This window comes from Brassica napus, chromosome C5 (assembly GCF_020379485.1).
Source record: "Brassica napus cultivar Da-Ae chromosome C5, Da-Ae, whole genome shotgun sequence".
In the NCBI taxonomy this organism is placed as follows: Eukaryota; Viridiplantae; Streptophyta; class Magnoliopsida; order Brassicales; family Brassicaceae; genus Brassica; species Brassica napus.
In genome coordinates, this window is record NC_063448.1 from 30,836,960 (window position 1) to 30,909,048 (window position 72,089).

Below are 72,089 nucleotides of genomic sequence, written 5' to 3' on the forward strand. Positions count from 1 at the left end.
GTGCTAAAGATTGGTTAGATATTCATGTTTAAACCAGTATAAGATTATAGTCCCTATTTTCGATAGCTAAGCATAATTTATTTGAAATTCCTTTTTACGTAAGAATAAAATAAATTATATCAGTAAATCTCCCCCCAGACTTAAATTACACTGTCCCAGTGAAACTCAGCCGGAGTTATGATGAAAAGTGTATGATGTACGAAATGTAACAAGTAGGTAAGATACATCTGACCGGTTAGATATCGATCGATGGGTAAGTGTTACATCGATCGTCGTGTGGTTGCCTATGTCGAACGATGTCGACGTCTCGTCGTCGGTCAATATTAAGGTCTTCCTACTTGGGTCTCCTAAATCTGAAAGAAATAAGACGAAAGAAATTAAATGCTAGCTAATAAAACCAAAGTAAAATACCTAATAGTGGGTTGCCTCCCACTCAGCGCTTGGTTATAGTCATTTAGCTTGACTGTGGTAGTGATTGGCTATTGGGTGGAGAAGCAGCTGCTTGTTGGAAAGCAAGCATCCACGTCATCTCTGCGCATTCTGGACCATGATGCAATGAAACTTCTTGTGGCCTCATCATTTCTCGTCCATTTGTCATCCATCTTCCCAAGTACATTGGAGATGTTCTGTAGCCTTTCTTGAATGTTGTCAATGCTGACCTGGTGCCAGCCTATGTTGTCATAGGCGTATGCTGAAAGATCTGTCAGTTCCTTTTGCATTGACTCCACTGTCTTGTGTATCAGCTGCTCGCCGATTGTTGTAGACTCGGCGTCGATCGATGCGATTATGTGTTCGTTGGTCGATCTCGGTGAGTTGCCGTCGATCGATTTTGCCTTTGTCCTGTCGATCGATGCTGATATCTGATGTTGAGCTGCGAGTTGCCTCTGAATGGCTTTGACTTCTTTCTGTAGCCATTCTGCGTGGTTGTCTAGTCCACTGATTTTGTTGTCGAATGGAAAGTAGATGTCATCGCAGCGTTTGTCAAGTCGTTCCTCCATGTTGTCTAGAGCAGTGTAGATCTTGGATGTGATCTTGTCAACTTCTGCTGCTGTGTAAGGAAGTAACTCCACAGGTTCCTGCCATCGATCCAGGGTCCTCTTAGCCTGTCGATCGATGTTGATTTTTCCTGCAAAAAACTTTGATTAGTAATGTTCTCAATATCCTTTTGGGCATCAAGTAATTGACTAGACAATTTGTTTAAATCTATCATGACTGGTGATATAAAACGGTCATGCATATCCTCGTAAGTCCTCAGCCTCTCATTCATTGCTGAGACTTTGGCGTCGAGCGATGTGAAGGTGCACATGTCGATCGATGTGGCTGGATGTTGGTCCTTCTTGCGAATGGTGTCCAGGTCTTGCTGTAGTAGCTCGATTTTGGTGCTTAGCCAGTCCACGTTGTTGTTGAGAGGGCAGTAAACGTCGTTTATCCTTGTGTCGATGTATGAGACTTCCCATTCATCCCTGTGTTGTGTTGAGCATCGCGGTTCTGCAAGGGTTTGAGCTGTAAGAAGACTGACGTCGATCGATTTTGCAAATGGTGCGTCGATCGATGCTGAGGTCGTAGCTTCCTTCTCAAATTGCTGACGTAAACTATCAATTTCTGTCCTCATTTCTGCCATACATCTGAAAAGCTCATTGTAGCCTCTATCCAAAGGCTGATGTGTTTCATCTACCAGTGTTTTGAGCTCCTCTCCCAGTTTCTCCTGAGCTCCACAAATACCAAACACCATTTCATCGATTTCTTCTTTGGTGTAGAGTTCTGGTGCCAGTCTTGTGAGTGTGAAGGAAGTGGCATGTTCTGGAAGACAGATGTGGCTCTCTTCAAAAAGAGATGCTCTTTCCAGTATTTTCCTGATGTTGTCCTTTGTGACAGGTATCATCTCACCAGCTGCGCTTCGTGCGTGTCCACGCTCATCTCTGTAGACTCCATATTCGTCCCTTTGTTCCCAAGTGAACTTTCTGGCTCCATACATGTCGAAAGCGCGGCTCCCACATTCATAGCGTCTGTCGATCGACGTCGGATTATCCATATCGATCGACGTTGGTGTTACCCTGTCGATCGATGTCTCCATGATACCGTCGATCGATGCTTGCCCTTTTGGTTGGCGTGATAGATCTGGGTTGGTCTCTGTTGTGGTGACTCCTGCGTGGTTGTTGGGATCTGTTAGAATGACGTCTGGAGTGCCACGTTGCTGTGAGAACAGGTTGTCGGGTCCATTGGTTACTTGAAGGATGTCTGCTATGTCCTCTCTGGACACTTGTAAAATCCTTCCATCCATTGCACGTGCGTTGCCATCTGGATCCCTGAAAATACCAAATTCATCAGGTGTTAGAAAACCGTAATCAATGTTTGCATAATTATTCTTTTTAGAAATAGAGAGATTAGGGTTTAGAGTAGTATCGATCGATGTAGATACAGTTACATCGATCGATGGCAGAGTAATTTCTGCAGAATTTGTGTTCTTGAGATGATTGCTCTTCATGGATTTTTCTGTTGATGTAGAAGGAAGAGTGTTCATCTTATTTGCTTGTGTGTTTTCTCTGATGTGTGTAGGTGGTTTCGGGGGTGCAAAACGATTTATATAGGTATCTGTAAACCTAGTTAGGGAGGGAATATTCTCCTGCTCCTGAATTTTCGCTGCGGCGCGAATATCGATCGATGTTCCTTTACTGGTGTCGATCGATGTGAGCGGTTGTTTTGCTGGACGAGGGTGGGTATCGACCGATGTGGAGTGCACAGCGTCGAACGATGTTGGAAACGTGTTGGTGAAGTTGTGTGTTTCAAGTCTTTCATCCTGCAAAGACATTTCTATTGCACGTTCTTTCCAGTAATCCTCATCGTATTCCTCGGTATGTTCCTCATGAGGTGAAGTAATTACAGTGTCAACTGCAAAACTTTCATGGAAACCATTGTCTGCCTAACTGCCTATGGAATAATCATCATGTCCTCTCCTGGTTGGAGGTTGGAAGGCAAAATGTTGGTAGCAATGATTAGGTGAAGAGAAATGGTCAAGTGGGTGCATTACGTCGAGTGACGTATTGTTGTGGTCATCGGTCACCATTGACACATTGGAATCGATCGATGGAAAGGTTGTGGTGTCGATCGATTCCGAGTACTCTGTTTCATACTCTGCTCCACAATGGCATGCGCCAATGAAGCCGAGTTCTTTCCCATAATCCACATAATTAATTACATTTCTCTTAGGTCGGATGGGATCGTAGTGGATGTTTGGGTCTATGAGCGTTAGACACAATTTGTTTTTGTTCATGTCACATACAGCTCCTACTGTAGCTAGGAAGGATCTTCCAAGCAGAAGTGAAGAGTTCCAGTTAAGCTCGATGTCTAAGACATGAAAATCTACAGGGACAAGGGCATTACCAATCAGTACCTCCAGATCTCTTATGATGCCTCCGGATTGTTTCTCTGAAAGATCCACGAAGGTGAAGGATTCTGTTGAGGGTTCGATGGTCAAACCAAGCTGGTCCGCCATGATCCTAGGGAGGATACTAACCGATGCTCCTGTGTCACACATTGAATGGGGAAATTCAACACCCTTGACTATGCATGGTATTGCAAACTTCCCAGGATCACTCTTCTTCGTCAATGTGATCCTGTGTTTCATCTTTCCTCTGACTTGATGAAACATTCTCCTAATGTCCTCCTCAGTTACCTTTGTTTCTCTGAAGAACATCCACAACCGGTGTGTGAAGTAAGCTTCATCAAAAGGTTTTTCGATTGGGATTCTGAGGACTCGTTTAGTGAAACCATCCATCTCCTTATCGTTAGCTTCCCTCTTAAGGTTTTTAGGAATCTTCTCCTTCCTTTTCCTTAACCTTCTCCCTTCAGATTCTTGTTCCTCTTGAACATGTTCTGTTGAACTATTTAAAGGGTTGGGTGTTGGTTCGGGTGGGTTTGCTAATGGTTTAGGTGGTGGTCTGAGTGCATTGATGTAATCATTATCGATTGAGGGTAACCGCACTCGGTATGTCAGAGGTGCCTGTCGATCGATGGGAGGTGTGTTGTGACGATCGATGTCGGACTCACTCTGTCGATCGATGGTTGAGTTAACCGATCGATCGATTTTTTCATAGAAAGGGGAGGGTGGGTGAGGATGCTTAGCTGCGAATTCTTCATGAGTTAGAATTCGAACCGCATTGCATTCAGTCGATTTGGCAGACGACGTCGATCGATGACTGGAGTAATCCGTCCATCGATCTTCATCATGGTCTGTCGATCGATGCGAGTTCATCGACATCGGTCGACACCATTGGGATCCGCCGAGACTCATGGAGCTTTCGATTTCGAAATCTCCTTCCTCAAGGTTTTCATTTCTCACCACTTGCCAGAATTCATCATCTATGATGGCATTTACGTGGTGTTTCCCTTTGTCGGCTCCTGCTTCTCTAGCAAAAGCTTCTTGCCTCTTAATAGTCTCGCCCGTCTGAATTACTTGGGTTTCAAGTTTTCTCACCTGAGTCCCTAAGGTCTCGATTTTGGTGTTCAGATTGTTGTAGGCAGAGTCTATCTTACCGTTGAAATCCACGGTGATTTGTTGTTGTCCCAACAGTACTCGATCAAGCATTTCTTCGATCTTGCTTTCCTGAGTTTGGGGTGGTGGATTTTGATAGTAAGAGTTCGAGTAGCTCTTGCTGTTGTTGAAGGGTTTTTGAAATTGTGAACTTTGGTTACTTCTTTGGCCATTTCCAAAGAAGTTTCTGTTTCCGCCCTGGTTTCCAAATTTTTGGAATCCGGTACCTCCGATGTAGTTCACATCTTCTTCTCCTTCGGTATCTGCTACTTCTCCTTCAGCTGAACATACTTGCTTCCTAAGAAGTTCGTGCACCACATCTAACTTAGCTCTTACTTCGTCCATCTGTTCCTTCCCGATAGAGGCTACAGACTTCTTCCGTTCAGAGTCAGTGTTTTTGGTGCTGCTGCTGTTAGCAAGGTTTTCGATAAGTCTCACAGCTTCCAACAGGTTCCGAGTAGTGAAGTTTCCTTCACTCGCCGTATCAAGAGCCATTTGATACTGTAAGGCGAGACCTCGGAAGAAAGTGCTTAGCAGCTGCACTTCATTAAATCCGTGGTGTGGACAGTCTCGCTGGAAAAACCTAAATCTAATCCACGCATCTTTGAAGGACTCTCCAGCCTTCTGCGAGAATGTGGAAATTTTGTTCCGAAGTTCTTCAGCGCGCGCCTCATCGAAGAAGTTTCGTAAGAAAGCATTCTTGATGTCGCTCCAGGATGTTAAAGATCCTGTGGGTTGCTGCCTAAGCCAGTGCATCGCTTCTCCATTCAGCGTGTATCTGAAGAGCTTGCACAGCAGGTAATCTTCGGGGACTCCTTCCATTCGAATGGCAGCGATTAGATCCTCGAACCGTTCCAAATGGTCCATAGGATGCTCGTGCGGTAACCCAGAGTAGGGTATCTGCGACACGAGAGTGTAGTATTGAGGCTTCAGCTCAAAATTCTGCTTCTGGATCTCCGGAAGTCGAATCGCTGATCTGTTGGAATAGTACTCATCTGGGCGATTGTAGTCAGCCAGTGGTTTCGATCGAGCCTCCTCATCTACAGGTTGAGCAGCTCCTGTAGTATCAGCATCAGGGATTACAGTTCCCTGAGCATCTATTTTCTGACCTGTTGCATTACGCAGATGACCGGCCTGGTCATACAGGTTTCCGTTCTCATCCTGAGTTAGAATAATAATGTTTACCATTTTTAACGACACATTATCGATCGACGTACACGGTGTAGTATCGATCGTTGTCGGACGACTGGGATCGATCGACGATGACGGTCTGGTGTCGGTCGACGGTTGGTTGTGCGTATCGATCGTCAACGAAGTGGTTGCGTCGAGCGATGTGGAACGTTGACCTCTACGGATGGTGCGTTCCAAATGAGCAGGATCGTCTGAGAACAGCAAGTCTTTCTCCTTGTTGCTTATGGTACCGCTGGGCATGCACCTGAAAAGACAAGAAAAAGAAAGATTATTAGAAAAGGGGGTAAAGGAAAGAATAAGAACTAATAAAACTAAATCTAATGGCGATCAAAGCTCCCCGGCAACGGCGCCAAATTTAATACCACTCAAATTACCCTAAGGAGTGTTACTCTCATCAAAAGAGGTTCAGATGTAGTACTTAGGGATCGAATCCACAAGGAGCTAGGGAACAATTAAATCTAGTGTTTATTAATTCTAAAGGTTGTAATGTTTTAAATAAAATAGCAATAGTAACTAGCGAGTAAATAATAAATGTAACTTAGGTTGGAAATGATATTAGATGCAGGGCCACTATTCAGGTGGTGTAGGTGTTGGAGATTATAATTCCTATAGATGCCTAACTGTTGCATGCATAATATATTAGAGCACATTCGCTTAACTCAGTGATCAGCTGTCGCATGTACCACTGGTTAACAGACTAGATCTTGTGTCTCACCGGTTAGATGCAGACACAAGAGAGTGTCGATCGATAGTCTATTAAGACGTCGACCGATACACTTTTGCCAACATCGATCCATTGTCAATTGAGGATATCGATCGATGGGTTCTAGCCAGGCCTATGCGCGAGTATGAAAATGCTCTACTAAGATTCTAAATTGGCGGTTAGCCCTCTCTAGCAAATCCTAGTATGATAGATAGATGTCAGGATGGGATAACAAGGGTGCTTGAATATGCAATCCTATGATCATGTTCTAGTTAGCTAGGCTAAAACAAGCAATGAGTACAAATCTATCATGAATATCACAACAAGGCAGATCTATAGTTTGGGGCTAATCCCACAAACCTATTTTGAACCCTGGATCTAACAGTTGAACTACTCAGACATAGCAAAGCAATTCATATCAATGGGTAAATAGAAACTCATAGAATAAATGATAAAGAAATGAAACAAGGAGTTCCAATCACAAGTGATCTTCTCTCCCAAATGAAACTTGTAACAAAACTAGGTCTAGAAAAGAAAAGCTCTCCCTGCCGTCAAACACTTAGGCAGTATATATTCTACTAGGTTAAAAACTCGTCAGGGCATTTTGGTAATTTGGCTTGGCCTTGGTTTTTAAGTCTGCTGAATCCAAAATGTCGCGTCTGGTGTCTCGACATCGATCGACGGTACATGTGTACATCGATCGATATTGATCTTCATCTGTCGAGGCATTTCCTGATATCGATCGTCAGCACTGATGCGAATCGATCGATTATTCTTCCTCTCGTCGACCTCTAAGTGGTCAGCTCGGGTGAAATGTCCTTTATGTTCCAAAATGCTCCAAAGTCATAGCTTTACTCCGAAATGCACCTGAACCTGAAAACATACCTAGAAGAGTAGAAAACATAGATATATATATATAGTAAAATAGTAATATACCATGGATAAAAATGGGTCAAATCCAGGGTATATCACTATCAGACACATCCGTATCATCATCAACTCCAGCTTCTACTTGGCTCTGGCTTGATACACAAAGGTGTACAAAGTGTGTCTTAGTTAACTCGATCAAGTTCTGCACTTTTCTATCATTCGTGACTTGCATATGAGGAGTATCCGGAGCCATTTGCTGTAAAATGACGTGTGGTAAGGAACAAGTTAGCACCACCTTCTCGATTTTCTTTTCCAAACCATAATCTCCTAGTGCCATTTCAAGAAGTTCACCTTGTGTACAACCATCCGGCACAAGACACATTCTCCCTCATTTCCGATTATTGACCACAAACTCCCACAAAGAGCCTTTCACCACCTATTCTCCGTATACAACAGGTATCTGAGCCATTTCTTGCAAAAAATAATACAGGTTTACATAATCAGCGAAGAAATATTTCATGTTTCATAAAACTATAAACGAAGACTTACAAATACGTCTACAATTATTAGCTAACAACATAGTCAAATCAAATGAATTATACGTTCATAATTATAACAAATTTTCTTTTCAAAAGCACTCAAACCCATTAAGATTAACTAACACACATTGTCAAACAAAAAAAACTAGAAAAAACTTAATGAATAATACACAAATTCACATTTTTATAGATTTTTCTATGTAGACTTAAATATTCAGTCTACGAAGATGTAGATGTTCTTTTCAGTTTACCAAAGTAGACTGTCAAATAGGTCTACTCTTTGGGTTGGTTTTTGCAATTGCAAATTTTACGGGTTGCTTTCTATATTTGAAAAAAAGTTGTGATTTTATACATGTAGACTTTCATTTCAGTCTACACTTTAAAAAGGTTAGCTTTTTCAATTGACCAGAAGTCATCCAAGATTTGACTTTCAGAACTATACTTCATATGCAGTCTACATGTTTGAATTTTTTTGAAAGAGGTTAGTTTTGCAATTGACCAAGTTTGACTTCCAATGAGTAGATTGAAATGAACGTCTACGGTTGTGTAGACTTCATCTAAAGTCTACTCTAAAATCCGATGGGTTGGTTTTGCATTTGACCAAAATAAAAAAGTAGAGTTTAGACGCAGTCTACACTTTTTTCTAAGATGAGAAGACTGCATACTAAGTCTACAATTTAATAAATTTTTGATTGCTTTTTTAACTTTTTGGTCAAACACAAAACTAACATATTCAAAGAAGTCAAAATTTTGGTCAAATGCAAAACAGACCTTTTATAGACTACGTTGACAGTCTACAGTTTGTAGACTTCCGGTGAAGTCTACTTTGAAAAGTCAAAAGTTCAGTCAAATGAAAAACTAACCTCTTTTAGATAGACGTCATGGTAAGTCTATCAAAAAATTTATTTTTTGTTGTCAAAGGTAAAGACGGAGACTGCTGGGGAAGTTTGCGTTAGGAAAAAAATTTGTTGGGTCAATTTCAAAACTAACCTGTGCGTTGACAAGTAGACTGCATCGTAAGTCTACACGTAGGTGTAGACATACAAAACAGTCTACTGTCGCGACACAGATCTGAAAAAGAACGAAAACCATGTAAATAGTTACCTTTTTCATGTGTAAAGTTCGTTTCCAACTGTTTCAACCGTCCAAACTCTAAATATGAGCAAAAAGAAGCATCTTTGACGATTCACTAATGAAGAAACTCGAAAATATGAAGTTTGTGATTATGAAAATGAAAGTTATGAGAGTTTTTTAGACAGAAATGTAGAGGAGATGAGAGGAAATGAAGTTTTTTTTGTTTCGAATGAGAAAAAAAAAGTGGTTGAAAATTGAATTCTAGAGCTTTAGAGCAACATTATTGAGGATTTCTTGCTCCTAGATTCTTAAAATACATGTATGTGTATGTATATATTATATATGCGTATGTAATTGCGGGGTTCTAAGCTTTTTGGTTGGGTTACCCGTAAAGGTTAGAACCCCGCAATTACATATGCATATATAATATATACATACACATATATGTATTTTAAGAACCTAGGAGCAAGAAACCCCCAATAATGTTGCTCTTAGAGCTCAAAAATGGTGGTTCATGGTGGTTAGAAAAATTGATGATGATGACATTTTTGTAAATAAGAAGAAATGGTTAGGGTGTATTTGGTTTTTTGTTAATTTCGAAATTAATAAAAAATTAAGTAAAAATGGCAATTTTGTGAATAATTCAAAAACATAGGTATAGTATGGAAAATTTAATGATGAATAGTAATGACAAAAAAAGGGTTGGTTTTAGGTTTGACTTGAAAAAAATGTTGGTTTTGAAAAACTCTCATTTTTTTTTGGTCAATACATAAGGTATCTTTTTATTACAATCTTCATTTATCATCCATAGATATTATTCTTACTTGATAAAATGGTATTAAATTTTCTATTTCCCTTATATGTGTAATGGTTAATTGAAGTGTCTACAATTAAGTTCATCAAACTTAATGACACTTTTTAAAATTGGAAATACCAATATTAGCTTTCTCAAATATTGTAATACATTTAATATTATATATAATACCAAATTTTAATTTTTATATCCGATTGTACACAAAATTTAGGTATATAATTTAAAATAAATTACGTGTCTTAAACTTCTTTTACAAATTCTTTTTACGGTGTCATATATATATACTTGGTATAAAATAAATGCATTTTATATGTAAATGCATATATGTCTGTAGGGCTGAGCAAAAAAAAAAAACCGAATCCGAAAAACCAAACAGAATCCGATCCAAAAAAATAGTACCCAACCCAACTTAAATTTATTAAATTTCTTAATGGGTTCAGAATTTTGGTATTTAAAAAACCGAACCTGATCCAAACTGAAGTATTTCGGGTATCCGAAATAGATATATATATATATATATATATAAGATATATTTAAACTGTCCAAAATACTTGAAAATATATAAAAATAGTCAAAATTAAATGTCTAGAATAGCCAAAATATACTCAAAACACCAAAGATATTTAAAATATCTATTGATTTTCTATCGAAAGATTCAAACCGACAAATTTATATATTAAGTTTAGGTATTACTAGGTGGACCACCCGCACGCATGTGCGAGCATTAACATTAATATTAAATTGATAATTACATATTTACAACTATATAATACTTATGTTACATTTATATAGTTAATATGAAAGATTCGATGTTACATATTGATATTTATATTATGTTCATATGAACAAAGAATACATTAGAACGTTTAGAAAACGATCACATTTAACATTAACCTTAAAACATCAGAAAAATATAATTGAGAAAAAACAAATATTTCACGCATAACCCCAATAAAAAAATCAGCCTAGAAATATAAAAGAGAGATTTGAATTACCTGAGATTTATTATCATTGGTTTCATTGTAACAGCATAGATGATTTATTTAAAGCATAGATGATGATTTCCTTCTCTAAGCATTGAGTCAGAAAAGAGGTAATTCTAACAAAAATATTTAAAGATGTAAACAATCTCCAAAAGATAACAAATTATATATTTGATAGGACAACACCAATGAGTTTCAAAGTTTTTAAAAAGCTTTGAGATTACCTTTCGTTCTCAGACGTACCGAAGAAGATCACGCACAATAAATAAATTGCATTTGATTAGCATACATATCTTATATTATATTCTTGATAAGTGATTTAACTTTATAAAAAAAAAAGAATTACCATTTTCGAAAGGGATGATCAGTTTCTGGATAAACAGAGTCGTCTCTTTTTGTTAGTTGAATCACTACTAATGCAAAAATATAGATAGAGATACAACATGGAGAGGAAGAGAACAAAAATAAATGGAGAAGAAGAATCCTCCATAAAATTACCAGTAATGGTGTTCCCGTCTATGAGTTACTTATTGATTATCATACATCTGCGCAAGATCATAAAAGTAGAATTTAAATTAGAACGATCAAAAACATATGAAAACTTAAAAGATAGATGCGTGAAACTAATGGGGGTGACATGATATTTATATAGCAAATTAGTTTAAGTTTCTAAATGACCTAGTTTTCAAGAGAAGCTATGATATGGAATATCCTCTAATAAATTTTAATTCAGTTATGAGATAAAATATCTTCTAATAAATTTTTAAAGATATTATGGTTATAATATATACATAGTTTTGGTAACTCAAATCTTGCTATATATATATATATATATATATATTTAAATATTGAATGCATGATATTAGGAAAGAAGATATCTCGTCAGTTGATTGCAACTGGTTTTTTGATAAAACAAATCCCACTATAAGGATTTAAATAATAGGTAATAAGGAAAGAATAATGAATTTTAACGTTAAAACCCGTCAACTAAGTTTGTTTTGGGTAAAACCCCCAAACTAAGTATTTAACGAAAAACTCTCTAAACTAACTTTATTTAATGAATTAAACTCTAACAGGTCATAATTACTATAAATACCAGTAAATCTTTAGTTTAGGGGTTTCTACACTAAGTAAACATAGTTGAGGAATTTTACCATTAAAAATGAAAAAAATTCAAAATATTGTAATAGGAGGATAAATTTTCAAAATACATTTTATAAATTAATGTATAAGCTTCTATAAATGACTTAGAACCTCTTATAATAATTTAAAACGTCTGATTTTTATAAATGTATTTCTAATTTTATAAATGATTTACAAAGCATGCATTGAATTATCAGACATTAATAGTTATTATGATACGTTATATACAAATATGATTCTTTCTATACGAATATAAAATCATTATATTAATTCAAACAAACACTTTTTTTATTATTTTATATAATTTATAAATATATATAAAAAATTGATCGTATTATTACTCTTTCATAGTTTCAACAATTAGTTACCATAAATAATTATTTCTAATATTTTTAAATTATTTGGAAAGTGGTAATTGAATTATATTTTCATTTTAGATATAATTATAATAAATAAAATTAAAAAGCATCGGTCAATCAAATTATAACAATTTAAAGAGTTCATTTATGATCAACACGTAATTAAAAATCATTTATGTGACTTCTCAATCAATATATAGTAGGATTTATATTTTTATAAATAATTTATAACACTATATAAATAATTTTAAAATTCTGATAAATTTATTCTGTAAACAACGATAAATAATTTAAAAATCATATTAATAAACATGTTTGGTTTTTGTAATATTTAAAATAGTTATTATATAATTATATTCGAATACAATTCATCAAGTAGAGTATAAAACTATTATAATTATCTCATATAAAAATTCGTTCATTATATTTTATAGTTTATAAATATTAAAAGTAATAAATATAACATTATTAATCTTTTTATAATTTCGAGAATTAGTTGCCATAAATTGTTATTTGTAATATTCTTTAGATTATATGGCAAGTGATGTTAAATATTTTTAGACTTACCTTAAATTTTTAGATCTAATTTAAATAAATAAAAATTAAAAACAATCGACCAATCAAATTATAACAATTTTTTTGAAACTTCACGTATGAGCGACACGTCACCAAACCTCACTAAAGTGACTTCTCTTTTAATATATAGGGGGATGACGTATATTATTCAAATATATATGTAGTATATTATTTTGTTTATAGACTTTGAGAAGTTTAAAATATATAAAGAATTTTAAAAATTTTAAAATAATTTTAATGGGTTATCCAAACCTTCATATCAAAATCAAACCCGAATCGAAATTTAAAAATACTGAATAGGGTTGAAATTTTTGACTCCAAATTCTGAAACCCGAATAAATAGGAATCGAACCTGAATGGGTACCCGAACGCCCATATATATATTTATGTAATATATATTTTTATAAAGTGTTTCATCCCGCGCTTTGTATAACACTAATTATGAAAAAAAACAAATATCAATATATAAAAATGACCAATATCCGCGCGGTGAACGGATCAATCTCTAGTAATAATTAAAGATAGAACATAAGTTAACTTTTCTATATTTTTCTACAATAAAATAAAACACCAACAATATATATTGTATTTTATTAATAGCAAAGACCTTAGGTTAGAACCGAGACATGCATATTCTACATTTGGATAGATAATAGAGAAGACTTTACAATATGAATTATAAATTTATAAAACGTATAAGATTATAGAGAACGTCTATTTTTATCCTTGTAAAAAGAGTTATAATATACATTCAAACAATTTTAGATTAACATATTCCAAATTATTTTTGGAAATCAATTTTTGTATATCAAAAGATGTAAAATAATCTCATGATGTAAAATAATTTTATGATGGCATTGTTTTTCATATTTTTTATTTAATATCATTTCTAATAATTATTTTCGTTATTATGTGGACAATTATGTCCAAAAATAACCAATTAATGCAAAAGTATAAAATGACAATATTCTCATTACGGTCTATTTTTCCCATTTTTCCAATATTCTTTGGGACATAACGGATTATGGATACTGCAAATTTTCTGGATATCCGCTCCAGACTTGTATCCGCTCCAGACCTAATTTATAACTTTCTCATGTCAAATTCCCAAGTTGACTCCAAAAGTCAGTCTGTCTTTTTACACTTTTTAATTAGTGTAAAATCTTTATTTTTCATTTGCAGTTTGCTTTTGAGATTACAATTTTCAGTTAGTTAACTAGATTGTTTTTTAAGACTCAGCGAATACATGAGGGAAAATTGTAGTCCTATTCAACTGCGCCTGATCCACTCCACGCCCCTTTCAAGTTTGTAATGAGTATAAGAATACCCCGTACATTAAAAGGAGGAATATATCAGACAGAAGAAGAGAAAAAGGATGAATGCATCTTGTTTCTCTTTTTGCAATTGTTACTCGAAGAAATGACTTCATAAACCATAATGCAACAGTACATGTTCTTTCGGCATTATTGGGCAAGGCTATTCCCATGCTTGCTCGGGATAAAAGGCAAAACCAAAAGATATTATCTCTCTTGACTCTGCAGAGAACCAATCCTGTCTTGAAAGGATTTAACACAAGAAAAAACACAACCTGAGACGAGCGTATCAGTAGTGAGTAGTTGGAACCCTGGTGGTGGTTTTTTCTGGTAAGACATTGTCTGGAAGAATCAACTCGGCTGGAGTTTCACGGACAATCCCAAGCATTGAATCATAATCCTCATCCTTGCGTGCATATTTCTTCCTAAGCGCTCTCTCAACCTCGATCTCATCAAATGACTTTGAATTCTCTGCGGCATGAATATGTGCAAGATTGATGTAGTTCTCTGCTGACTTTGAGATATATGCTATCTCTTCATCTGTTAACTTCCTCATAAACTTAGCTGGATTCCCTCCCCAAACCTGCCACATGAATTGATGAACATATGTCTCCTTCAAATTATATATTCTCAAGTTGAATGTTGAATAAAGTAGTTCCTAGCAGTACAAGGAATCATCTTAATTCTTAATCGAACAGATTGAAACCACCTATTACTCCAGTCACCTTAGTTTCAGATTTAGAAAAATGAAATACGAGTATACGACTAGTAGGTCGAACTGAAGCTGGTCAAGCCTTAGCTAGAGGTCTACTTTAACTAGCTTAGGAACGAATGTAGCAGATTATCGCTACTGTTGCTTGGTTAGCTAGCACTTAGTGAGGGCGGAGTTTAATGTGGTGGTTTGGAAACTTTTAAGCTTTGGACAGCTTCTGGGTTCTAGACAACAAAACCTAGGCTTTTATTTTTGGTTCTGGTTACTTGTTGATTCAATGGTCGTAATTCACTTTAGAGAGACAAAGCAAACGTAGTAGAAAGTAAACTACAAGAAAAAGGGAAGAGAAATAAACCTCTCCAGAAGGAATTCGCGTGTTCTCTTTGACAATAGAACCAGCAGCAACCATGGCATGCGTCTCAACCACCACACCATCGAGTAGTGTAGCTCCCATACCAACAAATGCGTCATCCTCAACCGTACACCCATGTATGACAGCACTATGACCTGCTCGGTTTCATGTTTGCAGACATATTGTTTCATGAAACAGATATACCAAAGCTGATAAGTCACTTGTTAAGGTTTACCTACTGTGACGTTGTCCCCAATCGTAGTAGGTAAAACCTTCCCACCAAGGTTGGTTTTTGCAACATGTACAAGAGAATTATCTTGGATATTCGTCCCCGATCCAACACTGATGTTATTCACGTCACCTCGAAGAACACAGCCATACCAAATAGAGGAGCCTTTCCCGATTTGAACGTCACCAATAACAGAAGCACTTGGAGCCACGAACACATCCTTATCCACCAATGGAGATTTATCAAACACATTCATCAACGTCCGATGCCTCGATACTGGAATATAACAAACAAGCAAACAAGAATTAAAAACAAGATCAATCCGACCAGATAGTTCTTGAATCACCATACGGATTGGATCTAGGGTTTGAATGTGGCTTACGGTGTTCTTCGAAGCGGTGGCTCCCTTGAAGAAGAGAACCGACACGATCAAGAGCTTGGCCAGAGCCACGGATCCACTTTCCCACTGTGTAAATTGCTCGTCCTAGGGTTCCCATTTTCGATTACCACAGACAAGGGAGCCAATTTAATCTCTTATGGGACAAAGGACAAAAAAAAAAAATCTACAACCACCAAACCTAATCTATCGTGGGACAAACATGTGTAAATTATAATTTTACCCTCTTAATGAAATTTCAACATCAGCCACTACATCAGAATCCTTCATGTTATATTGTGAGCCGTCCGATCTTTAGGATGGAATATTTACAATAATGTCATTAATGAATTTTACCTCTTAGCCATCGAATTTTAAAAATGTGTTTTAATCTTGACCATTGAATTTCACCAGCTTCTTCTCTCTCGCCTGGGTCCCACAGAAATTTTAATCATTCTTCTTTTTCTTCATTTCTTCCTCAACCATACTCAACTATTACGAAAATTCATTGAGTACACCATCCAAAGTTCTCTTCTTCAACTCTTCACCCACAAACATTTACCTCTGTTTCTTAGGGTTTTTCTAAAGGTTAGGGCACCGTGAAACAGCCCATTTGCGTCATCCTTGGTTCTGAAATCGATTCGTAGGTGTACAATCATGTTTCTGTGTTGTCATACAGGTACAACTAGTAAAACTGAAATAGGTTATACTGGTATAACTGGTACAACTATTTTTAGTTTACTAAAATAAGTTCTACTGGAATAACTTGTACAACTATGCAGATTTTGAAATTTAAATATCTTTTGGGTATTCCATATTAATAAAACAATCAAATGATCTATTTTTTAAGTGTTTGGATAAAATTTTTTGTGTGTTGTATTGTTTTTTTTTTGTTTTTTGGATTTCTAACTCCATCACATAAATTTGCGTGATCTACCTTATAATTTTAAGGTTTGTTAAATTGTTTGTCCACATATTTTTTACAAAACATACATGACAAGTATTTTAACAATAGTCATGATTCTATTGTATCCGGGCAAAGACATGTAAACATAAATAAGTGGTACAACTAAAGTAATGGTATTTTTTCTTTGGTACAACTAATATTTTCAGATTTCACTGCCAAAGTACAACTTTGTACAAACTAGTATAACTAAAAAACTAGTACAACTTTGTGCAAACCAGTATAACTAAAAAACTAGTACAACTTTGTGCAAACCAGTATAACTAAAAACTAATACAACTCTATGTGCAATGAAATGCTCAATGAAGTATCCTCCTTTTGACCTTCCTCTTATAACTCTGGCCAAAAAGTAAAGAACCGCCATCCTCAAACGCTCGCCACAATCAAATATCCCAATTAGTATGTACACAAAAAATTTGGTATCTAAAGAACCAGAACCAAATCCGATCCAAATGGGTACCTGAATGCCCAAATCTAGGCTTTGCACCTGCATTCTTTGGCTACGAGAACAAAAAGAATGATGATGCATTTTTTTCTTAAATAGTACAACTAGTACAACTAGTAAAACAAAATCATTATCCAAATTAAATATTATAGAAAAAAATTATTAAGATATTTTGACACATATAGGGAGAAGGATTATACCAACATCTTTATTGGTTTTGCATCATCATCTTCTATAGCATCATTAATACGCTGAAAACAAAAACCAAATATCATCATATTAATTGTAAAGTTGTATTAGTTATTCAAGTTGTACTTGTACCAGTTATATTAGTTATATCCAATCTATTTGTACTAGTTATACTTATTTTAGTTGTATTAGTTATACTTGTTTTAGTTGTACTAGTTGTACTAATCTAAGTTGTACTAGTAATACTCTGCGTTATTCTTTATCTTGAATCTAGTATTTAAAAGATGAAATTTGATTATGGGTAAGTTATAATTGATTAAATATGACTATAGGTTGATTGATTTATGATAAGAAAGAGAAAATTAGCGGATAGTTGAAGATTTTTTTTTTATTTTATTTTAAAGAGTAAGAACCTATTGATGAAGAAGAAATGAGAAGAAGAAGAAGAAGAAAATTTAGGTTAGTTGGGTTGGGTTTCGGGTGGTTTGGATTCTGGGTCAAATAGTAATGGCATGGGTTAGTAAATATGTTTAAGTCATTAGGTTTTTTAGTTATTTTACTTAGATTTCTGTTTAAATTTAAATGTAAAATGAAAAGGAAAAGGGATGAGTCTAATTGAGATTTTTTCAACCCCAAGTGTCCTGTACTAGCATTTGTTCCGAAAAGAGAGAAGCAGCGGATTTATGGACGCGTTGATTTTGTTTTGTTGAATCGAAGATAATCGAGATTAACCGAAGCGAATCATTAACTTGAAATCGAACCAAACTCATTAATTTGAAATCGAACCAAATTTTATACCTGAACCTTGCACAACGGTTTAAACCAAATCAGTCGAACGCATAAACCAAAATTTATCATTAAAAATTATATAAGAAAATACCATAAGAATATCCCAACTAAAGTTCTTTAACAATTTTAAGGCTTCGAATGTTAAGAACCGCTCCGCCCCGCACCGCAGTTAACAGTAACAAAAATCTCTACATATACTATATATCTATACGTTTTTATAACTGTTAAAACCGCACTGCAGTTAAACCGCTTGTCCCGCACCGCTCAAACCGCAGTTACCATTCGAAACCTAATACTCAAACTTTTTTTTTTGCTATCCAGTTTAATACACAAACTAATTATTTTGCTCATTTTAGTATAGTTTGAGTACTAAAATGGGCATAGTTTAAATTAATGTATTAAAATGAGCAAAATAATTACTTAGGGTACTAAACATGGTAAAAAAGAATTTGGGTATTAAAAAGGTTCCCGAAATTTATTTGGGGTATTTTAATGAAATTTTCCAAAATATAATAAAAAGTTAAAATATTTATTTAGTTTTCGGTAGCTTTATTGTTTTAATGATATATAAAAAAAAATTATTTTTAAACAAATATATTTATGTAACCGATAAATTAAATAACGTATCACACTTTTATTATTTTAAATTATTTTTTCGAGGTACTTTACACTCTTGGCCCACTTATGTTTACCTAGGTTTTGATTGTGGTTTAAATTAGCTCTAGAGGCTTTAACTTATTTCTAATGTATTTCAAAGTAATATTTTACCGATTAGACTTCAAGCTTTCTATAGTTCTAAAAGCATTCTTTAAAAATCTTAAAGCTAAAATAACCAATTTTACCTTTTAACGTTATCTATTTTTCCAAAGTCATAATTTGAAACTTTTAACTATTTCTAAAGCCACTTTTACTTTTTTTTTTAAGTTAAAATTTTCAACAGTCAAACTAAGATTTTGATAGGGGTTTAAATTTTAATGGCTTTAGAAGGTTTAACTTATTTTAAAGACAAATTTTATCAAAGGAAATTACAGTAGGTAGCTACTAAAACAGTTTTTATTAGGTATATGGACATTGTACTGTGTATTTTTTAATAATACCAAATTTAGCCATGCATAGCCGGTCACACTTAAGGCGGCTCTGACACAAGCGTTTTTTGTTTTAAACACGCAAAGGCATTTATGGTGAAAAGACGTGAAATGTTAGCTTTTATTACTTTTAAGGTATGCAAAGAACAAGAGAGTTCCTCTCATTATTTATCTCTCTTGATCTTTCACAGTCCTCACATTCTCTTCTTTATGCTAATAAAGAGCGAAGTTATCTTTAGGTAAATCGATCTAACGGGTTCACGGAGTGGTCAACTTCCTGTCAGCGGATCAGAATATTCGGAGATGGAGTTGCCGAAAATGATGTTTGCTGATGGCAAAGAACCAGTTGGGGTCAGAGTGTTAACGTATCTGTAACGGTCCAATTTCCAGCCCAGTCACTTCGGCCCATCAGAGCCCGTTAGTGTTGCAGGAAGCCCTTGGTGAGTCCAATATATAAACCATTATTGCCATTATTTTATTCCTCAGAAACCCTAAGCGTTGTAACTCTACAGAGATTGAGCCATCACTCACACCTGAGATCGTACCGCCGCCACCACCACGTCCAGAGCCGAGATCGACTAGTTCACCGCCGATCCCAGCCGAAGGTAACCAGAAATCGCCATTCCGATTTGTTTTTAAAACGGTCGTTCATTCAATCGATCATAACTCACTAACCGTTTGGAATCTCATGATTTTAAGACCACCATCGTGATCGTGACGTCGAGACGAGTCCGGACCAGGAAGATCAGCCAGAGAGTCGCCCAGACGTGCCGTCACGCGCAGCTTTTGTCCTGTGGTGTTCTGCGCGTGTATCTCACGCGCCACCGCCACCCGCCGTTGTCCGTCACCGCCATTGATTCTTGTAAGCCGCCGCTCTTTTACCTCCGCCGGTGACCACCACCGGTGCTCGGCCGGTGACTCGGCAACTCGGCCGAGTCAACTCTGTGAGTCAACGCGGATCCGGTCAACCGGTTAGGTTAATTGATTTCGGTTTGGTTTAGGTTAACCGATTATTTATTAAATCGATTTCTGGTTTAAATTAATTGAATTGGTTAAGTTAAACCGGCGGTTAAAATTGATTTAATTTCGGTTACGGAAAACCGATTTGGTCTAATTGAAATTGATTTTGGTTTGGCTAAATCGATTGGTTCAATTCGATTTCAATTGGTCAAGGGTTGACCGGCTTGGGTCAGAGTTGACCGGTTGACCTTTGACCAGCGGGTTGACCTTTTGACCAAATCGCTGGTTACCCGTTTTTAACTGTTCGAAGGGCGTTCTGACTCGATTTTTCGCCGCGATTTCAGATTTGGAGTCTGTTTGAGCAGTTGGAGTTCATAGCTACTACTTTTCCATGTTGCTAAGGTGAGGGTCTTTCTAGAATTTCTTTTACATGGCTTAGGACCTCGAATAAGTATAATTTATTTCTAATGTGTTTTCGTTTGTGTGAAATCGAGTCTGTTATTGCTTGTTTAGTTTTTAGGTTCTTTGCTTAAACCGGAACTACGGTGTTAGAGGATTCAACAATGATTGTTTTCATTTAAAATTGGTGAATAAAAATAGTTGTTTTATTAGGAGTTATATGATTGTTTGAGATGGATACAGAGACGGACTTCTGTATGCCGGATTGTATGGAGGTTACGGTCAGCTATAGTCGACCGGTTGACGCGTAACCCAGGAGGTCGATAAATCGTCTACGGGCATGTGTGTATGAACCGAGCACATTTTTGGTGGTGTTTGGCCTGTTAGTGGGCAGCGGGTGTGCACCTCGCTAGGACTGTTGTGTGATCTTTGGGTACTTTAGGTACCGTGTTTGTAACGTGTTAGAATTAAATTATATTTATTCGGAGTGCTCCGTCCGGGTCCATGGACTTCGGGTTTAGTATCCCATACCTCACTGGGTAACTTCCCCGTTACTCACCCCTCATTTGCCCCTTGCAAGTGAGGCTGACGAGTAGGAGATTGATCGGACAGTTGGTGCTGTTAGGCATTTTCCTTTATTTTATTTCTCAGACTTATATATATTATTTCGACGATTATTTCAGTATTTCGACTATGGGATTTTTGGATTTATTTCGGTATTTATATGAAAGTCGACTTTCAGACCTTTTTACGGATTTGAGATATAAGCTGTTGATTAGTAGCACGCCGGGCTCGAGTGTTAAAGAGACGGGTGTTACAATTTGGTATCAGAGCGGGGTTGTGTCTCGGCCCTGACCCGGGACGCCGGTTAGGGGACCTGATTTTCAAAAAAAAAAAATTTAAAGTTTTTAACGGTTTTCAAAACTTAGAAGCACCTTTCTGTTCGGTTATTTTTCAGTAATCGTTAATGTTACGATTTAACAAAAATTAATCGTTTCGTCCATTCTCTTTTCAGATGCCGCCAAAAAGAGGAACTAAGCGTACTCGCACCGTTAGGGTTAGAGCTGATGCTCGTGAAGTTGTGGATGGGCAGGGTGCTGCAGATGGTGTTCAGGTAGAGGGTGTGCAGCCTGCAGCCCCACAGTTTGATCAGGCTGCGCTCATGCAGATGGTTCAGCAGGAAGCTACCCAGGCTGCTCAAGCTGCTATTCAGCAGGTTACGCAGGAGGCTGCTCGTGTAGCTGCACAAGAAGCTGCCCATGTAGCAGCACAGGAGGTTTCCCGTCAGTTGGCTGCTGCTCAGCAGATCCCACCGCAGCAGATTCCCCCTCAGCAGATCCCACCACAGCAGATCCCACCGCAGCAGATTCCACTGCAGCAGATCCCACCTCAGCAGATTCCACCGCGGCAGATTCCACCTCAGGTTCATGTGCACGGGGTTCCAGAACAGCAGTTCCCTCAGGGTTTGCAGCAACCACCACCACCTCCACCTTTACCGGTCTACCGTGTCTATGATGAGAGGTTTTACAGACTCACGACTCAGATGCGGAACATGGATATGGAGCATTTTGGGGGAACAGTGGATGCTACAGTTGCACATGATTGGAAGCTTGGTCTGCAACGGAAATTGGAGATTATTGAGTGCCCACCAGAGGTTTCACTTAGGTTGGCTATGCAGTACCTACGTGGAGATGCACTTGTGTGGTGGGAAGGAGTACGATTGGGGCATCGTGGGCCTGACCCGCTTACCTTTGCTGACTTTATCCGTGAGTTCGATAGGAAGTACTTTCCAAAAGAAGCTATGGATAGGAAGAAGAGTGATTTCGAGCATGTGAGCCAGGGTGACATGTCCATCAGGGAGTATGAGGTGGAGTTCAATCGACTTCGCAGGTTTGCAGGAGATGGCATTACTGGAAGACTGATTAGGAAGTTTTTGGGTGGGATGTGAGTCGAGATTCGCGACAGATGTCGTATCGTCACTTACCACAGGTTGGGAGATTTGGTGGAGAAAGCGGCTGAACAGGAAGCAGGTTTGGCAGAGAAACAAAAACTCCTCAAATCAGCTCAGCCTAAGTCTGGGAAGAATGCAGAGTCTCAGAAGAAGGCAGGGGATCAGCCCGAGAGACCCAAGTGTACTCAATGTCTTCGCTATCATTTTGGAGAGTGTTTGAAGTGTAATAAGTGCGGGCGATTCGGTCACCTTGAGAGATTCTGTAGGAGTCAGAGAGTTGTTGCGACTCCATCAGCTCAGGTAGCACCGACAGCTACAGTGGTTGCATCAGGAGCCTGCTTGACTTGTGGCCAGCATGGGCATTTCTCCAGGAACTGCCCGACTAATGGGCCTGCAGCAAAGCGTCAAGCCGTCACTCCACGTGTGTATGCCCTAGGAGAGGCCAATGGAGCTGAGCCGACAGCCGGTACGTATCTTTGCCACACTCTTTTCTCTTGAGTGCTATTTGGGTTGTGATTATTATTTATAGATAAAAAAAAATTATGTGTAGATCGGTTTATGTGGGAGGTGAGGTAGCTCACACTCTTTTTGATACATGAGCTTCTCACAGCTTCATGAGTTTGCGACTAGTCAAGTCTTGGCCTTTTCAGGGTGTCTTTGAGCCAAAGACCAAGCAAGTTCGGACAGCCAGCACAGAGAGAATTGAAGCCACTGGTGTGCATCGAGATGTACCTGTCTTACTTGGTGGGTTCGTTTTCACCGGAGACCTAGCAGAGATGGAGCTAGATTACTACGATGTTATACTTGGGATGGATTGGCTGTCACGGCATCGAGTGGTGTTAGATTGCCCGGAGGCAAGGGTTCATATCCTTAGAGAAGAGGGGAAGTTCACATTCCAGTGTGTTCAAGCTCACCGAGGAATTTCTATTGTCTCCATGATGCATGCTGAGGATTTATTGGAGAGAGGAGCTTAGGGGTTGCTGGCGACTATTTCGATGGTTAAGAACGACGGACACCACGAGTTGCAGGACATTCTGGTGGTTGAGCAGTTCGAGGATGTATTTGAGGCCTTAAAAGGGCCACCACCAGCGAGAGGAGATGCTCTCACTATTGAGTTGGAACCAGGGACAGCACCGGTTTCACGGGCCCCATACTGACTAGCGCCAGTAGAGATGGCTGAACTAAACAAACAATTAGAGGAGCTATTGGGTAAGGGTTTCATCAGACCCAGTACTTCACCGTGGGGAGCACCAGTATTGTTTGTGAAGAAGAAAGATGGGAGTTTCAGGCTTTGTATTGATTACAGAGGTCTAAACAAGGTGACCATCAAGAATAAGTATCCACTTCCGCGTATTGATGAGTTGTTGGATCAGCTACAGGGAGCTTCATGGTTTTCTAAGATTGACTTGGCATCAGGTTATCACCAGATTGCGATAGCAGGGGAGGATGTGCGGAAGACGGCTTTCCGTACACGCTATGGACATTACGAGTTTGTGGTGATGCCATTTGGGTTGACGAATGCACCTGCAGCGTTCATGAAACTTATGAATGATGTTTTTCGCGAGTACTTAGATAAGTGTGTAATCGTCTTCATCGACGATATTCTGATTTATTCTCGGAGCAGAGAAGAGCATGCTGAGCATTTACGGATTGTGTTGGAGAAGCTCAGGGAGCATCAGCTATTTGCTAAGTTGAGTAAGTGTAGCTTCTGGCAGAGAAAGATTGAATTTTTGGGTCATGTGGTGTCTGAGGCAGGAGTTGTTGTAGATCCAGAGAAGATTATCGCAATTACAGAGTGGCCGACACCTAAGAGTGCTACAGAGATCTGCAGTTTTCTGGGTTTAGCAGGTTATTACAGGAAATTCGTCAAGGGATTTGCTAGTATCGCCAAACCGATGACCCAGTTGACAGGAAAAGATGTTAAGTTTGTGTGGACAGAAGAGTGCTCGAAGAGTCTCACAAAACTGAAGCGACAACTCACGGACACACCAGTTTTGGTACTACCGAGGCCAGGGATACCTTATGAGGTTTACACAGATGCGTCAGGTACTGGTTTGGGTTGTGTGTTGATGCAGGATGGTCATGTTATTTCTTATGCATCACGACAGTTGAGGCCTCACGAGGTCAACTACCCTACTCATGATTTGGAGTTAGCAGCAGTTGTTTTTGCGCTAAAAATCTGGATGTTATATCTGTATGGAGAGAAAGTTCAGATCCTCACTGATCACCAAAGTCTTAAGTATATCTTTACTCAAGCGGACTTGAATTTGAGAGAGCGTAGATGGATGGAGTTGTTAGCGGATTACAATTTGGATATTACCTATCATCCAGGTAAGGCCAACCATGTGGCAGACGCCTTGAGTACACGCAGGAGTGATGTTTCAGGAACCAAGGAGGTTCAGGAGTTGACTGGAACAATTGCTAGTCTCAGATTGTGTGCAATCACTTCAGATGGGGAGACAGCTGGTCTTGATGCTTTGGAACAAGCAGATTTACTATAGAGGATACGCAGGGTTCAGGATGATGATGAGGCTTTGGTTAAGCAGATTGAGATCGAGAGTATTGGATATCACACAACTTTGAGCGGGATGTACATGTACCGGAACCGAGTTTGTGTGCCAGATGATAAACTGCTACGGAAGGAAATTTTACAGCAAGCACACAACTCACGTTTTTCTATCCACCCAGGGAACACCAAGATGTACAGAGATTTGAAGCGTTATTACCATTGGACTGGTATGAAGAAAGATATTGCTACATTTGTATCGCAGTGTCAGACATGTCAGATGGTTAAGGCTGAACATCAAGTGCCTAGCGGATTATTGCAGAACCTACCATTGCCAGAGTGGAAATGGGATATGGTGACTATGGATTTTGTGACTGGACTCCCGACAACCTTAGGTGGGAGGAATGCTATTTGGGTGATTGTGGATAGACTCACCAAGTCTGCTAATTTCATAGCGATTAAGAAAACAGATGGAGCTGATCAGTTGGCGCAGATTTACCTTAGAGATATTGTGAGGTTGCATGGAGTTCCTGTCAGCATTGTATCGGATCGAGATACAAAGTTTACATCTGCTTTTTTGAGGGCCTTTCAGAAGGCGCTTGGGACAAAAGTCCATATGAGTACAGCTTATCATCCGCAGACAGATGGACAGTCAGAGAGGACTATTCAGACTTTGGATGATATGCTTAGGGCTTGTGTTTTGGATTGGGAAGGAAACTCGGGAAAATATCTAGCTTTAGCGGAGTTTGCATACAACAACAACTATCATTCGAGTATTGAAATGGCACCATATGAGGCGCTTTATGGTAGGCCTTGTCGTACACCACTTTGCTGGACAGAAGTGGGGGAGCGACGAGACTTAGAACCTGCAATGGTTCAGAAGACAGTAGAACAGGTGGAGATGCTCAAGTCTCGGCTTAAGGAAGCTCATGACCGACAGAAGAGTTATGCAGATAAGCGCAGTAAGGATTTAGAATTTCAGGTGGGCGACCTGGTATATCTAAAAATGAGGACATTTCAGGAAGGATCTAAGACTCGAAAGCTAAAGAAGCTTAAACTGAGATTCATGGGCCCGTACCCTATTTTGGAGCGGATAGGAGCAGTTGCTTACAGATTGGGGCTATCAACAGAGTTATCAGACTTCCATGATGTGTTCCATGTGTCAGTTTTGAGGAAAGTTGTGAGAGAGCCAGAACTCATTCTGCAACAGCCACCAAGTGACCTGGGTAAAAATTTGTCTACACTTTGTTAGCCAGTACAGATTTTGGATCGGCAAGTGAAAGCGGTTCATGGCATGATGACTAGTTTTGTCAGAGTTTGTTAGGAGAGAGATGGGATCCATGAGGAGACCTGGGAGACCAAGACTCAGATGAGGATTGATTATCCAGGGCTTTTTGAGGATGGTATTGGACAGTTGGTTCAGTAGCCGAATTCGGGGTCGAATTCTTTACTAGTGGGTGAGAATTGTAACGACCCAATTTCCAGCCCAGTCACTTCGGCCCGTTAGAGCCCGTTAGTGTTGCAGGAAGCCCTTGGTGAGTCCAATATATAAACCATTATTGCCATTATTTTATTCCTCAGAAACCCTAAGCATTGTAACTCTACAGAGATTGAGCCGTCACTCACACCTGAGATCATACCGCCGCCACCACCACGTCCAGAGCCGAGATCGACCAGTTCACCGCCGATCCCAGCCCAAGGTAACCAGAAATCGCCTTTCCGATTTGTTTTTAAAACGGCTGTTCATTCAATCAATCGTAACTCACTAACCGTTTGGAATCTCGTGATTTTAAGACCACCATCGTGATCGTGACGTGAGTCAGGACCAGGAAAATCAGCCGGAGATTCGCCCAGACGCGCCGTCACGCACAGCTTTTGTTTCACGGCCTTCCGCGCGTGTATCTCACGCGCCACCGCCACCCGCCGTTGTCCGTCACCGCCATTGATATCTGGTAAGCCGCCGCTCTTTTACCTCCGCCGATGACCACCACCGGTGACTCGGTGAGTCAACGCGGATCCGGTCAACCAGTTAGGTTAATTGATTTCGGTTTGGTTTAGGTTAACCGGTTATTTATTAAATCGATTTCTGGTTTAAATTAATTGAATTGGTTAAGTTAAATCGGCGGTTAAAATTGATTTAATTTCGGTTACGGAAAACCGATTTGGTCTAATTGAAATTGATTTTAGTTTGGGTAAATCGATTGGTTCAATTCGATTTCAATTAGTCAAGGGTTTACCGGCTTGGGTCAGAGTTGACCGGGTTGACCTTTGACCAGCAGGTTGACTTTTTGACCAAATCGCCGGTTACCCATTTTTAACTGTTCGAAGGGCGTTCTGACTCAATTTTTCGCCCCGATTTCAGATTTGGAGTCTGTTTGAGCAGTTGGAGTTCATAGCTACTACTTTTCCACGTTGCTAAGGTGAGGGTCTTTTCTCGAATTTCTCTTACACGGCTTAGGACCTCGAATAAGTATAATTTATTTCTAATGTGTTTCCGTCTGTGTGAAATCGAGTCTGTTATTGGTTGTTTAGTTTTTAGGTTCTTTGCTTAAACCGGAACTAGAGTGTTAGAGGATTCAACAATGATTGTTTTCATTTAAAATTGGTGAATAAAAACAGTTGTTTTATTAGGAGTTATATGATTGTTTGAGATGGATACAGAGACGGACTTCTGTATGCCGGATTGTATGGAGGTTACGGTCAGCTATAGTCGACCGGTTGACGCGTAACCCATGAGGTTGATAAATCGTCTACGGGCGTGTGTGTATGAACCAAGCACATTTTCAGTGGTGTTTGGCCTGTTAGTGGGCAGCGGGTGTGCACCTCGCTAGGACTGTTGTGTGATCTTTGGGTACTTTAGGTACCGTGTTTGTAACGTGTTAGGATTAAATTATATTTATTCGGAGTGCTCCGTCCGGGTCCATGAACTTCGGGTTTAGTATCCCATACCTCACTGGGTAACTTCCCCGTTACTCACCCCTCATTTGCCCCTTGCAGGTGAAGCTGACGAGTAGGAGATTGATCGGACAGCTGGTGCTTTTAGGTATTTTCCTTTATTTTATTTCTCAGACTTATATCTATTATTTCGACGATTATTTCAGTGTTTCGACTATGGGATTTATTGATTTATTTCGGTATTTATATGAAAGTCGACTTTCAGACCTTTTTACGGATTTGAGGTATAAGCTGTTGATTAGTAGCACGCCGGGCTCGAGTGTTAAAGAGACGGGTGTTACAGTATCAGTCATCTTGGTCAATCAATACCATCCTCAACGACCTTCACGAAGATGAGATCCAGTATTTACGCTCAACTCCTTTCAGTAAGATCGTTGAAATTGCGGAGAACCTAGCTTTTTCTGGGAGATTTACGAGATTTATGCTTTCTAAGATGTTAAAAGTTGAATAAATCCATGAGGCTTGGTTTCGGTTTGCTGGGAAACTGATACGATTTTCTTTGCGAGAATTTGCTATTGTGACAGGTCTTCCTTGTGGCGAAATCCCTGCTAAACCGAAGATGAAGAAGAAGCTAACAGTTAAAGATAAACCATATTGGGTCGACCTGTTTGGTTTTGTCGAAGATTTGAGCGTCTCAAGAGCTCCGAAGATGCTGCGAAAAAATACTGTGACTGATAAAGATATCCGGATCAAGTCTCCTATCTCGCAATTTTCTCCTCAGTTTTTCTTTCGACAAATTTGAAGATGAAGATGCTTAAAGAACATGCAGAGCTATTGGGAGATCTGGAAGATTTTTTGGCTTTTCCCTGGGGTCGTTTGGCATTCGACATGCTTATGAGTAGTATAAAGAAAAGAGATGAGATTTCACTATCTCAAAATACCATGGTCCTTAAAGGTTTCGCTCTAGCTCTTCAGCTTGTTATTGTTGAAGTCGTTCCCTCATTGACAGAGGTCGTTCAAGAAGCATTCTCATCCTCTGACTCCGACAGTGAGGATGAAGAGATTGATGGTATGAAACATAAACTGAAGAGTTGAGTCCTGGGCATGCTCGTCAAGTAGACAAAAAGAGTGAGGTACGTAATTCTACCTTATTTAAGTTTAATTCACTCTCTTTACTATTATATCAACCAGGTTGTTTATCAGTAAATATACTCAATAAGTTATGTTTATGAACTTGTTGGCTCATTAAATTTGGTTCCAATCAGGTTGTTGTGAGGAGTATTATTCCACATGATCCGGCACGCCCCGTTGATGAGTCCGTCTTTAAATGGGCTGATGAAGTTTATGATCGTAAAGTGGAAATTTTTCTCAAACTCATTTCTCTGAATCATGTGTTTACGAAGGAGCTGTTCATAGGAGGAGCTGTTCATAGGAGGAGCTACGACATTAGATGTTCAGAGGATGTTTGAGAAACCAAAAGTACAATGGAGAAAGAAGCGGACTACCGTGAAGGATAAATCCTCTACTTTTGCTGATGATTCAAGAATTATAGCTGTTGTTAGTGTTTTATTGAAACCAGAGTTAGAGAGGGTAGATGGTAATGGGGCATTGGCTCTTGCATATGTGCGAGAGGTTTCTTCCTCAGCACTTTCCTACCAAGCCAGTGTTGTTTCAACGGTGGAGGCAATGCTGAAGGCTTTTAAAGAGGAGATCTTGACATCGTTTCGGAATGCGAATAGCAAGGCTTGTGTTGCTACGGAACCCACCACTCCCCCCCCTGTGACCACAAGCAAGGGACTGACGCCTGCAAATCCCCCGGTAGGTGGTCTCGATGCTAATGATGCAACTATATTAAATGTCTTGGAAAATATTAGCCATTACTCCACCCCGCCAAGGTCTGCAGATCGTGTTACTGTAAGTCTCGTGTACTTATTGAAATGATAGACGATTTAAGTACTATAACTTAGTTGTTGTAGATTATGTAGTTGAAATTATTCAAATGTTATGAGTAGATATGTAAGTAAGTCATTTTACGCAGCTTCTCTTCCATGGAACAGTGGTTAAGTAACTATTTTGAAATTGTTTGGTGTGTTGGCATTCATTTTTTGCATTTAGCCGGATAATTATGTTTATGATTGAGTTTGATTTCATATTTTCCATAGATTTATATGTTTCTGAATATGTATCGTATAGCACCCATTTTTCGTGTTTGACTTCATATTCCTTCCATAATTTCATGTCTATATATTCTACCATTCCCATTCATATCGAATTGAAGTTTATTTTTTTTCAGTTTTCCGAAGGTAGACCTCATAACGTGAGACGGGATTTGACTTCTTCTCCACGTATGGATGCTGGAAACCATGGCGTAACTGCCTTTTCGGCGAATAGCAAGACTAATGAGCAGAATGAACCAGCTGTACCATCTTTACAATCTATTATTTTACTTCCTTCTTAAATAACATCTCCTTCACTAAATGGAATTTTTCTCAGATATATTTTGTATGGGAGTCCGTCATTTTCTTTGGGTTTGACTCAAGATCAACCTTCTCCTGCTCCTGTGGTAGATGATGAGATGGGTGACAATGGAGATAGAGATAGGGCTGAGACAGTTGATGACCCGATGCATCGTCGCACAAGCAAGAGGCTAAGACTTGTGCCTCCTCCAATGATAAGTGATTATCAGTGCCGACAGCTATTCTCAACCGTGCACGTGAAAGCAAAATGGTGGGTTCCAACTATTATGAGCTGCCGGTTATTTAGGAGAAGTTTGCTAACCTGTCCATCATACTAAAGAAATCATGGTAATACTGCTACCTGCCGGCAATGTCGAATAAATATGTGTTACTTTTATTCTCAGTATTGGTTTAGATTTTGTTCTGATATTTGCTTCATCTTATGATTAGTGTGATAAAGTGATAAATGCCGCTGGCCTGTCTGTGACTACGAAAAACATTACTGATATTGCTGAAAGGAGTCGACCTTTGCCGGCAAAGATATGTTACTGGTTGTAGGAAGGTGGTTGAGTTTGATGTTTGTATATAGCAAAAATAGTTATAGTTTTAGATAGCATTGCGGTTGATCAAAGCTTTGCTATTTCCAGTAGTAGCTAACATGTGGTTTATGTAATTATGTACTATGGTTTGTGCGATATAACGATTCTTTGGAATTTGGATAAATACTTGCAACTGGCCAACTATTTTCTTTCCTATGGAAGCATTTTAACTACGAATATTGCAGGTTTTTGATATTCTTATGAGGCTGGTGAGATCAACATGCTACAACCATGTTGGTTGCAGTGGTGCCACAAAACCTGAGTTCCTCGATAGTAGGTTTGTCTCGATTCTGTGTAAGAACTACGAGAGGTTCAAAAAATCAAAGGCGAAAGACTCATATGTGTTCCCTAAAGGTTTGGTTGACTGCACAGTTAAGTGTTGCAGTTATGGGAATGCGTCTACACGCTTCTACCTCCCTCTATATGTTGCGAAGAAGCACTGGATTGGTTTGTGTGTGGATTTTACTGCTGTGAAGATATATGTTTTGGATTGCAATCCAGCTGTCTGTGGTGATTCTGAGTTGACACGGGAACTTCTTCCTATCTCGGACATGTTTCCTTATCTGTTGAAGTTTTGTGGTCTTCTAGAGGTCCCTGGAAATAATCCGCTGTGTCAAGAAAGAGTCAAAGGTGTTGCCCAAAACAACAACTCTACTGAGGCTGCGCTCACAGCTGCATTGCTTATTCAGACACATCCTTTTTATCAATATATATTTTTATTGATAAAAATTAGGCATAAATTTGCCCAACACTAAGCCAGAGTTCCAAGAGTTAATATATTCATGTTAAGAGTACCGAATTTATCTCTATGAATACAAGCTTATATGTTTTCAAGTAATGATGTATTTGTGCTTTATTTGATAGAATGTGCTTCCTCCATTTCATAAAGAAGTATCTTTAATTTAGAAAACTGTTTTTTTTTTGTATTTTTGATGCATTTTATCAACTAATAAAGATTTAATTGTAAACTTCAAAAAAATTAATTAATCAGAATTTTGGAAAATAGATAATCACAAAAACTTATACATTTATAACCTGAATTTAATAGTTTTAATAATATATATGTGAAATTTTTTAAACATGCATTACTTTGATACAGAGTGAGTATAAAAAACAAGTAATTTCTATAATTTTAAATAGATGACATTTTAGGATTAAGTATTAGGATTAAAAAAATTATATTTTTTTTAAAACATCATATATTATTCGTCTAACCACAATTTTACCAATGATGATATATATGTTATACAATATCATTGTTCATAGGGACAACATAAATAGTTAAAAAAATATATTTTTATATTTTAGAAAAACATCAGCTATTATTCATCTAACCATAGTTCGACAAGTAAAAATATATATTATATAATATCATTGCTTATACAACATAAATTGTTAATAAATTTTACATTAAAAATTAAAAAGTAAAATATCTAATTTGGAAAACAAACTTTTTTTTTACGCTGATTTATTATGATCTTATAATTATGATATGAGAAAGATTACATAGACGATTCGACAACTGACAATACTACCTGTCTTATAAAGACCAATGCCTAACTGCATCACCTGAGCCGCCCTATGAAGATCCACGCCTGGCCAGATTTACTTGCACCATGTTGAAGATCCCTTGTAAGCCTTTTTTCTGTAGTCAGCATAATTGTTTAATAAATTGCTCTCTCCGGGACTTGAAATCTGGATTTTCTATAGTCTGGGATTCGAACCCCAGACTTGGGTGTAGAAACATTTAAACCTTAACCTACCGGTTAAGTTACGGCGCTTCCACGAACAAACTTTCTTTAAAAGGTCATATATGGAAAGAGTATTTACCATTTTCTCCATTGAATTAAGAAAACTTAATCCGGCCTAAATTGATAAATTAAACAGGACTAGTAGGCAGTTGGATCATAGAAACAACATTATAACACATACCGAAAAGGGAAAGGAGAGAACAAATGCGTTCTGATAGAAGTGGGGTTCCACAAGCACGTCCGTCCTCTGATTACAAAACGTTTGTTGCGTCTTGAATTGTATTGTATGCGCACTTGCTACACGAAGAGAAGAGAAGAGAAGAGCGTCACTCTCACTTGCCGAACTCAGATGGCCTCGTCGGATGCTTCGTGCTGCGGAGCCGCGTTCTGGTTGGACCTGGTGATCATCATATCTCTCGTCGCCTTCGCTGGGCTGATGGCAGGTCTAACCCTCGGTCTCATGTCTCTCGGATTAGTCGATCTCGAAGTTCTCATCAAATCCGGCCGTCCTCAAGATCGAATCAACGCCGGTGAGGATTCTTGGCTTTTGATTCGTTGAAACTGCGACTGAAATTGATTTCACTGTCTGTTGTTAGGTAAGATATTTCCAGTGGTGAAGAATCAGCATCTGTTGCTCTGTACCCTTTTGATCGGAAACTCTATGGCTATGGAGGTAATAACAACTCTTTTGTAAAGATTTTGATGCAAAGACTTGTACTAATAGTGTCTCTCTTTGGTCCTAGGCTCTGCCAATATTCTTGGATAGAATTGTGCCTCCATTGGCTGCTATTGTTATCTCAGTCACTCTTATTCTTGTCTTTGGAGAGGTTTCTTCGCATTTCTTTCCTTATTTACTTTCTTTTTTATTTGTACAATTTCATCATATTTTTTTTGTCGTTGAATGTATCTGCAGATAATGCCACAGGCTGTTTGCACTCGGTACGGGCTCAAGGTTGGAGCCATAATGGCTCCTTTAGTTCGTGTTCTTCTCGTTCTCTTCTTCCCCATTGCTTATCCTATCAGTAAGGTAGAGATTTTGATCCAATTTGTTTCCTTTACTGGTCGGCTAAATCTTTTTTTTTTTTATTACAAAGTGTTTCTTGATTCTTGTTCAGGTTCTTGATTGGATGTTGGGTAAGGGACATGGTGTTCTTTTACGGAGAGCTGAGCTCAAGACATTCGTGACATTCCATGGAAACGAGGTTGCAGTTAAAACCTGACTCTTGTGTGTGTTTCTTACAGCAACCTTTCTGATTTTTTATTTTATTTTTGGTAGGCTGGGAAAGGTGGAGATCTGACAACCGATGAGACTTCTATCATCACAGGTGCACTTGAATTGACAGAAAAGACAGCAAAAGATGCAATGACTCCCATTTCCAACGCGTTCTCCCTTGATCTTGATTCAACTCTTAATCTGTGGGTTTCTTTGTTTTATGTTTCGTGCCCTTTTCATCTTTTTATATTCCGTCATGCTTATTATCTGCTTTCATCTTCAATACAGGGAAACTTTGAATACAATTATGTCAGTTGGTCATAGCAGAGTTCCAGTTTATTTCAGAAATCCATCGCATATAATTGGCCTCATTCTGGTACCTATCTTTAATAGTTTTAGATGCTGTATATCTTTTCTATCTTTTGGGTACTTAAAGTCTTTGTTTTTGTATTGTCTACCTTAAATATAATCTGTTATGATAGTGGAGTTTCTAGAATTTCGAGAAAGACTATCTTGTAACTACTAGATCTCAATCGGTCGGTTACTCTTTAACAATGACAAATAGTGCTTACTTATGACCTTTTCCTCAGCAGCTAATGATGTTCCCTTTTGCTGGTGCAGGTTAAAAATCTCTTGGCAGTTAATGCAAGAAAAGAAGTTCCTCTGAGGAAAATGATCATGAGAAAGATTCCGCGGTAATTTACTGATTCTCTCTCTCTCTAATGCTTCGTTCACATTCGTGACATAGTTTTTTTATAGCATTAAACAGTGTTCATATCTATAACCTACTTTTTTTTTCAGTGTGTCTGAAACCATGCCGTTATATGATATCCTAAACGAGTTCCAGAAAGGCCACAGCCACATTGCAGTTGTCTATAAGGATCTTGACGAGCATAAAGGATCTCCAGAAACGAGCGAGAATGATATTGAGCGCAGAAAAAACAAGAAAACTAAAGATGAGCTGTTTAAGGACAGTTGCAAGAAACCAAAAGCTCAGGTTGAAGTATCAGAGAAGGAAGGTATGACATGACTCCGCATGAATTCTCAGGTATTAGAGACTTTTCCATTTGCTAACACATGCTTTTCCGAATATAGTATTCAAAATTGAAACCGGAGATGCAAAATCTGGCAAGAGCGAGAACGGTGAGGAGCAGCAGGGGAAGACGACTCTCACGGCTGCTCCAGCTAAGAAGCGACATAGAGGCTGCTCGTTCTGCATTTTGGATATCGAGAACTCTCCTATACCTGATTTCCCTCCCAATGAAGAGGTTGTAGGCGTTATCACCATGGAGGACGTCATCGAAGAGCTTCTTCAGGTTAACTCGAAGCCTCTTTTTAGCACTAGAGAATTAACTAAAATGAATCATAAGCTATGATTTTTTCAGGAAGAGATCCTTGACGAAACCGATGAGTATGTGAACATCCACAACAGGATAAGAGTCAACATGCATGCTTCTCAGGAGAATCTACCGAGTGTGATAACCTCTATCACACAGTCATCATCTGGTTCAACTAGTCCCAACCGAACATCTCATATGGCCACACCAGATTCGAGTCCTGCAACAAAGCCATTAGAAAACCTGTAGATTCTTCCCACACTATGGCTCCTAAACGTTGAAGTTTCAGTCCAAACCTTGTGATTTCTTAATGAAGATAAAAGATAGTTAGTTAAAAGGATTTGACTTATTAAAAACACTGCTTGTTACTGGTTGATGGTTGCTTTGTACGTAAAGAAGCGGATGGATCTTTTCTTAAGAAAATAATACAAGATTACATAGTTTTGTTTTTGAACATCTAATCCATTATTTTAGGATTTATTCTTAGGTTCACCAACCAATAGGATTGTTTTATTTCATATTCGATATCTTTAAAAAAACAAATATATATTTTCAAGTTATATTATGTTTAAAAAAACTATATCGTAGTAGTTACAAATTTATTTTTTTATTCTAAATATATTTAACGTCGTCACCAAAACACTAAAACTTAATTCCTTGGGTAACTTGGATAAATCCTAAACTCTAAATCAAAAACGCTAAACACTAAAACATTCAAGTATTTAGGATTTATGATCTAGGATTTAATGTTTTAGCGTTTTAGTGTTTTGATTCAGAGTTTAGGATTTATCCAAGGGTTTAAGGTTTAGCCAAGGGTTTAGGGTTTACCCAAAGGTTTAGGGTTTACCCAAGGGTTTAGAGTTTACTCAAGGGTTTAGAGTTTAAGATTTAGGGTTTATTATTTTGTTGACGACGTTGAAAAAATTATTTAAATTTATTTTTGTAACTATTATTATTTTTTACCTTTTTTATTTTAAAAACATAATATAACTTGACAATATTTTGTTTCTTTTTCCAAATGATATCGAATATGAAATAACAAAATTTTATTGGTTGGTGAACCTAGATTCACCCCTAGAAGTGAACCTACGAATAACTTTTATTTTAGATGCAAGCGAGTCGACAAGATGAAAAGGAAAGCCGAGAAGAAAAATGAAAGTAATCCGATTTTCGATCCTTCATAAGTAAAGTCTTTGAGGCAAAGAAGACATTTATAGACACATGAAGTCGATCGGCACATCAAGTAGGATTTATAGTTTTATATTGTTCTTGACAACTTCTATAGTTTAAAGCCAATTTCATCTCTTATTTCTTTTTGTAATCAATCGCAAATAATCTAATAAACGATTTCAAATAATTCACTATAGGATTTGTATTTTTATTTAAATACACAGAACTCATATTCCATATTTGGAACGTTCGGTGGCAGTGGCGGATCTAGAAACTATATGTATCAGGGGCAGAAATAAAAACTACTAGATAAAATATAAAAAACATTGTCATAAAACCGTACAAATCATTACAAATGGATCCTACGCTCTCTCATGGATTGAAATCGGTTCACCACTGTTTCGTTTGTAACAGATTCAAACAACTCCTTTTCAATATAACATACTAAACAATCACTTAGAAACTCATCTCCAATTCGGTTGCGTGTAGCTGTCTTCACTAATTTCATTGCAGAAAAGCACCTTTCAACACTTGCAGTAGCAACAGGCAATGTTAAAACCAACTTCAAGAGCCTATAAACTAAAGGATGTACAAGGTGCTTTTTTGTTTCCACCATCAGACGAGAAAGATCTCCAAGATTCTTCAAATTCTTAAACCGTTCATCGTTTCTTATATTGTCAATGTAGATTCCAAGCTGGTGTTCCATAGATAGACACTCTCCAAAACTAAAATCATCAGGATAGAACTTAACCAATCTCAACAGCTTTGACTTATCAAACTCACGGAAGGAATTAGCAAGACTTAAAGAAGCCATGCAAATAAACAAATCAGTGTTTACCTCAGTAAATCGATCATTAAGCTCTTGAAGTTGCAAATCCATAACAATGTAGAAACAATTAACCTTGTAATGATGCAGATTGGTTACACCTGTTTTTTTCCTTGGCCTCCTTAAATCCACAAATTCTTCATCCATCACAAGCATAGTAGCTTTATTCTTTTTGCAGAATGATGAAACTTTACCCATTAGCAAATCCCATCCATCTTCTCGAAATTTTTGCAACTCCCGTTTAGTTGAATCTACAAGTGACATGGCATTTGAAATATCTTGATTCTTCATTTGCAAAGCCATTGACAGATTCTCAGTTACTTCCAAAATAAACAGCATCAACTGCAAATAGAACACACAATCGAATGTGTGAAAATACTTGAGAAGACCATATGCTTGACATCTTTTTTAGTCATCAGCGCCTTCATCTTGAACACTTTCAAGGATTTCAATGAATGAAGGAAACAACTCAACCAGACGCAGCAAAGTTTTATAGTGAGAACCCCAACGAGTATTTCCAGGCCTTGGAAGAGAAATCTCTTGATTTTGTCCCGTTCCAGTGTTAATGTCACCACTGTCAATCCCTTCCTCCACCCTCTTCCGATTCATATCAAGAAGTGTATATTTCCTCTTGCAAGAAGCCACAACCACATTCAGCAAAGTCGAAACCATGTCAAAAAAATTACTAACTTCAAAGCTTTTTTTCGCAACTGCCACCATAACTAGCTGAAGTTGATGAGCAAAACAATGTACATAATAGGCTGAACTATTTTCTCTAGCAATCAATGCTCTCAGCCCATTAAACTGTCCCTTTATATTGCTTGCTCCATCATAACCTTGTCCTCTCAACTGTTTCAGGCTCAACCCATGTTTTGCAAACAAGTCATCAACTGCAGATTTCAAAGATAAAGAAGACATTTCTTTTACATGAGTAACTCCCACAAATCTCTCTTTAACTAATCCACTTTTATCAACAAACCGAAAGACAACAACCATTTGCTCTTTGTTAGAAACATCTGCAGACTCATCGACCAGCAAACCGAACACTCCATGATCGATTTCTTCCATGATAGATTTCAGTACTTCTTGAGCAAAAGAATGTACAATATCTTTCTGAATCACTTGAGAAACCATCTGATTATTTTTTGGAGCGTTCTCCAAAATAACCTTACTTACAGCGTCATTTTGTTCTCCGGTATACTTCAAGAGCTCTACAAAGTTTCCTTTATTAGCAGAATCTTTTCCTTCATCATGACCGCGAAAAGGTAATCCTTGTCGTAACAAGTACCTAGAAGCATCAACTGAAGCATTTAACCGGATGCGATATTCATTTTTCACCACATCGCCTTGCTTATAAAAAGCATGCACAATTGACTGACCTTGATTCATCAAATCATCACATCTCTTAACAACAATATTATGAAAGCTATTAATTCCACCTACATGCTCAGATAAAGCCTCGGTTTTTTTCCAACAAGAAAAACCTTCAGTCACAAAAGCATAATTTCCACCTTGTTTTGGTATGTCATCTCTGAACAAATAGCAACACAAACAGAATGCTTTATCTTTGGAGACACTGTACTCTAGCCAATTACTATACTTCTCAACCAAGATGGATTAAACCGCCTCATTGCTGTTCCAAACTTCTTCTTTTGAAAAACATGACCATAGGGTTGACATAGACCTCTAGTTAAATAGTTCCACCTTACTTCGTCTTTTTGATTCGGAAGATACTGCGATATCTTTTTTCTTTCATCTGGATCCCATGGCAAAGAATCCAAATCATCAGAGTTATCCAATTTATCCAAATTTCTTTTAGAATCGGAAGCACTCGTTTTGTTATAATATCGCTCCATTTATCTGCAAATCAGTAGAAATAGTAAATTATTGTAAAGTCAACTACATTAAGACTTTTAACATGTTACTAAACTAAACACAATTCATCATATTAGCTAATAATTTTTTCACGCTAAACTCAAAATCATATATAATAATATTGACTGGGTCTAAAATTATTCTACATTAACATCACAAGTCACAATCTTAAAGCATATCATCAGACAATTTTGGAACAGAAAGCAATAAAAAGAGAATCAAACAAACATTTAAAATATATATATAATCATATAAACTAATTAAATAAATAGAAAAGAAACTTACATGGACAAGAGATTTCGTGAGTTATTCTAGCCGGTAGAAAAAAATTGCAGGGGAAGAAGAAGTTGAGAAGACGACAGAAGAAGTTGAGAAGACGCCGACGAATACACGTGACCTAGTTTTTTTTTTTTTTACTGAAATTGAAATATTATAAAACTTCCGAACGTTTACAACAACGCCAAACGGCCATCTATAACAGGATGCACCATCACAAAAAATCAGTTAGCAGGCAACCAAAAGGAAAAAACTCCATAAAGGCAAGACCCAAAAAAATCCGTCACTTCAGTTAGCCGGCAGAAGAGTTCCTTTCACTTGCAAAAAGATGATCCAATCAACGAGGATGACCTGCAGCCACATACGACTGCATCATTCCTAAGCTACGCACACTTTTCGCAATGAAATATACACTTCTAACCGCTTCTAGACCTCCAATCCTTAATTCCCATGCTTCGAAAGCCTTCAGCCCACTTTTGATCTCTTCGGCCTCATATTGGAGCGCCGGCGACAATGTAGGTCTCTCAATCGCCTCAACAATATCTTCCGCTGTTGAGACAAAGACAACCTTCTTCTTTCTCAAACTTCTCATGCTTTCAAACACCCACAACCACACCTTGAGTTTAGCTTGATGGAGGGACAACACACCCACAAAAGCTCTCCTACTATGCTCAAGAACCATACCTCTGTCATTCTTCACCATCCATGCCGCACCCATGACATCACTCTTCTTAGTCCAATCAAATTCAAGGCTACACTGAACCCAACCTTCCCTTACCAGACCTTGACTAGTTCGGCGTTTCACTCCTGTTCCAACTACTTCAGTAGCCGCCACCCCATTCTGTATTTGTTGCGCTAGCATCATGGCTTCCAAAAAAGTAGACTTGGGAAAGTACCTACTTTTGAGGAGACGAGCTAAAAGACATTCCGGGGAGGAAAGAACTTTCCAAGCCTGTTTCGCCAATAGAGCATGATTAAAGGCTTCCAGATCTCTGAATCCCATTCCACCTATGTCTTTAGGCAAGCAAAATTTATCCCAAGCAATCCAATGTATTTTTTTCTTGTGAGCATCTGAACCCCACCAGAAATTAGCCATCGCGCTGGAAATATTGTCACAGATGGTTTTAGGTAGCTTAAAGACAGACATCACATACACAGGCAGAGCTGAGGCCGACATTTTTAAGAGAATTTCTTTCCCCCCCCCCTGCAAAAGGTTACGTAAGTACCACGCATTTAGCCTGCCATGGACCTTCCCTTTAAGGTAACTCAACAGCTCTATTTTGGATCCACTAAAGCACTCTGGCAGCCCCAAGTATTTACTTTCACCTCCTTCATTGAAGATTGCCAACAAGTCTTGGATCTCCCTCTTGGCCTCGACATCCAGTTTATAACCAAAGGAAATTGCTGATTTTTGAGCGTTGATTGTCTGGCCTGTAGCACTCCCATAAACCATTAGAACCTCCTTCAGTGCGGCCGCTTCGCTTGATGACGCTTTGCACACAAATAGACTATCATCTGCGAATAAAAGGTGGTGAACTTCAGGCCCGTCTCCACGAACTTCAGACCATGAATTGTCCCGTGCCTTTCAGCCCTGTTTTGTAGATGAGTGAGTCCTTCCGTGCATAAGACGAAGAAAAATGGAGAAAGGGGGTCTCCCTGTCGAAGACCTCGTTGCGGCAAAATCCTACCGAAGGGTTGGTCGTTTATGAGAACCGCGAAAGAGACCGAAGATACACAGGCCAACCCCTGATTTACCCATCTAACATCAAAGCCTAAAGCTTCCAACAAACTCCTTAGATAACTCCATTCCACCTTGTCATATGCCTTTGACATGTCGGTTTTCACAACCATATACTCCTTCATTATCTCCGGATGAACTCTCAGAGCGTGAACCGCCTCATGAGCAATCCCAATATTATCAGTTATCAATCTTTCAGCAACAAAGGCTGATTGATTGACTGACACTAGCATAGGAAGGATAGGTTGTAGTCGACGCACCAAGATCTTGGAAATGACCTTATACAGAACCGAACATAGGCTAATTGGTCTGAGATCACTCATGGTATCAGGTTCTTGTACCTTAGGCAACAGACAAAGGTAAGTAACATTCCACTCGGAAGGCATAACCCCAGTTCTAAAGAATTTTTTCACTTCAATCGAGACCTTGGGACCAATCTCCTTCCAATAATGTTGAAAGAAGAGACCTGTCATGCCATCCGGACCGGGTGCACTAGAGGCTTTGATGCTGAAAACTGCACCGGTGATTTCCTCATCTGTGATCTCGCAGAGCAGCGATCGATTCATATCTTCTGTGACTTTGGTCCTCATGTCATGGAACCATGGCTGGAACCTCGTAGGGTTAGAAGACTTGAAAAGATTGGTAAAATAGTCCACCGCCACTTGAGCTTTAGCCACTTCCGACCATTGTTCTACCCCATTGGCATCTCTGATCTTCACCAGTCTTCGCTTATTTCTGTTTGCTTTCACTGATTCATGGAAAAACTTAGAGTTCCAGTCTCCATATTTTAGCCATTTTTCCATACTTCTTTGCTGCCAGTGAATTTCTTCTTCCATGTAGGCCTTACCATGCTCCTTCTTCATCACTTTAATGGCGTGCCAGCAAGGATAGTTCCTAGATTGGAACCATTCTAGTCTCTGCTCCAATAAATGGATTCTATCCCTGGCGATGAAAACCCTCCCTTTCTTCCACTGGCTCATAGCTCCCCTACAGTCTCTTAATCTTTTCACCACAGACCTATTTGCACTCCCCGGTGGAGCACCCCTCCACGCCTCGATGACTTTCTGTTTTACTTCAGGGTGAAGCAAAAGTTTTTTGTCAAACCAGAAGAGGCCCTTGTTTAACACCTGAGTGGCTTGGAACGTCACCAAAACCGGCCTGTGATCCGAACCTCGCTTTTCCATGAAACTTTGATGAGAATTTGGAAACGCTCTCATCCATTCCTTATTCCCGAAAGCCCTGTCCAGACAGCACTGGATCCACTTATCCCATCTTTTACCTGCCCACGTAAACCTGATGCCCGAGGAGTCCAATTCATCCATACCACAGGCCGTCAGCATATCTCCAAATGGTTTAAAAGATGACTCCGCTCTTATAGGACCCCCTAGCTTCTCCCCATTGTTAAGAATCTCATTAAAATCCCCTACTAAGCACCATTTCTCACTTTTGCCGACTCCTATCCTGCTCAGTCTTTCCCAAACAATCTCTTTCCCTTCCGATGACGGCTGCCCATAAATACAAGATTGGAAAAAGCTAAACTCTCCGAACTGCACTTTCATATCGATCAAGTTCTTATCCGCAAACTTAAACTCCAACTTGATGTCACTCTTCCAAAATACAGCCAGGCCCCCACTCAAACCTCTAGGATTAACAGTGAAGACCTTATCATAACCCAACCAAACCTTCAAATCCTCCAGAACATTTCTACAATTCTTCGTTTCCATCAAGAACATTATCTCCGGAAAATATTTTTAACGTATCTCCCGGAGACGTTGAATTGTCAGGTCTTGAGTACGCCCCAATCCCTGACAATTCCAACTTAAAATGCTCATTAAAGAGTGGGCGATCCCTCCCTTGGGATCACCTTTGGGGTTTTAGACTTCGCCGAGACTAGAAGCTCCCCAACTTCAGACTCTACCTTTCTCTTCTTGCACCCTTCCACTCTCTTATCAGCTGATTTATCCCATAGAACACCTTCCTGCTTATCAACAGCAGTTAAGAGTCTCGGTTTTCTTCTTGATTTCGGAGGCCTCCTACGTTGATAGGTTTTCTTTTTAGCCCCAGCTGAAGTACATGGTTCCGAAAAACCAGTGCTAAAGACCGTTGAGCTATCAGAAGAGCCAATAAAGTCACCATAGAAGTTTGCTCCATCACTTTCTGCACTGGAGATGGTGCTGGCATTCCACCTCCCCGCCGTTCCCGCTCTAATTGCTGAAGCCATCAGCTTCTCTGACTGATCTCTTCCAGACGGTTTTTTGTTGTTTGCCTCATAGGTAAACACTATTCCTTTGCCTTTGTTAAAATCTTGAGATCGAATCGGGGGTGGTTCCAAACGAAGGACCGTACGTTGTAAAACATGGTCTTTTTCTACCGCAGCCACATAAGACTTTACTCTCTCTTCTCTAATCAGTCTGTCTTCATCTGTGGCCATTAACAAATATTGCCTCATCTCATCCAAGACCTCTTTTGCTATTTTCGGTCTTTCCGTGGCCGAGTTAATTCCCACCTGATCTTCTTTCAGCACTCCAAAAAGTGGATCATCCTCCTCTAAGACCATCTTTTTCAACTCCAGTTCCTTAGAGATCTTATGACGTCTTGCCAAAGCTTCCTCCTTCCTCCTTTTCACCACCAAGGGACAAATACTCTGCTCGTGATTCAGCCTCTGGCAAGTGAAGCAGCGCTTCTGAATCCGCTCGTAGTTGAAATGTATAGTTACCGACTTTCCTCCTTTTATCTTGACTATCTTCGACATCCTTAGAGGGTTCGCAACATTGAACTTCACCTGAACCCTTTCATACGGTTGAGTCTGGGGTTTCGACGGATCAAAGATGATTTCTTTTACTTCCCCTACCAGATCCCCAAGCGCCATTATGGCTTCCTCCGTATAGTAGTTCATGGGTATGTTGCTTATTCGAATCCAAAGAGGAATGTATTGCAAGTAGTCGTCTGGCGGATCTTCCACCCATCTTTCAATAGCCAACGCCCATTCGTTGAAGGTATGGAACCCTTTCTCAAGTACATCCAACAGGTCGTGTTCCTTATCGAAAAAGAACTGGAAGCGCTACTGAGTCAAAGCAACTCCCCGACACTTTCCTTCTTTTTGCCATTTCCCGGGCATTCTCCAGATGAGAGTCGACATCTTCTGACATTCCGGGTTTAACAGTCTACCAACCAGGCTCAGCTCGTTCTTCTTATTGGAACAGAAACCTGGTAGATCTGGCATTTCAAACGGTTCGTCCTCCTCTTCCAAAGAGAGAGCCATTAAGGCTCTATCCATAGCGGCCGACATCTTAATAACATTTCCTCGCTTTTCACCCAATCTAATCAATGCTGAACCAGACTGATTATGGCTACGAATTGAATGCTTTTTCTGAACTTCACTCCAAAAACCCTAGATCTTATCTTATCTTCTTCCACAAAAGGGCTCGCAAGTATAACAAAGTGGTTGAAATCTTTAAAGACATCCTAGGAACATGAACAATCTCTGAGTTGGTGAAGCTCATTCTCAAAAACTTAATATCCTCCAGGTAGCTTTCAAATGCTGGCTATTCTTCTGGTTCCGAAACCATCTTCACAAATTGAGAACATTCATTTGCAAACGTGACCCGGTACTGTCTTAAGTTCTTCATGCATTCCATTGCCCAAATTAATACCTCCATCTCCGCATGAAGAGGTGAGAGACTTGCCCCTAACAAACCCTCATACCCCGGTAGCGTGCTGAACCAGCCTTGTCATGAAAAAGAATCCTTATATTTCCAAGAACCGTCAGTGAAACACCATCTTCCAGTAGTCTCCGAGGTAGCTCTGATCTGTGCTTCCGGTGCCAACCTTGTATTATTGACAACCTGTGCCTCAGCCCAAAGTGTTGATTCCAATTTTGCTAAGTTAAGCGTTTTCCTCGGATCAATATCAATATTACTGAAAACTTTATTATTCCGACCCTTCCAGATGTACCATAGGATCCATGCAAACTGATGATCCTCTATGATGATCCTCTATTTTTGGATTAACTCTCCAAAACAGATGATCCATATTAGCAAATATAGAGCCAATAGGAAAAATGTTTGGGTTCAATGGAATCTTAGATAGTGCCCACACTTTACGTGCCGGAAGACATTCGAAGAACACATGATTTATTGATTTCTCCGGGTCCCCACACCGTTCACAACTTGTATCTCCTTGTATTCCTCTTGATTTTAGTATTTTTTGTGACTGTTATATAACTTGTCAGCAGCTGCCATAAAAAATGTCTTAACTTTGGAGGGCACTTTACTTTCCAGCAGAATGTCTTAAGTGTGTCCACATTGGGTCCATAAAATTCTGGTGGTTTTTCTTTATCAGGATATATCCTTTCAATTTGATACCCTGATTGTACCGTGTATCTTCCATTATTAGTGAAATGCCATCAATTCTTATCATCCATCTGATTTCTACTTAGAAGAATACTTTCAATCATTTTTGCATCATGGGGTTTCACCAAATCCTAAATGTTTGTAAATTCCATGTTGGGGATTCATTTTTGATTTTCAATTTAATGGAATTAAAATATATTTGGCAACATATTAAATTTATTAAAATATTACTATTATTTTATTTTCTAGTTTATATATATATATATATATATATATATATAGTAATTCCACGCAAAGCATAAATCACGTTAAGCATGCATCACACAAAAGAATAGAAAATTGTTCATTGACTTGTTCGCACTAGTCATTTTTTTCCTAATTTGATAGCCACATCTATTTTTATTTTACGTTGAGTATAATTCTTATATAAGTTTTTTTTTGAACTACGAATTCTTATATAAGTTATTTCTGAAAAAGAATACAATGTATTTCATAGGAGAGTAAATAAGCAATACTTTTTGTAACTCAAAAATAAGTTTTTGAATCATGGAAAAATGTGTTTTATGTTTTTTATTGTTTCTTGCAATTTTCATTGTGGCCCAAGTTGAAGGTAATACTAGTATTTGCGCTATAAAATTCTTTTACAAATATTTATTCAATTTATCATTTTTATTTTGTGGATATAAAACAACAGAAGTGGAAGCCGTGAACAAGTTGGCGTGCCGCTTTACTGATCGCTGGTACAAGGGAAAATGCGGGAATAACGGAAATAGTATTTGTACAAGGGAAGTGAAGGAGTTCATAGCCAAACATCCAGACGTAAGTAAGACCGTTCTAGGTGAGATGCGTTGTAATTGTACTGACATTCCAGTCAAGGCAAATGAGGAAATCAGACGTGAATGCAGCTGTAGATATGATTGCAATTTTCACTAAATAAAATACCTACAACCATGTACTCAAATGAAGGAAAAAGATTCTGGAGATTTTAACATTTTAACATCGATTTGATCAATTATTTTTTTTGTAAATATTATTTTTTTTTATTGCCAAAGATCAATTTGTATATTTTCTAAATTAGTTATAGTGGGTAACTAACACCCAAAAATTATAATTGTCAACTAATGATATATCTTGTTTTTCTAATAATAATATCACTAAAAATCAGTCTTCAATACTAGGTTGATGCGCATTGCGCGAGATGGACATTATACATGAATTATTTTATGCATTATATATATTTTACATATTATGAAATACTAAATATATATATTGAATAATAATAAAGTCAGTAACTATTACGATATATTAAAATTGGTTCAAACATATAAATAAATTTTATTAATCCAAACATATAAATTAATTTTACAAAAACTTTTTTAGTGCTATCCTAGAGTATTTCCCTAATATGATTGTTTAATTTATTTGAATAGATTAAACTTAAACAAATATTGATAAAAGATACAGTAATCTTTATCAAATCCTTACACTACAAGAAAACAAAATTTTAACGACGAAAAAAACGACGAAAAAAATCCTGGTAAAATTACGTTGTCTTGACGAGGATCTTACGAGGAAAAAATAAATCAACGTAACTTTGTCGTAAAATAACGAAAATAAAGTTTTGTGGTAAAAACGACGCAATTTATTGTGGTAAAGTAGACGTAAATATAACGAAGACTTTACGACACGAAATATTTTACGTCTATTTAGCGTCGATATCTCGAGTGCACCAACTTTTTAGTTGTAAACACGTTTTTTTTGTTTCGGCTAGCTGACTATATTTCCTTTAAAATTTTTTAAGTAAAATTTCACCTACCAGTTTCAAAAATTTCCTATAAATATGTCCTTTGTGTATCATTTGAAACACACCAAAAAGAAAAAAAAACTAAAACGTGAAAGAAAAAAAATGTTGGGTGATGGGAATATTTTCGAGTTGGGGAAGTGGATGTATACGTATAGAGATGCTAATGGGAGAGTGAAGAAAGAATATCTCGAAGGGATGGAGACATTTATGCATCAAGAAGATTCGACACAGCTCGCCCAGGAAAGCGGTAAGATGTTGTGTCTTTGTCGGAAATGCAACAATTCAAAATTGGAAACTCGGTAAGAGAACTCCACGGGTTAATGTATTTGGACGAAGTTGTTGAAATTACGCAATGTTGCGTACCAGTTTATTCGTCATGAGGTACATAATGGTCAGCGACTTTCTTCTGGTTTGACAACTGGTTGGAAGTAGGGAAGCTTCTTGATATAACAGGCGAGCAGGGAACTCGTTATCTAGGCATTTTGAGAACTGCTAAGGTATGTGACAATGGAGAATGGTAGGAGGAAGGACCCGTGTTTTCCAGGATCTCATTGCAAAGATTCAAGAATGACCTTTACCTGTGAGTGACCTAGGTTCATACATTGTTTTGTGGAAGCATGATCAGGGTGATTATAAGGGGTTCTTTTCGGCTAGTAGGACTTGGGATCAACTCAAAGAAACGCGTGAGAAAGTTGATTGGAGCACTGTGGTTTGGTTCACACAGGCTGTTCCTAGATTTTCATTCATTAATTGGCTTGCAATCAAGAATCGGCTGTCTACAGGAGATCATATGAGGGTTTGGAGTTTACAACAGGAGTGTTTGCTGTCTGGGGAGAAGAATGAAACTAGGGACCATCTATTTTTCGCTTGTCCTTACAGCTACATGGTTTGGATACGGGTGACGGGAAGACTCTTTGGTACTCGCATCACACCAGATTGGCAGGATACTGTTGTGAAGATTCAATATGATCGTCGATCTAAGTTGGATAAAGTTCTTGTACGAATGGTGTTTCAAATGACAGTTTACCATGTTTGGAAGGAGAGAAATGCAAGAAGGCATGGGAAAGCTTGGATACCTTTAGAGAAGCTGCCTTCTCAGATTGATAAGACTATGAGGAACATAATCACATCTCTGAGATATTCATATGGGGATAAGCTAGAGGGACTGATGAGGTGTTTGTTTGAAGTAACAATCTGAGACAAGATTCCTAAAAGCTAACTTAGAAAAAAATTTCCTTTTTTTCATTCTTTTCTTTCCTACTGTTCAGAAGCTAGCTACTTTTTTCAATTTTTGTAAATGCCTATTCATTGTTGATTATCAATAACTTTGAAATTTCATAAAAAAATTGGCAACTTGTGAAAATGTATGGAAGCATTTAATAAATAAAAGTTTTACTCCACATTACTATATCTGGTTTCAACATGGAGAAGGTTATAATTATGGGAATGAAGCTAGCAGTAGTAATAGCATTTTTCAGGATGAACCTGTTGATCATTTGCATAATGAACATAGTTACCATCAGGTTGGGCAGATAGTATATTATGATAGGGTTCATGATATGGTAGCTGATGCATTTGTAGCTCATGATAAAGTTGAAGAACCTAACATAGATGCAAAAAAGTTTTATGAAATGTTAGATGCAAAAAAGTTTTATGAAATGTTAGATGCTTCGAATCAGCCAATTTACAGTGGTTGTAGAGAAGATCTCTCTAAATTGCCTTTGGCTGCTAAAATGATGAATATTAAAACTGATCACAATCTACCTAAAAGTTGCATGGATGCATCGGCATACTTGTTTAAAGAGTATTTGGCAGAAGACAATGTGTCTGCTGATTCTTCTTATGAGAATTAAAAACATGTTTATAGTCTTGGGTTGCCTTCGAAAATGATAGACGTTTGCATTGACAATTGCATGATCTACTGGGGAGATGATGAGAAGTTAGAAGAATGTTGATTCTGCAAGTAGCCACGATTCAAATAGCAAGGATGAGGACATAATAGGGTACCGTACCAATAAATGTGGTACCTACCAATTACAGACAGGTTGAAAAGATTGTACCAATCTGAGCAGACTGTTGGAGAGATGAGATGGCATGCCGAGGATACTCAGACGAATGGTGAGTGACCTATCCATCAGATGTAAGAGCTTGGAAACATTTTAACAAAGTACATCCCGATTTTGCTAGCAATAGATGAAATGTGTATCTTAGATTATGCACGATGGATATAGTCCATTTGGAATGTCAGGGAGACAATATTCATTGTGGCATGTCTTTCTTACGCCATACAACCTGCCACCGGAGATTTGCATGCAACGGGAGCTTCTATTCTTAACCATATTAATACCTGGTCCAAAATATCTAAAAGGTCTATGGATGTTTTCTACAACCACTGATTAAAGAGTTGAAAGATTTGTCGTCAACAAGGTGAGGACGTATGATTGCTCAACGAAGACAAATTTTACGATGCGAGCGATGCTTTTGTGGACCATAAGTGACTTTCATGCTTATGGGATGTTGTCTGGATGGACAACACATCAGAGATTATCTTGTCCATATTGTAATGAAATGACATATGCGTTTCAATTAAAGAAGGGTAGGAAGACAAGTTGTTTTCGATTGTCACCGTCGATTTCTTCCCATCAACCATCTGTACCAAAGAAACAAGACATTGTTTAGGTACAAAAGGGTTGTGAGAGACACTCATCCTCCATATTTAATTGGAGAGCAAATGGAAGCGCAAATTGATTACTATGGAGCTCAAGAAACATTACGTTGTGGTGGTAATTGGCATGTTCCCGGTAATATGCCTGATTTTTACAGAGTTCAGCATAACTGGCACAAGAAGAATATATTTTGGGAGTTGCCATATTGGAAGGATCTTATTTTGCGCCATAACCTTAATGTGATGCATATAGAGAAGAATTTTTTTGAGAACATCGTGAATACAATATTGAATGTCCCATGGAAAACAAAAGACATCAAAAAATTGAGGTTGGAATTATCTGATATTTGCTCAAGAAGTGAGTTACATAATAAAATGCAATGGACAAGTTTCCGTTCCGATATTCAGACTGTCATCAGAATAAAAGTCGGTGTTGTTCAACTGGGTGGCATCAGAAGTGAAGTTTCCCGATGGGTATGTTTCAAATCTCTCTAGATGTGTTGAAAAATGTCAAAAGTTCTCAAGGATGAAGAGTCATGATTGTCATGTCTTTATGCAACAACTACTTCTCTTTGTACTATGCATTAATTTCGTTATTGCTCTATAATATGCACAAATAAATAATATGACTACTAATGTGTTTAATTTTTTTTGAAATATTCAAGGCATTAGAGCATTTTTCAGGGACCTGAACACATGCACTCTTAAATAGGGTATCGTAGAACAACTTGCATGAGAACATTCTCATCTTATTGTGCAACTTGGAGAAGATATTTCCTCCGGCATTTTTTGACGTCATGGAGCATCTAGCTGCCCACCTCCTGTATGAGGCATTGCTTCGTGGACCTGTACATTACATATGGATGTATCAGTATGAGCGGACCATGAAATATTTGAAGGGAAAAGCAAAAAACCTAGACAAAGTTGAAGGGTCTATAATTGCTGGAAGTTTGACAGAAGAAAAATCTCACTTCACATCATACTACTTTACACCAAAGTACGTACCCGGAAAAGAGCTTCAAGAAGATATGATGATGCTGGTGTCTCGCCAACATATGCAGTTGATGGTGTTCCAGACCTTTTTAGCCAGATTGGGCGAATGGTGGGAAGTTGAAAGATTTTTGGTGGTCGAGTGATGAAGACGCCCATAGTGCACACACATATATTCTACTCAATTGCGAGGATCCATTGGTGCGTTATTTTGAAAGGTAACATATATGAAAACTGCTAAACACATATATGTATAAATTATATAATTTTCAAATGATTAATCAATAGAAAATATGATTTTACAGCCTATTTGTTACTCAATTCGAAGAAACAATATCAGGTATATCCACAAGTGAGGTAGACAAAAGAAAAGATCAACAATTTATTAAGTGGTTAAAAGGTCAGGTATTAATTAACCCAACTTTGTAAGTTGGCATACATGATCTGTATTTGCCATTATTATGATTAATTTCAACGTTCTCTTTATTTTTGCAGGTTGATTATGACGATCCAGATTACACCACATGGTTTCACGAATTAGTTCAAGGTCCAGTTGCAAAGGTCACCACATCACCGATGTATTTCACACGAGGCTTTACTATTCATACATATGAGTATGGTAGATAACAGGTGACAAGTAATTATGGAATATGTGTCAAAGGCGAAACAGATTTCTACGGGATCTTACATGAGATTATTGAAGTGGAATTCCCAGGGTTATTAAAGTTGAAATTCATCCTCTTCAAATGTGATTGGTTTGACCTCGTCATCAACATAGGTGTTCGGTTTAACTAATTTGGTGTAGTTGATGTCAATGGTGGACGAAGGTACAACAAATTCGAGCCTCTTATATTGGCTCCGCAAGCAGACCAAGTTAGCCTTGTTGATTATTATAGGATGATGATTTGTATATAGGTTTATAGAATTTGTTGATTATTATAGGATGATGATTGTTAAATGCTAATTAATTTATATCTTTTCTTTTCAGATGGTTAATACTGAAAATTAATTTTTTTTGTCAGATGGTTAGAAAGAAGAAGCTTACATCGCATTACAGAGAGATGTTTGGTGAGCCTAGTAGTCGTACAGGTGCATCATCTTCTTCAGCTCCCAGTTCTTCGGTTCCGGAGACTGTCCCCGAATCTCAATCATCTCAGAGAGTCTCTCAGTCGCCTCCTTTTGGTGCACAACCGGTTCCTCCGTAAGTTGCACCACAGATTCCTCGGTTTGATGCGCCACCCGTGCATCATGATCATGTTCCAGAGGAGGCACATCCTCCGATGGCGGCAGGGATTCATCCCAATTTGCTGGTGCAGCCGAGTGCTCCTTATGCTATGTACACCGTCGAGGACCTTCTCGCTCAGCCAGGCAGAGAAGGTTTACCAGTCTTAGACCCGACCGACCGGATAGAACTTTTAGTACATTACATTTTTATTGTACAATTATTTTATAACAATAATAAATGATTTACATAATTTAATTTGTTTTTCTCAAGTTTGGGCTTGACGGTTCTGTCGCTCGGAACGTAACCGGGGCGATCAAAGGCTACTTCCCCGATGCTCATCCGAACTGGAAATTGACGCCGGACCACGTCAGAAATATGTGGTTCAAAATGTTCGTTGTAAGTTACTATTAATTAATTATATAGACCTTATTTTTTATTATTACAACTTTTTTATTGTTTTTACACGAATTATTAATCTAATTTTTTTCGTTACAGCAAAAATATCATTGGTCCATAGGGGTGAACGAGAGGGCGAAGAAAGCGTTTGTCTGGAAGGCGAAAGGTCGATTGTTGGACACAGTATCCAACTGGAAGAATGATTAGATCGTGAAGGGTTATGAGCAGGAGAAAACCCGCTGAGCTCACCAAGGAAGTGTGGGATGGCCTCACCCATTATTGGAACCTGACATCGTCCTTAAAGTCTCCAACAGTTGCTAAGCCTCCCGTCAGACGAAAGATGAGCACGGAAACGGGCCGATGCTTCACTCTTTGGGTCAAAAATCATACGCTGGTGTCTGTTTGGATATGGTAAATATTTTAATTAATTATTATTTTTTTAAAATATATTCTAACTTTTTTAAATGTGTTTTAGGCCAAAGAGACGGGAGTTCTCCTATCTCTTAAGGATCTTTACGAGAGGACCCACAAGAACAAGGCTGGGCAATTTTTGGATCCTAGGTCCGAGCAAATGTACAACGAGGTGGTTGCTCAGATTGAAGACCGCCAAACCCAGCTGACCTAGTAGTCCCTCGATGGAATATCGGTCACATTATCCACACGTAAAGTGGATCAGATTTACGAAGAGGTAAAAAAAATTAAATTTTTAGCCATTATTATTCATTTAATATAATTTTATATCCCTAACATTAATCTTTTTTTTCTAATTAAGGTGTCCCTAAGAAAAAGAGATGTATGCTGGGGATTGGTTCTGTCAACGATGTCCCAAGAGCGACATCGTCTTATGGTCAGATACGGACTGGTGAAGTCACTCAACTGTGTTCCGAGTTGAGCTCGACACGGTCTGCGTTCACAGCTCGTATGAGTTCAGTCGAGGGCTTTGTAGACCTTCTAGCGGCTGGAAATCCTCATTTGGAGACCATGTTTGCGGAGATGCGGACACAAAATTCCGTTCCAGAGCCACCCAACACCCATGAGGATGAGGAAGAAGTAGAGAGGAGTAGTGAAGACCTCTTCCAAGGAATGCAGTAAAACAACCCTTAGTTTTTTTTTTCTTTTTTTTATTGTATTATAAATTTGAAACTTAAATATTTATAAAATATTTTTGTATTCATTTATTATTTACAGTTTTAATAATTTTTAAATAAATTTTTAAAATATATTTGATTATATTTTTTTGTAAAAAATAAAGAATCGAAGCAAATTCGTAGCTAAATTACATCTAATTAAAATCTAATTAAAGATGAAAATGAAAAATTGTTTGCGAGGAATTTACTACGAAAGACACGCAGATTCGTCGTAAAGATTACATGTAAAGAACGATGAAATCAAGCGTCTACTTTACGAGGAAAAGTTTTATGTATACTTTATGAGGAACCCGTTTACGTGTAGTTTACGAGGAAAATGTTTATGTGGCTTTTACGAGAAAATAGCTTACGTGGCTTTTACGACGAAATTATTGACACTACTTTACGATGAAACCTTTCCACATAACATTACGACGAATTAGCGAGGAATATACGTTACGACGAACGTTTAACGATGAAATGGCTTTCATAATTATTTCGTCGTAAACCCTATTTTACGATGAAATAACCACGAAAACTGTCAGCGTTATACATGCGTTTTCTTGTAGTGTTATTATTCAAAATCATTAATTTTCATATATACTTTGGCCATATTAGGCAATTCCGTAATTTTTATTTAAGAAAATAATGAAGAACATGAATAATGAATTTATGGTCAGTTTAATAAAAAAATTATTATATATTTAGATGAATCAACATATTTTTCTAAAAATTCTACGATAGGGTTTCAATTATCAAAAAATGTTATAATGGTTAGCAATTAATATATAAAGGATGTTAAGCGGACAGTGACCAAGCACCTAAGGACAAATCTTGCCGAACAAATATAGAAAACAGGTGTTGTAACAGATCTTGAGGAACATAAACCCAAAGGAGAGGAACTACCAGATGCAATCCTTGTGATGTACCAGAAGATATCTCAAGACATGATGCCAACCATTCTGCTTAATGAACCAACAATCAGTCATACAAATACCATACCAAGGTAAGTGTATAGCACCACGTTTAGGTACTGGTTCAAACATGTATTCTCATGGTACAGGAGAAAGCAAGGAGAGTTCTATGCTTACTAAAGTCCCAAGGAAATAACAAGGGCACAAGTTCCATCATGAGCCACACAACAAGTGGAAACCAAAAATTGAACAATGAATCGTTCAAATGCCAAAATCTATGGTAAGTTTCACTTGGACCAGCATGTTCTTATTAACTCTATGACAAGATTAATGCATTTGTGTTGTCCAAGAGAATGTGAAATAGGTTCAGGAACCATGGAGTACACTTCCCCAAAGAACGAGGCACCAACCATGATGCAAATAGATGTTGTACAGACACTACAAGAAAACACATGCTTAACGACGAAATTTAACGAGGAAAAACAATCCTCGTAAACTTACGTCGAGTTTACGAGGAATTTAAGTGAAAAACTAAAGTCATCGTTATTTCCTCGTAACGTAACGACAAAAGTGTTTCCTCGTAAATACGACGTAAACTTTGCAGCATGTTATTTACGAGGAAATAGTTTACGTGTATTTAGCGAGGAAATTTTTGAACCCACCAACTTTGTAGGTGTTACACGTTTTTTTTGGCCACCTAATTAATTTTCATCGTAAATTCATAGGAAACTTGCAACTACCAGATTCGAAATTTCCTATAAATATGGATGTTTGAACATCATTTTAAACACACCAACAACAAAAAACGTGAAAGAAAAAAAAAAGGCTGCCTCCGGGACTATTTACGAGTTGCGGAAGTGGATGTATATGCATAGAGATGCTAACGGGAGAGTGACGAAAGAATACCTTGCGGGTCTGGAGACATTTATGCATCAAGCAGATTCAACACCGCTCGCCCAAGAAAGTGGTAAGATGTTCTGTCCTTGTCGGAAATGCAACAATTCGAAACTGGCAAACCGTGAAAATGTTTGGAAGCATTTAATAAATAGAGGTTTCACGCCAAATTACTATATCTGGTTTCAACATGGAGAAGGTTTTAATTATGATCAGAACGAAGCTAGTAGTAGTAATAGCAATTTTCAGGAAAAAGAACCGGTTGATCATCATTTGCATAATGAACATAGTTACCATCAGGAGGAGATGGTAGATTATGATAGGGTTCATGATATGGTAGCTGATGCATTCGTAGCTCATGATGAAGATGAAGAACCTAATATAGATGCAAAAAAGTTTTACGAAATGTTAAACGCGGCGAATCAACCACTTTACAGTGGTTGTAGAGAAGGTCTCTCTAAATTGTCGTTAGCTGCTAGAATGATGAATATTAAAACTGATCACAATCTACCTGAAAGTTGCATGAACGAATGGGCGGACTTGTTTAAAGAGTATTTGCCGGAAGACAATGTGTCTGCTGATTCTTATTATGAGATTCAGAAACTGGTTTATAGTCTTGGGTTGCCTTCGGAGATGATAGATGTTTGCATCGACAACTGCATGATCTATTGGGGAGATGATGAGAAGCTAGAAGAATGTCGATTCTGCAAGAAGCCACGATTCAAGCCGCAAGGACGGGGACGTAATAGGGTACCGTACCAAAGGATGTGGTACCTACCAATTACAGACAGATTGAAAAGATTGTATCAATCAGAGCAGACTGCTGGAAAGATGAGATGGCATGCCGAGCATACTCAGACGGATGGTGAGATGACTCATCCATCAGATGCAAGAGCCTGGAAACATTTCAACAAAGTACATCCGGATTTCGCTAGCAATATCCGGAATGTGTATCTCGGATTATGCACAGATGGATTTAGTCCGTTCGGAATGTCAGGGAGACAATATTCATTGTGGCCAGTCTTTCTTACTCCATACAACCTGCCACCGGAGATGTGCATGCAACGGGAGTTACTATTCTTGACCATATTAATACCTGGTCCGAACCATCCAAAAAGGTCCCTGGATGTTTTCCTACAACCACTGATAAAAGAGTTGAAGGATTTGTGGTCAACAGGGGTGAGGACGTATGACTGTTCAACGAAGACGAATTTTACGATGCGAGCGATGCTTTTGTGGACCATAAGTGATTTTCCTGCCTATGGGATGTTGTCTGGATGGACTACACATGGGAGATTAGCTTGTCCATATTGTAATGGAACGACAGATGCGTTTCAACTGAAGAATGGTAGGAAGACAAGTTGGTTTGATTGTCACCGTCGATTTCTTCCCATTGGCCATCCTTACCGAAGAAACAAGAATTTGTTTAGGCACAAAAGGGTTGTGAGAGACACTCCTCCTCCATATCTAACTGGAGAACAAATTGAAGCGCAAATCGACTACTACGGAGCTAACGAAACAGTTCGTTGGGGTGGTAATTGGCATGTCCCTCGTAATATGCCAGATTCTTACGGTGTTCATCACAACTGGCACAAGAAGAGTATATTTTGGGAGTTGCCATATTGGAAGGATCTTCTTCTGCGCCACAACCTCGATGTGATGCATATAGAGAAGAATTTCTTTGAGAACATCATGAATACAATATTGAATGTCCCAGGGAAGACAAAAGACAACATAAAATCGAGGTTGGACTTGCCGGATATTTGCTCAAGAAGCGAGTTACATATTAAAAGCAATGGACAAGTTCCCGTTCCGATATTCAGATTATCTTCAGAAAAAAAGTCGGTGTTGTTCAACTGGGTGGCATCAGAAGTGAAGTTCCCCGATGGGTATGTTTCGAATCTCTCTAGATGTGTTGAAAAGGGTCAAAAGTTCTCCGGGATGAAGAGTCATGATTGTCATGTCTTTATGCAACGACTACTGCCCTTTGCATTTGCGGAGCTACTTCCAACAAACGTACATGAAGCACTTGCAGGTACGTAGTGTATTATATCACAATAATTTACAAAATAATATATGACTAACAATGTGTTTAATTTTTTTTTGAATATAAAAGGCATTGGAGCATTTTTCAGGGATCTGAGCACACGCACTCTTAAAGAAGAAGTTGTGGAACAGCTTCAGGAGAACATTCCCATCTTATTGTGCAACTTGGAGAAGATATTTCCTCCCGGATTTTTTGACGTCATGGAGCATCTAGCTGTCCACCTCCCATATGAGGCATTGCTTCGTGGACCTGTACATTACGGATGGATGTATCAGTATGAGCGAGCCATGAAATATTTGAAGGGAAAAGCAAAGAACCTCGCCAAAGTTGAAGGTTCTATAATTGCTGGAAGTTTGACGGAAGAAGTTTCTCACTTCACATCGTACTACTTTGCGTCAAAAGTACGTACCCGGAGAAGAGCTCCAAGAAGATATGATGATGGTGGTGTTGCGCCAACATATGCAGTTGCTGGTGTTCCAGACATCTTTAGCCAGATTGGGCGACTCGGTGGGAAGTCTAAAGAGGTTTGGTGGTCGAGTGAACAAGACGCTCATAGTGCACACACCTATATTCTACTCAATTGCGAAGATCCATTGATGCGTTATTTTGAAAGGTAACATATATTGACACTTCGAAACACATATAAGTATAATTAATTGTATAATTGCGAGAGATTCATTTCTATAAAATGTGATTTTACAGCCTATTTGTTTCTCAAGTCGAAGAAACATTTCCTGGTATATCCACAAGTGACGTAGACAAAAGGAAAGATCAACACTTCATTAAGTGGTTGCGGAATCAGGTATTAACTCAAACTCTTTTTTCATACATGATCTGTATTTCATTAACATTCTCTTTATTTTTGCAGGTTGATTATGACGACGACGATGCAGATTATCCTAAGTGGTTACACGAAGTAATTCAATCTCCACTTGTAAAGGTCACCACATCACAGATGTATTTCACACGAGGCTATACTTTTCATACATATGACTATGGTAGACAGCGGGCGACCAGTAACTATGGAATATGTGTGAAAGGGGAAACAGATTTCTACGGGATCTTGACGGAGATTATTGAAGTCGAATTTCCAGGGATACTGAAGCTGAAATGCGTCCTCTTCAAATGTGAATGGTTCGACCCCGTCGTCAACAGAGGTGTTCGGTCTAACAAATTCGGTGTAGTTGATGTCAACGGTGGACGAAGGTACAACAAATTCGAGCCTTTCATCTTAGCTTCACAAGCAGACCAAGTTAGCTTCCTTCCATACCCTCGGATGAGAGATTCAGGTATAAATTGGTTAGCAGTGATCAAAGTTACACCTCGAGGACGAATCATCAGTGGAGAAGAACCACCATTGCAAGAAGAACAGATAAATGAAGTTGAGGAACCTGAACAAGAAATTGATGACATCCTTCTCATTGATCCGCATAATCACGAGTACGAAGATCTTACCGATGATGCCACAGACGAAGCTGTTGAAGACAAGTTTAATGAAAATGATGATGTTTCTAGTGATGACGAGAATGTCGATGTATCCGATTGATGTATTTGTTTTATGAATAAGATGAGGGAGTTTGTTTTATGAATAAGATAATGTGGGGTTTGTTTTATGAATAAGGTAATGTGGGAGTTTGTTTTATGAATAAGCAAATGTGGGAATTGTGGTTTGGAATGGAAATAAAGATGGGGTTTGGAATATATGAAGTAGAAAATAAGGAATATGGGGTTTGGGGTTTCGGATTCTAGGGATTTAAACATAACACTCGTTAATTCCACGTAAGCACAAATCGTCGTAAAGTCCTCGTAGGTCAACGAGGACATAACGACGAAATATAAAAATAAAGAACGCGGGACTCGTAAATACCACGTAGGATGAAATCGTCGTAAATACCACGTAGGATGAAATCGTCATAAATACCACGTAGGATGAAATCGTCGTAAATACCACGTAGGGTGAAATCGTCGTAAATACCACGTAGGATGAAATCGTCGTACATATCACGTAAGACAACGAGGAAATAACGACGAAACTTAAAAATAAAGATGGGGTTTGGAATATATGAAGTAGAAAATAAGGAATATGGGGTTTCGGGTTTGGGGTTTCAGGTTTCGGGTTTCGGGTTTCGGGTTTCGGGTTTGGGGTTCTAGGGATTTAAACATAACACTCGTTAAAAATAACGACGAAACTTAAAAATAAAGATGGGGTTTGGAATATATGAAGTAGAAAATAAGGAATATGGGGTTTCGGGTTTGGGGTTTCGGGTTTCGAGTTTGGGGTTTCGGGTTTCGGGTTTCGGGTTTCTGGTTCTAGGGATTTAAACATAACACTCGTTAAAAATAACGACGAAACTTAAAAATAAAGATGGGGTTTGGAATATATGAAGTAGAAAATAAGGAATATGGGGTTTCGGATTTGGGGTTTCGGGTTTCAGGTTTGGGGTTTGGGGTTTCGGGTTTGGGGTTTCGGGTTTGGGGGTTGGGGTTTAGGGGTTTGGGGTTTGGGGTTTTGGGTTTGGGGTTTCGGGTTTCGGGTTTGGGGTTTGGGGTTTTGGGTTTGGGGTTTGGGGTTTAGGGTTTCGGGTTTCGGGTTTCGGATTCTAGGGATTTAACATAACACTCGTTAATTCCACATAAGCACAAATCGTCGTAAAGTCCTCGTAAAAGGATTTAAACAAAACACGGGCCTTTGTAATTTGAATAGGATTTTGCTGAGGAATGTGATTTGAGATAAGGTGTGATTTGGGAGTTTGTGTGTGGTTTGAGAATGAGAGTTGTGGGTATATTTATAGGAAAGCAAGCCTCGTTAATTCCTCGTAAGCTAAATCGTCGTTAATACCACGTATAAAAAAACACGGGCCTTTGTGATTCCTCGCAATTTCCTCGTAAAAAAAAACACGGGCCTTTGTAACTGCTCGCGATTTCGTCGTAAACTTACGAGGAATTTACGACGATATGTAATCTTATATATACACCCGAGCGCTCACTCTTTCTTTCCTCTCTACTTCCTTTCTACTTCCTCTCCATTTCGTAGCAATGGTATGCCTCTCTGATTCCTCTCTAATTTGGTTAGTTTAGGATAGATTAGGTGGTTAGTATAGGGAATTTAGATAGGTTTGCGGATTTTATGTTATTTAGTGTTGATTAGGTGGATAATGTTGGGAAATATATTGTTGATGTTAATTTTAAAAATTTAATTTTTTTCCCAGGTTCGAAAAGGAAGACTTACTGCCCATTACAGAGAGATCTTCGGTGAGCCGGGTAGTCGTTTAGACCCGGCCTCTTCTTCCGCTCCCGGTTCTTCGGGTCAGGAGACTGTCCCCGAGACTCAGTACACTCAGAGAGTCTCTGGGTCTACTTCTTCTAGTGCACCATCGGCTCCTCATGTGCCTTCCTCGATGGCTCATCCGACGATGCCTCCTCCTGTGCCTCCTCCGATGGCACCTCCGATGGCCGCCGATATTCATCCTGATTTGATGGTGCCTCCGAGTGCTCCTTACTCGCAGTACACTGTAGAGGACATTCTCAGTCTGCCAGGCAGAGAAGGTTTACCAGTCATCGACCCAGACCGACCGGACGGAACTTTGTGGTATGTTGCATTAATTTTTTTTAATTCGTTTAAATTTCTTTTATAACATTAAAAAATAATTTATATTTTAAATTTGTAGTTTCCAGGTGGGGGGTTGACGGATGTCTTGCATCGGACGTAACCGACACGATCAAGGGTTACTTCTCCATGCCACATCCAAACAGGAGTAAGACGCCTCACTACGTCAGAAAGACGTGGTTCAAAATTTACGCTGTAAGTTTCTATTAATTAATTATATATACTTTAATTTTTTCATGATTGATATATATACTTTCTAAAAAACTAATTGTTAATTTATTTTTTCCAATAGCAAAAATATAATTGGGCCTTGGGGATCACTGAGAGGGTGAGGAAAAAGTTTAACGCGAAGGCGAAAGCTCGCTTGTTGGACACGGTCTCCAACTGGAAGGGTGACTGGATCGTGAAGGGGTATGAGCGTGGCAAACCCGCTGAGCTCACCACGGATGTGTGGGATGGCCTCATCCGTTATTGGCGCCTTCCTGATTCCATTAGAATCGCCCAGGCTTACTCTAACTCCCGTAACACGGTCGATGAGCACGGAAACGGGCCGATGCTTCACACTACGGGCCAAAAACCCCACGCCGGTGTCCGTTTGGAAATGGTAATTAAATATTTTATTAAATAATTTTTTTAATATATATATTTTATTCTAACTTTCTTAAATGTTTTTTAGGCCAAAGAGACGGGACATCTCCCGTTTCTTATGGAACTTTACGAGAGGACCCACAAGAACAAGGCGGGCGTATTTGTAGATGGCAAGTCCGAGCAAATCTACAACGACGTAGTTGCTCGGGTTGAAGACCGCCAGACTCAGCTGACCCAGCAGTCTACCGACGGGTTACCCATCACCTTATCCACACTTGAAGTGGATAACATTTACGAGGAGGTAAATTTTCAAAAATTTAATTTTTTATTATTCATTTAATATAACTTTAAATTTTTTACTTACAATATTTATTTTTTGTTTTTAAGGTTGTCCCTAAAAAAAAGTGACGGACATTGGGGATTGGTTCCGTCAACGATGTTCCGAGAGCGACATCGTCTTATGGTCAGCGACGTGATGATGAAGTCACTGAGCTGCGTAGAGAGTCCGCTCAGCTGCGTAACGAGTTGACCGCGACAAAATCTCGTATGGGTGGAGTCGAGGGCTTCTTGGACGTTATTGCGGCCACAAATCCGGAATGGGAGTCCATGTTGAGGAACATGCGACAACAACATCCCATTCAAGGCGAGTCATCCGACGTACATAACGAGGCGGATGTTACGAGGAGGAGTGATGAATTCTACCAGGCGATGAACGACCCTTAGTTTTTTTTTTCGGTTGTTGTATTATATAAATTCAAAACTTATTTATATATAAAATATTTTCATATTGATTTATTTTTATTTTAAATTTTAATTTATTATTAAATTAAATAATTTTAATTATTTTTTAATTATATTTTTAAATTCTGTAAAATAATAAAAACGAAGTAAATTCGTAGCTAATGTACGACCTCTTTACGTGGAAACCTTACGAGGAAATGACGAGAAATAGTAAACGAGTATTTTACGAGGAAACATTTACGAGAAAATAACAAGGAAAGATAAACGAGTATTGTACGAGGAAATCCTTTCGTGGTTGTTACGTGTATTTTGCGAGGAAACGCTTTCAAGGTATTTACGTGTAGATTACGAGGAACTCGTTTCCAGGTATTTACGAGGAAATATAGCGACGTCCTTACGTGGAATATTGACGTGGTCTTTACGACGAAAAGCTCTACTTCGTCTTTACGACAAAATATATTCCTCGCTAAGTTACGACGAATTAGCGAGGAAATATGTGTTACGACAGATGAGTAACGAGCAAACGCGCTTCCTCGCTAATTCGTCGTAAAGCCTCTTTTACGACGAACTAACGAGGAAAACCGCCCTCGTTAAGATTATGTTTTCTTGTAGTGAGAAACTAGGCCAAAGAGTTGCTTAACCATTGCCATTCAAATTCAGCCTACGTAAGGAAAGTTTTTCTATTTTTAGTACGTCATTACCATTTGATTATACATACATCATGCATTTGTCTTTACCAAAAGGTTTTGATCCAGGAATAAGACAAAGAGAAGGAGACACAAAACCAAAATCAAAAGTTACTAGAATCTTACCCAAACAAGGAGATCATTCTTAAACTTGTTGATTCCATCAAGGTAAGTCTTAACCTTACCCATTCTGTTTATACAACTCGTAGAACATATATAATGTACTTTCTTCTTGTCATGAGGACCCTTTCGACTTAACAAAACTAATTTCGTATCAAACTCAAAATTATACAAGAAATCCTCAAACACAAAAGCATTGCTCCCAATTTCTGTTGGACCAAAAAAGACACGGAAAAAGCATCAAAAACATTTGCGACAAAGAAAAATTGAGAACACAAATAGCAGCGAACCCAACAAAGGGAACACTTTTTTTCCGCTGGTTGACTAGATTTACCGCTGGTCGACCTATTCGTTCCACTCAAGAAACAAATATGTCATGAGAATTCCTCTCAAAAACCTACAAAAACGTTTCCGCAAAGATCATAATAATATAACCTTCGGTAAAATCCATGAGTGACTCAAAGAAACTTTCACTAAAGATCGAAATCAAATCGAAAATGTTTCTCGCAAAATATGCGGAGACATCAATACTTTAACATCTCCAGACAAAACTCTGCTTCCAATCTTCATAAAACCGGCCACACGCAACTTTCGCATAACTGAAACATTTTATATGGAACAGCCTACAGGAAAAAAAGATCGGTATCATGAACGACGTTTGTAATACAAACCCGAATGAGAAGAACCCAATCCTCGCTCGCAAACATCACAAGTAATCTGCGAGTAACGCTCTCCATTTACTTCTATGAGAAGCCGTTCTTGTAAAAACTTACAAGAAACATCCTTCGGATAATCAGATCGAGTTATACAAAGCAACTTTCGAAAATAAACATAACAATTTTACGAACAAGTGATGACAATTTTTAGTTACAAACGAAGCCGTATGATTCATCTCTCGAAGACAAATCTAAACTTTATCTCCTCGCACTACGATCTAACATATCTCATCCTTTATCCTTACTGCTCGCTGACTTCTGCCTCTCACTCCCCTCGGTTACATCCGAGCAGGCCATCATCTTGTGACCAACATTCAAGGGATTCAGTATCGAGCCTCTTATCCTTTGTCTTTGATAGACCATAGATTTTACCACATTTAGACCATGGTATAAGTCCTTTTTAGAGTGTATTTATTTTGTATGGAGTCTATTTTAGAGTCTTTTCTGGTTCAAGTATGTTTTGGAGCAATATAAAGATTACTAAGCATTTTATAGCTTTTGGATGAGGAAAATCATAGCTTCTCAAGAAATAAAAGCTATAGACGAGAATTAGAAGGATTGTCGATCGACACTGCACCCTTGGCGTCGATCGCACCAACGCGAGTAGACGGGCCCAACTTGATTCAAGCCGACTCAAGCCCAGAAGATCTACATATTACAAGATTTCCCCTGACCGACTTTATACATAGTATTTATAGTTTGCCATTGTTTAGGCAACACCACCACTTTACACACCATCAGAGACCACCATGATATTTAGAGCTTTTATTAGTTGTTTTTATAGAGAACTAGGTTCGTGTCCGCGCTCTGCGCGGATTATGTGGTTATATAATTTTCTGTTAAAATTCAGCATACATATATGACATGTTTGATAGTTCTATCCTTAAAAGTGCAAAGTTTGATCTTGAAAAGTAGCTAGAAATGTTGTCCATTAATAATGTTTTGTTGATGATTTCTTTTGGCTTTAAGTTGGTATTTAAAACACACCCTTCATGTAACTTCAATATTTGCACACAATTTAGAGGCAATTAGAATTGGACATTTTGAATATAACTAAAGTTTTTGTTATTGTATACGATGAACTTTTGTTTTTAGATAATATTCATGAATTTCCTCAAAACATGCTCATTACTAAAAAAATCTGGTTCTAATGTTTACTCTTGTAGGCTGCACCGCGTGCCTTGTCCAAACCTTAATATTACACTTATAAATTTCAATGTTTAATATCAAAGTATCTTAGTTTTATCATCTAATTAGTTTAATGGTTGTGTAGGTAGGGAACGAACCATAAGTTTGGCAAAAGAAGTGATATATTGGCAAATAAAATGATATTATCTTCAGATGTAGTTTATACTTGCAACAATAAAAAAATATTACAAAGCATAAGTAATTGTTAACGAACTTCAACAGAATTTCTCTGCGTATTGTGTTTTATTCTTAATCCCAAGTGAATGTTATACACTAATAAGGAGATACATGCATACAGCCAAACATGTCAAGAGTCGTACAAACTGGTGATTTTTTTTTAATAATTAAAGTGGTGGTTTCTTATGCTTATGATTGAATATTTTCTTGAGCAAATAAAAATGTTAGTACGCCTATCGGCATCAACGTCGTAGCCTAGTTGAGATGAAACTTGTAAGGAATCGAATATGGAAAGTAACCCCCTTATAATCTCAAGGAGTCCAAATTCTTTAATAGACTGATCATATTCTACTGTTTCAAACAACAAATTAAATCAGTGCTTCACGAAAGGGAAGAGAATCAGGGCTGGATTTGAGTGTTTTAAGTGAAAATTCCTAATCATCTCACCTTTCTGTATTGTCCGGAGAAACCACTTAAAAGAGCCATAACCTACAAAAGCGACAAACAATCACATGAATTGTTGTGGATGTGGAAGAAGCTTAAAAGATTTTAATAGTAATTAGCAGGATCACGAAAAGTTTGAGTCACCAAATTTTACTTTTGAATACAACTAAGCAGTGGTGCACCCACAATACAGTAGGAAGATTCCTGCCCACTGAATCTCGATCGATCAACCTGTTCGAGAAGAAACTAAGCAAACTGAATAAACAGAGTCTCTTTCACACGACATCAATAAGTTTTTGGTATATAACAGAAAATTATGGATTTTCAGAACAACTATTCAATGGAAGCTGTTACCTCTAGGAGTAGGCTTCTTCGTCGAAAGTGTTTCAAGAGACTTGTTCATGTTTGACTGATCCACAAACAAAGGAAGAATCTCCATCATCTACCGTCTCTTCAGCCTTCGTTACCACTATCCCGTTTTTGCCGTTATTTCCAACGTAATCTACGTCGTCGCCATCGAGCCCCGGCTCCAAATCTCTGAAGGTCTCATCTTTCGATCCCTCATACACCCATTCTCATTCCGGCACAGATCTGCGGTAGATTTCTTCACTGACGACATCCAATCCCGCATATCATGTTATCAATTTCAGAGAAGAGAGTTCGAAGCTTTGATTGATCAGTCTGGATTCGACACCATGACTGCTGGTAACAAATGGGAAAAAAATATTAGTTATAGTAATATATAAGTTTGGAGCGGAGGAACCCGAAACAATGGGTTGAATTGTTGTAATAATGGAGGGGTCTTTATGAGTAGGAGGATTGGGAAGTAACTTTACAAAGAGAACTGGAGAAGGTGTAAATGGCAGGGAAGTTTTAGATAGGAAAAAGAAGATGAAGTCCATGAGTCGTTGTACAGTTATTGTTGACTTTACATGTAATTATGGCTTGATTATGGGCCTGCAAAACAGAACCTCAATTATAATATAAAGGCTCCGCCCAATTCATTTTAGTGTCGTAAATGAAAAGAAGGGTGGCGGGTAAATATGATGCTAAGCTGTCGATTTAATAGGTTGGGAATATTTTAGCTGACGTGTCCTATCTCAGAAACCTTAAAAATAGTTCTTTTTATATAGTCGTAATATTAAGAACTCCTTAAAATATTTTGTATTGAAACTCTAGGTTTCTACCTTATTCTATTTATGCATTTGATTCAAATTATTGATTTGCTTTGGTTAATCATTTATGAGTAGTTTCCTTTGTTAGAATTATGGTTTATACGGTTTGAGATGAATTACTGAAACATAGAACTGCTAGCGTGAATCTATTGGATCCTTCATCAGAATTGAACTTACTGCTTGTGTTCTAGAGTTGCTAACTAGAATTCTTAGGTTATTGATAACTGCGACAGTAGGTTGATTAGTTGATAATAATTCTGCTGAGCTAAGTTGTTAGATACATGCGAGACATGGACTAGACATGTAGTGAACATATCGATTTGGTCGTTAATACTTGTCTAAGGAAGTATTGATCAGCACTATGTAGTATCAATCGACACTTGCTCCTTGTTCCCATGCGAGAGCTGAAACAAAAACCTAGACATCTGATTAGACTCATAGTGAGAGCTGGACATCTTACTATTGCTTTTGAGTTCTAGGACGGTTTATCACACACCCTTAGCATCTATAAATCATAATTTGGATTACGTGAAACCATGAATCTACCTATTTTTTCTTGTATTCTCACAAACCAACTGCTTACTTGTTTAATGCAAGTTACTGCTTTATTTTTACCTAGTCATTCAATGGTAAAACGACAATCGGTGAATCTTCTGAAACCGCCAACTCATGACTACATAAAACAATAATCGTATAATCCAAAAGCGAAAATCTTACGATAAAGTCTTCATAACAAGACTCGATCCTAACAACAAAACGTTTAACAGGAAATATGAACTTCTTGTCAATCGACCAAGTTCTACATACTCCACAACGCACTTTAAGTCCACAATGTTGTACACGTAAAACTAGGCATATGAGAAAACACTCGTAACAAAGCTTCTAGAGCTATAAAAAAATCCTCCCTAAAAATACCCGAAAGCAATCTCGGAAGGGTAATTCTTCACAAAGCACAATGAAGGAAAACGTTTCTTCCCAGGGAAAAATTTACGCGACCCATTGGTCCTACTTCCTCGATCACAAATCAAAACGATTTAACATCCAAACAGAAACATCAGTTTTGGCTGTGAAACATCCACAGACAAACCAAAATGTTTCTCGGCCGCAACGTCAAGACAAAACCTTTGCGCCACCGCATAAACATATTTAAGCCCTCAAACGTTTCAAACAAAAATGCAGCACACGAAAGAGAACTTCTATTTGAAAAAAATGCTTTTGATTAATTCGCTCTACAAACGAACTTCGGCTGCAAAATCTCCGCAAAAAATCAAAGCATTTCTCGGCCACAAGGTCAAACGAGATCTTCATGCCAAATGAGAAAAATCTTCTCTAACACATTCTCATAACCTAAAATTTTACTCGAAAAAAAAACCCAGTCTTTAGGTTCGTGAGACGTCACAAACACTTGAAGAACTGGCCTTTCAACATAATATTTCTTCCTGATTAAAGTTCCATCTCGTAAACTCGAACAGTCACACGCACTAACATCTTTTCAAAAGCATACCATTCGCGAAGGCTCCACTCAAACAGTAACACTTACCATCCCTTTTGTTGCTGATCACAACAAAAAAAATCTAACGTCCTAAACAGATTTAGCCATTCCCTTCCATAGGGATATGCTCTCCAACATTCGACACATGGATAATAGCAAGAAATAAAACAAATCCAAGATTTTGGTCAGTATCTTCCATAGACTTCAAAATTGTATTTGTAGAAATGCTCGGTTCCCGATCGATGCAAGTCACATAATCCGAGAACTTTTCGCAAACTTCAATATTGAAACGGAATCAGGTCGAAACCGAAGTTGGTGATTTACTCCAAATTAGTCATCGGAAACCCTAAACCGATAGTAAGCCTATGTCTTGCCTTAAACCTAGAACACTAGTCTCGAACATCTATAGGCATAATATCAACGAACCCGATACGAGATTCAGAAACATGTGTTTTCTGTTGTTATTTGTGCATTTATGAGACTTTTCGAACAAAAGTTGTAACACCCATCTCATCAACACTCGACACCGGCGTGTTACCAATCAACAACTTATATCTCAAAATCGATAAAAAAGGTCTGAAAATAGACTTTCATATAAATAACGAAATAAATCCATAAATCCCATAACCGAAATAACTGAAATAATCGTCAAAAATAGTAAACATAAGTCTGAGAAATAAAACAAAGGAAAACACCTAAAAGCACCAGTTGTCTGATCAATGTCCTACTCGTCAGTCTCACCTGCAAGGGGACAAAAGAGGGGTGAGTAACAGGGGAGTCACTCAGTGAGGTATGTGATGCTAAACCCAAAGTCCACGGACCCGGGCATAGCACTCTGAATAAATATAATTTAATCCTAACACGCTGCAAACACGGTACCTAAAGTCCCAAAGATCAAACAACAATCCTAGCGAGGTGCGCACTCGTTGCCCACTAACAAGCCAAAAACACCACCGAATATGTGGTCGGTCAAACACGCCCATAGACGATTTATCCACACCTCCAGGTTATGGCTCAATTGGTCAACTGTAGCTGGCCGTAACCTCCATACAATTCGGCATACAGCAGCACGTCTCGCTACGTGTTTGTATCCGTCTCCAAACAATCTCATAACTCTTAATAAAACAACTATTTTTATTCACCAATTTTAAATGAAACAATTATTGTTGAATCCTCTAACATTCCAGTTTAAGCAAAGAACCTAAAAACTAAACAAGCAATGACATGCTCAATTTCACCCAGACGGAACATATTATAAGTAAATTATACTTATTCAAGGTCCTAAGTCGTATTCGAGAAGTTCGGGAATAGACCCTAACCTTAGCAAAATGGAAAAGTAATAGCTGTGAACTCCATATGCTCAAATAGACTAGAAATCTGAAATTAGGGTAAAAAATTGAGCCAGAACGCTCTTTGAATGGTTATAAACAGATATCATGTGATATGGTCAAAACATCAACCCGCTGGTCAAAGTCAACGGTCAACGAGTCAGATCAGTCAACACAGTCAATCAGACCCGACCCGCCAACCAGACCCAGCCCATCTAGCTAACCCAGCCCATTAACCAAACCGGCCCAGCTGGCTGGCACAACCCATTAACCAAACCGGCCCGGTGAGCCCAAACCAAACGTCAATCAATTGAACTAGTCCGTTTATCCTTAACCGAAAAAATCAAAATAACCAACCAGTTAGCGAGTCATCAAGTTGACTCACCGGGTTGACTCGCCCGAGTTGGCCTAGTCACCAGCAGGTCACCTAAGATCGTGACCGGCGGAGAACACGGCGGCTTACGGAACATTCACCGGCAACGAAGACTCCGACAAACGAGGATGGCAGGCGGTGGTGCGTGAGATGCGTGCGCGGTGGAGCGACGTCGCGTGTGGGCGCGTCAACGGCGGTCTGCGGCTTATCTTGGAGCTCCAAATTTGTCTCGACAAGAAGAACTCGATGGTGACCTTGGTTTCACGAAAAACGTCTCGGTTAGGGAGTTATCGAGGATTTACGAAACGGTTAAAAAAAACCTCAAAACGATATGCTACGGTTCTGAGATATCTTCGGCTAGGATCGGTGGTGAACTAGTCGATCTCGGCTCTGGACGTGGTGGTGGCGGCGGTACGGTCTAAGACGAGAGTGACAGATCAATTTCTGCAGAGTTACAACGCTTAGGGTTTCTGGAGAATAAAATATTAGGAAATAATGGTTTATATAGGGGACTCACCAAGGGCTTCCTACAACCTTAATGGGCTCTGACGGGCCGAAGTGACTGGGCCGATAATTGGGTCGTAACAATTTTCCCTCACTAGTAAGGAATTCGACCCCAAATTCGGCGTCGAATTCGGTTCCTGAACCGACTGTCCAATACCATCCTCAAAAAGATCTGATACCAAAATATAACACCCAGCTCATCAACACTTGAGACAGGCATGCTACCAATAACCAACTTTTATCTCAAAATTCATAAAAATGTCTGAAAGTCGACTTTCATAAAAATAACAAAATAAATCAATAAATCCCATAACTGAAATAATCATCGAAAATAGTAAACATAACCAGCGGTCCGATCAATATACTACTCATCAGTCTCACTTGCAAGGGGACGAAGGAGGGGTGAGTAACAGGGGAGTCACTCAGTGAGGTATTGGATGCTAAACCCGAAGTTCATGGACCCGTTGATAGACCATATATTTTACCCATTTTTAATCATGGTCTATAAGTGTTTTAAAGTGTTTTAAGATACAATTATTACTTTTTGGATTCTATTTAGAGTATTTACAGGTTCAGGGACGTTTAGGAGAAATAGAGTGATTTTGGAGTCTTTTGGAGTCTTTTGGAGGTGCAGAGTCACACAGACGCGTCCGATGTTTAGCTATGGATGGAGACCTTCAGACCGTTAGATTGAGCCCATATTTTGACATAAACTAGAGCTTTGAGTTAACTTTCCAATGCCACCGGTTTCAGGTCAATCAGCATCCTGTAACAGAAGTTATGCCCGTTTTACTGAAGAGTGGTTAGTCTGCCTCGCGAAAGGAAGCTGCCGAGAAGAGGAAGCCACGTCGATCGATGCAGCACTCTGCACGTCGATCGATGGAGATCTCAGATCGTGGGCCTTGTATATTTTATGACTGCGTGAAGCCCAGAAGTAACCACAAATTACCAGAATACCCTTGGACGACCAGAAACCCTACTTATGTCATTTCTAAGCCATTATTGACGGCTACGCTTTCTTTACACCATTATTCTTGTTTTAGGGTTGGAGAGAAGATCAATTCTCCTTCAGAAATTGATTGGAACTCCATTGATTTTATTATTGCTTTCTATTCTATTATATTATTCAGACTATGATTTGTGTTTCTTCTATCATGTTTGAGTAATTCATCTTGTTAGGTTTAGGGATTTCATGAGCTTAATGTCAAACTGATAATCAATTAGGATTGCTATGTTATCTATAGAACTTCTACACCAGGGTGATTTGTAATACTAGGATATGGAATATTTTTATTCATATGAAAGTGTGACTGATTGTTTGAACCTAGAATCATAGGACAATTGAGA

The 72,089-nt window shown here is 38.4% G+C and overlaps 4 protein-coding genes, 1 non-coding gene and 1 pseudogene across 5 annotated transcripts; 3 read left to right on the top strand and 3 right to left on the bottom strand.

Annotated features, from left to right (window-relative positions):
* Positions 1 to 5,081: 5,081 nt before the first annotated feature.
* LOC125588146 lies at positions 5,082 to 5,187 on the top strand. Its single transcript, XR_007324540.1, has one exon. It is a non-coding gene; the product is annotated as a small nucleolar RNA R71 (small nucleolar RNA).
* A 9,000-nt stretch (positions 5,188 to 14,187) lies between these two features.
* On the bottom strand, positions 14,188 to 16,022 carry LOC106451808 (gamma carbonic anhydrase 2, mitochondrial). The gene is made up of 4 exons (XM_013893788.3): positions 15,772 to 16,022; positions 15,396 to 15,665; positions 15,164 to 15,315; positions 14,188 to 14,679 (listed from the first exon to the last, which is right to left on the bottom strand). Exons 1-4 carry the CDS (start codon positions 15,884 to 15,886, stop codon positions 14,386 to 14,388), a joined length of 831 nt encoding a protein of 276 aa, XP_013749242.2. The 5' UTR covers positions 15,887 to 16,022; the 3' UTR covers positions 14,188 to 14,385.
* Positions 16,023 to 32,943: 16,921 nt separating this feature from the next.
* On the top strand, positions 32,944 to 35,752 carry LOC106436760 (DUF21 domain-containing protein At1g47330). The gene is given in 12 exon segments (XM_048757074.1): positions 32,944 to 32,982; positions 32,984 to 33,284; positions 33,351 to 33,427; positions 33,498 to 33,581; positions 33,668 to 33,781; positions 33,870 to 33,956; positions 34,031 to 34,170; positions 34,256 to 34,343; positions 34,589 to 34,662; positions 34,769 to 34,986; positions 35,063 to 35,283; positions 35,353 to 35,752. Coding segments are annotated over 12 exon segments (1,629 nt in total). The 5' UTR covers positions 32,944 to 32,958; the 3' UTR covers positions 35,554 to 35,752.
* Positions 35,753 to 36,567: 815 nt separating this feature from the next.
* On the bottom strand, positions 36,568 to 39,184 carry LOC125587008 (annotated as a pseudogene).
* Positions 39,185 to 43,020: 3,836 nt separating this feature from the next.
* LOC125587204 lies at positions 43,021 to 44,478 on the bottom strand. The gene is made up of 2 exons (XM_048757402.1): positions 44,362 to 44,478; positions 43,021 to 44,226 (listed from the first exon to the last, which is right to left on the bottom strand). The coding sequence occupies exons 1-2, from the start codon at positions 44,476 to 44,478 to the stop codon at positions 43,021 to 43,023; spliced, it is 1,323 nt and encodes a 440-aa protein (XP_048613359.1).
* A 2,969-nt stretch (positions 44,479 to 47,447) lies between these two features.
* LOC106436759 lies at positions 47,448 to 48,543 on the top strand. The gene is made up of 3 exons (XM_013877707.1): positions 47,448 to 47,592; positions 47,742 to 47,842; positions 47,962 to 48,543. Exons 1-3 carry the CDS (start codon positions 47,448 to 47,450, stop codon positions 48,541 to 48,543), a joined length of 828 nt encoding a protein of 275 aa, XP_013733161.1.
* Positions 48,544 to 72,089: the final 23,546 nt, after the last annotated feature.

Excerpts from the sequence above, each read along its gene's own strand:
- LOC106436759 (XM_013877707.1), top strand. The coding sequence starts at position 47,448 with ATGTTGGGTGATGGGAATATTTTCGAGTTGGGGAAGTGGATGTATACG. Across the intron at positions 47,593-47,741 it reads ACAGCTCGCCCAGGAAAGCG|CGACTTTCTTCTGGTTTGAC; the intron begins GTAAGATGTTGT and ends CATAATGGTCAG. Across the intron at positions 47,843-47,961 it reads GCATTTTGAGAACTGCTAAG|CATGATCAGGGTGATTATAA; the intron begins GTATGTGACAAT and ends GTTTTGTGGAAG.
- LOC106451808 (XM_013893788.3), bottom strand. The coding sequence starts at position 15,886 with ATGGGAACCCTAGGACGAGCAATTTACACAGTGGGAAAGTGGATCCGT. Across the intron at positions 15,316-15,395 it reads TGGGGACAACGTCACAGTAG|GTCATAGTGCTGTCATACAT; the intron begins GTAAACCTTAAC and ends GAAACCGAGCAG. Across the intron at positions 14,680-15,163 it reads CGCGAATTCCTTCTGGAGAG|GTTTGGGGAGGGAATCCAGC; the intron begins GTTTATTTCTCT and ends TTCATGTGGCAG.
- LOC125587204 (XM_048757402.1), bottom strand. The coding sequence starts at position 44,478 with ATGTCGGCCGCTATGGATAGAGCCTTAATGGCTCTCTCTTTGGAAGAG. Across the intron at positions 44,227-44,361 it reads AGAAGAACGAGCTGAGCCTG|GAACACGACCTGTTGGATGT; the intron begins GTTGGTAGACTG and ends TTTTTCGATAAG.